Source organism: Pseudopodoces humilis, chromosome 4, assembly GCF_049639895.1.
Source record: "Pseudopodoces humilis isolate 2021_Gansu_Grassland_sample_001 chromosome 4, ASM4963989v1, whole genome shotgun sequence".
Taxonomy (NCBI): domain Eukaryota; kingdom Metazoa; phylum Chordata; class Aves; order Passeriformes; family Paridae; genus Pseudopodoces; species Pseudopodoces humilis.
The window spans coordinates 17,804,013-17,876,101 of NC_142203.1; positions in this window are offsets into that span (position 1 = coordinate 17,804,013).

Sequence of the window (72,089 nt, forward strand, 5' to 3'; positions counted from 1 at the left end):
TTCTATGATTCTGTGACCTTCAACTAGTACTGAATTCATGACAATTAATCTCATTCCCCTCAACTTGTAACACTGTAATTAAAAATACTGATCAGCTTGTGTTATCCTTGCTGATTAAAAAACCTTACTTGAAGAAGGGATTTCTGGAAATTAGTAGTGAACAGACTAAAAGACAAAGTGAAAAGATTAAAAGACAAAGCATTCAGATTTCAAAGATAGGGTAAAACCAGAGAACAGATCATAAGTGAGATGGATGTTACTCTCCAGCAGTCAGGAAGTTTTTGAAATCAATAGATTCTCTCTTGAACAATCAGTTTAATAGGAAATACCATTTTAAGTTATTAAACTTTAATGAAACTATATTAAATGAAATATCATTTTAGTTATGATACTAACTTGTCAACAAAAAAAGCTGAAAATATTACTTATGATGTGGAGTCTGGTCAGATTTTATCCACAAGAACAAAACTTGGTGACACTCTAAACTTCTTCTTGAGAAAGCAAGAGCATTATGGCATCCTGTAATTTTAAAATAGTGATTTGATTCTAACCAACCTCAAGGAGATATAAAGCAAAGATGGAAAAAAACACATGACTTCAGAGCCCATGGCTACTGTATTAGATAGCACAGTAAAAGTAAGGATAAAGGAAGCATCAGTTTAGAAAACATAAAAAGGTAGGAACCAGAAAAAATAAGGGACACCAAAGTATCTATTACATTTTCACCTAATAACTGTGTAAATAAAAATGTTTTAAAATACATAAGAGGATGGTTGAATTTGATAATCTAAATTTCAAAATACTTAAACTTCAAAATTTTTGAGTGTTTAGGGAACAGAATGTAATAGAGGAAGGAGTCTAAAATTATTCTTTTGAGTATTTGTTGGACATAATCCATTCATTCTTCAAGAGCACAAGGCAGACAAAACCCAGATATTTTGAATTTTGATTTTACATCAGATATGCCAGGATGGGCTGCATCAGGAAACACAACATCCACTACGAATCCACACAATGAGAGATAAAGTTCTTAACAACATACTATATGTTTATATTTTAAAAAATTTATACCTTCTGCATAAGTGATTTATAAAAGAAAAATAACTGCACTATCCCTGCATATTCACAATACTACTATCCCTGTACCAACCTACATCTGCAGGCAGATGAACTAAATAAATTAATAGGGTTTTAAAATACTAATTTCATGGCCACAGTCAGTCCTGGTGTGAAGAGCAGTAAGTCATTCATTAAACATAAAGCAATTGTGATAATCAGGGAAAATACAGCCCTTACAAGTTCATGTTCTTTTGGTATTTAGTGGCTACAAAAAGCACAACACAAAATAACAAGAATCAAAGGAAGGAGAAGAACTGGTAGCAAGGAAATTGATTAGCACAATCAGAAAATAAGCACTCTGTCTCTATGGGTTTAGATTATTCCCAAATAGTTCTTAGATTTTAGGTTGTCTGTCATATCTGATAGGTGAATGGATACAAAGCTAAGTGTGGGGGGGGGGGGGGAGGGGGGTGGTTTCCACATATGAATTCAAGTCTTATTTTGGTTTTGCATGGCCACTGACTACAGGGCTGGTGTATAATAATAACTGAATAATAATAATAACTGAAGCCACATGATAAGCAACAAACAAAGAAAACAAGGGAATTTAGTTTGCTGTATTTTACAGTAATGTTGATTTTCCAATGCCCATGCTGACCTTCATAGATTCCCAGAATTCCCACTGCTGTTTTGCCATTCAAATGAAATGTAGTCTGGTTGGTATCCAGAAAACTGTATCTCTTCATGGACACACAGTAGTTAAAACTGACAGATTTTTAAACCTTTTAGAGCAAGTTATGTTGCTCATACTTTCGCTAGCACATAACATTTGTAGTCTACAGTATCCAGTACATTATCAAATGTATGACAAATGAAATTTACACCTTACAATGTGAAAGAAACAGTAAACATGTCACTGAATGGATACAGCCAATCTGTAGTTCAAAGAGCTGATTATGTTTTAAAGTTGAATGAAAATTCCATTTCAAGTTGTTTTTTGGTTTTTCCTGATTGAATGAAGAATTTAACTTTTCATCTCTATTTCTTTTAAACTGACTCTTGGTTGCCTTCATGGACAAAATTACATAACAGATATTAGAGCTGCTGGCACCCAGATCAAATCCCCCCACCAAAACCTCTAACCTCTGAGGAGAAGATTCAATGAAATTTGAAAGGGAAACTATAGAAAGAAGGGCTAGTTTTGCCCATCTTTTTTGATATTGCACAGTCTAGCAAACATATGGGAATGTAAATAGTGATGCATTATCATCAGAGCTATGTTTAGAATGAAAATCACTGATTATAAATGTGGACTATACTCAGGATAACTACAGTAACAATTGGACTTCAGAATAAAGTAAGTGGGAATGGTAGGTATTTTGCAGGCCCTTTATTATTGGGATATTTGTTTGGTTCTTTTCCAAGAGCAATATTAATAGTGCCAGAATTTTTTGAAGAACCAAGCCTGTTCTTCTTTTCAGGCAACATTTATTCCATGAAAAGCAACAAGCTCCAGTATCACTGAAGCCAATGTAATTGTTAACTTCACTATTAACTTCAGTGGCATTTAGATATCATCCAGTATCACTAATAGACTAACACTAGATTTTTCTACTCTAAAAAGTGTTGCACTGGTATGGATGGCATCTATCTTTTTCTATTACTAAGAGTGAACCTTCTTCTACAAAGGAACATTGCAGGTAACTTCCCAGGAGCAAAAAGGCAGGAAAGAAGAAAATTACTTTGATATCATGGGGTTACTACTGGAAGTCCAAACACAGCTGAGTGACTGCCCTGTGCTACTCCATTCCAGAAATGGGTAAAGTGATCATATATTTCACATCTTGTAGACAGATCTGCAAGGGACATCCTACATATTTCACAAAAATCTACATTAATGGCATTATTAAGAAAGAAAGCTAACCTTACCAAAGAAGATAAATTATTCTGCCACATTCTATTTCTGGAATACTATGGTACATTTCATGACATTGTCCTTATTTTCTATGCACAAAACCACAGACAGAGAAACATTTCAAAAAAGAGCTGTAGGAAAGATCTTATTCTACTCATTATGCAGGTGGGATTTCTAGATGAGAAAAACAATATTTATCAGGTCCAGGGATGTGCATCACGAGGTCAGCCACAGCTGCATAATAATGAAAAAGACAGGTAATCAATGCATAGATATAGATATAGATAGATATAGATATATATATAGATGATATAGGTATAGATATAGATATAGATATAATAGATATAATAGGTATAATAGATATAGTAGGTATAATAGATATAGAAATATGTATATAGATACATAGATCTATTTCTTAATAAGAATTTCTGTTAATCCATCATGCAGTGAAAACTGTGGTTTGCACATTGCTGTTACAGGCCTTGTTAAAAATAAGTGTTCATTTGATGAAATATTTCTTCTAAATTATTGTCTTAAATTCTAGGTCATATCTTTTCCTATTAATGTTTACCCGAGCCAGGAAATTTTACCTTCTGGATAGACCAGAATCAATTTTAAAATGAACATGCTGAGTGTTGTTTTTTCCTCATAGTTGTTTACCAGGTTTCTTTATCTCATGCTGTTATGTTACTGTGTTAAGGGTATTTGGTGAAAGACAGTTCCACTGGGTCTTAATCTAGTGGTGACAGAGGACAGCATACAGCTATGAGAAACAGTCAGGAAAAAAGGTAAATGAAAAATTAAGGAGTAGTGTGTGGGTTCAAAGAGGCCATATGGGCATGCCGAGACAATTCCTGTGAAACCATTATCAGCATGCAATCATAAACACAGCTACACAGTGTGCTAAGACAAAATGTCTGCATACTTTTAATTTTTACATGTGGCAAACTCATTTTCTTGCATTTAAGCACTATTTGATTATGTACAGTGTTTGACTGTTTATGAATGACTGTTTGGTAAATTGATAAATATTTCTATGCAGACAGAAAAAATTTTAGGTATAAAAGAAGCTTTAAGGTTTGCAATGCAATGTTCATCTAGGTACTTATTTCTACTGTATCCAACTTCAGAACTTTAAATCAGAAATTGCTTGGAGGTCACAAAATCCGTTTATATTTTGTAATCTAATAAAAATAAGGCTCAAGGGGGAGGGGGGAAATGATTAAAATCAGTATCAAATAGAACAACACAGTGATTAAAATCTCATTTTTGCAGGGTCTTGTCTTTTCTTGTCTTTAGATAACTAGAGTAATAGCTGCCTTTAGCAAAGTGGTAATAACCATTTCGGTGCTAGAATTCCCAACAGCAGGAGCTTAGCCTCAGCAAATGAATATGATCAGAGCACAACCTTATTCAGATCTTTAAAAAAGCATTGTAGGATAGTGAGAACATGGCTACCAGGTTTGTTGGGATTTTTGTGGTTCTTGTTTGTTGGTTTTGTTTTTGTTTGCTTGTTTCTTTGGGCTTTTTTGTTTCTTTGTTTTGTTTTTAATTTTCAGGGTTTTTCCCCTATTTTTTCTATTTTTTCCCCTATGCTATCTTCTCCCTTCCAATTTCCCCTTTCCTTCCCCAAATCTGAAGGTGAATAGATGTGGCACTACTAATGAGGAAATGTTCATTTCTGAGCCAGGACTGTCTCTGGGCAATATCCAGATTTCTGTTGTTCAGACTCTACCCTCTTATTGTGGAAAATAGCAATAATTCCTGATTTTCCCATTGTTTATTTCTTCCTATGCTGGTTAAAAATGTCATCCTTTTGGTTTCTTATATATTATCTGTGCTGGTAAAACCCACCTGGCATTTATAGCTTCAAAGTAATAATTTCTTTTCTATTTATGGATTTTACAAGTCAAAAAATTGACAGTTTTACAATTAAATGCCAATGAAATAGACACTTATATAAAAGACTAAACATATACAATAAGGTTTTCATTCCAGTTTGACTTGTTTGCTGCCCGAGGAAGTTTAAGACATTAACGCACAATTTGTTGAAGTTTATTTTCCTGGGTGATCAAAGGGATAATGTAGAAATTATTGATTGAGTCACAACTATTAAAAAATGCATTAAATATTGAAGCAGAATTGAGAACATGAAAAAAACCAAACAACTACAAGAACTGTACATATGATAACCTATAAAGCACTGATTCTTTGATAATCACGTGAGGATTACTCTCCATCTCCATAGAAAACGAAAAACCACCCCACTTTTTCTTTGTTTTTGTGAGCAGATTACCTGAAGGCCGAGTTCTCAGATAAATTTAAATTGAAGGGATATTGCAACACTTGCAAATTTTGACCCTGCCATCCTCTGTGCTGCTTTGTGTTGAGATAAAGAAAATGAGCAAAGAAAAGATTGCTGTAGATTAGCTGAAATCATATACTTCTATTCCTTTCACAGGGTGGCAGTAGCCTGCCTGCTTTATTCTGCTACTTTGTTTCACTTTGGTCCTCAAGAAAGGCAAAATTTTGCTACCTTGCAGCCTCATCCGTTTATCCCAGTTTAAGTGAAGCCACCATTTCACTGGGCACCTATCCTGCAACAGGCTGAATGTAAAACAGACATAACAAGTCAGTGACATAGAAATAAACAGCAAATATAATAAGGCCTCTCTAATAGGCATAAAATAATTTTACAAGAGAAAGGGATACATATAGACATGAGTACAGATCTGTTGTTCCCTAAGAGTTACCAGCTAGTGAAAATTTAGATGCTGTTTTTTCCCTTCTGTTTAGAACAGGCTTTATCTTAGAGCCTCACAAATTGAGACGGTAAATTCTTGATTCTATTTGCAATACAAGGTTCATTTTATAAAGAGGCTCATCCTTTCAGGGCAGTGAGGCCAAGCTATTCAGTTTGCTGATGGTTTTCTGCTCCAAGTACAGCTAGCTGAGTGTACACAGATGGGATCACCATGCTAGCTGGGGCTGTAGCTGGGAAAGAAAGGCTGGCAGCTGTAACTCCATCCAGTGAAAAAAGAATATCCCCTCTCTCTCTACTCTTTCAAGATGAGGACAAGAGATATTTTACCCTCTCAAACAGATGTGACATTGATTAGCAATCTCTAATTATAAAAACTGTGAAGCAGAACTGTATGCTGCCGCTGCTTGGCATGGAGTGCAAATTGCTGCAGCACTAATGTTGAGACACAGGACTAATCTGTGCATGCACAGTGTTTGGGAAAAAAAATAACTTCATGGCATGTTGTATCGACAGTAGAAACAAGAAATACCAAAAGCATGGGATCTTCATTGTGGTAGGGGCAGATGCAGAGGCAAGTAAAACAGAACTTCAGGAAAGAGAGGAAATATAGGACTGAGTCACAGGCAGGTGACTTCTGGAGAAAGAGCTCCTCAAGTAGACTTCTTTCCTTTTACTTGCTATTTACTATTTCTTGCTTACTTACTTATTTATTATTTCCTGTTATTTACTATTTACACAGGAGGAAAGGGCCACAAAGGCATGTTGGATTTGTTTCATTTTTTTCCAAAGGTAAACCCAGTGTATGCATCTGAAAATATAGTATAGTAAAAAAAAAAATAAAAAAATAAAGCCTTTGGAAGTTTTACATTTAATTCTTCTCTATGCAGCACTTACAATCAAGACAGATTATATATATACATATATACAATATGTATATTATATATGCAATACAAACAATAGATATTTTCACAGTCCTCTTTCAGTAGAAGCTTAAACACAGCACATTTCAGTTTTGTTAATATCTGCTGTTCAGGAAGACATAAACTAAGGTTCTGATTGGGTTGCACCTTCTCTATGATTTTTCTCAAGGAATGAAGTGCTGCTGCTCATTTAAAATTATATGACACATTTTTAAAATCTATACTGACATGCATAGATTAGAATTCATCATCAGAACATTTTAACTCTGTGAACTGATTTATGATGAAAATGAATTATTATTAAAATACATGAAAAACATTAGAAAATTATGCAAATAGAAAATTATCAATTTTTAAAAAGAAGTATTTTACAGAAGTAACAGAAATTGCATCTGTCACATGTACAAATGATTTTTTTTGCATTATTTTATTTGAGAAAAAAATAAGTGATCCATCAAAATGCAGTAATGTTACAGGGCACAGACAGCTTCACAGTTCTGTAGGGTACATCAGTTGTGCTGGTCTGCTTGCCCCATGGAGGGACCCTGCAGCTCCAATGGACTCCACAGCCCTGAAAGGCACTTTCAGCACAGACAGACAGCCTCAAAGTAGGATGCAGCCCCAGGGCCATTGAGCAGAGTGAGTCAGGACATCCCAAAAATGGCTAGTCAAGTGTATTTTTTGTGCCATCAGGGCTCTGGCACATCATGTCTTTGACCTCCTTCTCCTTCCATCAGTGTCTTTCTCCCAACATTTGCTGTTTTGTGCAGAACCAAGGCAGCATCAGCAACGACAGAGATCATCAGGCTGATGCTTTCAGAAAGATGGCCTTTACTCAGGTAGGACGAGGTGTGAAGTTTTATATCAACAGTAGAGTTGATCCACTGGAATCTACAACCGGTGGGCTGGGCATTTGAGTGCCAATATGCACAATTTTAATACATTACTAAGATAAACATTGAACCTAATGCAGGTTTCTGCCAAATACCCAACTAGGCATGAGAAGCATGCCTGTATACTATATGCCTCCAGGAGTCAGCCTGGAGTGGGCTGATGCACTGTCCCCACAGACTGTTTTACTTCCAGTTTGGGTAACATCAACAACAAAATATGGATGAGAAGTGAGTATCATACACAGTACTGCAGTCCTTTTCATCTCTTACAGCTCAAATATACACTCACTTAGCATCCCCTGACCATTTCCCTCCCCTTTCTTTCCTTCATGTCCTTTCCATCCCATCTTTCCCATCCCTGTCACAGTCATAGTTACACACAATAGTTTTATATATGTATGAAAAAAATAGGTATATCACATTAGACATCAAATCATACAACATGTCTAGTGACATCATTGTGAAAATCACTTTTTTTGGTCATTATTTAATTTCAGCTCATTGAGCCAGCTCTGTCAACATGCTGATGCTTACAAAATGCTTTTTGTGAGATACCAGAGAGTAATGCAAAAAGTAAAACCCTTGATTTCCTGGCATCCAAACAGCTGTTTGATGATGAGTCTGGTCACTCTTCTTTTTCAATGATAGTTATTTCTTTTGGCTTTTATTAAGAGGTTTGATTTGTATGAATTTTGGTGCTGAAATAGAGTCATATTTTATATTAAAAAAACCCTCTAGGATTGCATTAGAAGAAAGGCAGGAGTCTTTGGGATAGAATTCTTCTATTCTGAATAAAAGAAAACTTTGTCATGGTTTGGAATGGATCAGAAAGGATCAAAACCATGAGTCATATGAGGAGGCAAAATGTCTGAAATGCCACCTTCAGCATCAGCTCAACAAGAAACTTACTCCACAGGGCAAGCTATTAATCAATACTTGGTTACCAAATACTGATCTGTTAGTGATTCAGCCCTCCATTCAAAGTAATTGCAGTCCTTGGTGTAATAAACAGGCTGCAAGATTAAGAAGCTAAATCCTGAAGGCAGTTCATGAAAAATTAATTTTGTTCATCTTTAATTTGCATGTTCTAGGAAATCTGCTGACATGAGAACTTTTACTGTTTCTACTTTTTCTCTCCCTTTTCCTCCCCATCTCACCTTTTTGGTTTTGTTTTGTTTTGTCTTTTTTTTTGTGTGTGTGTGTTTTTGTTGTTGTTGTTTTGTTTTCATTGTTTGTTTGTTGGGGTTTTTGATGTGTACCTTTCTGTTGGTTTTTTGTTTGTTTGTCTTGTTTTGTTGTTTTTTTTTTGTTTTTGTTTGTTTGTTGGTTTTTTCCTATTTTTTTTGTTAGGAATTTAGTCAGAGCTGCTTGCTCCTAGATAAAAAAACAACCAAACAAACTGGAGAACAAACCTTTTCCTGTCTTATCTCATACCTGTAGTCACAATGTAAACACTAACTGATATGGGAGCAACCACACTTCATCAATGACCTCATGTGTGAGAATAGATATAATTGAGGAGTTCATTGCTGCCAGTTGTACTGCCAGAAAGGATTATTACATCCTAAAAGAAAGGCATCAAATGCAATTAGGTGCTCAGTCCATTTGAAGGCAGGGAATGTTGGTTACCTGTCAGAATATCATCCCCTTGAAAATTTCCCTCAAACTCTCCAAGAGATGGATATTGTCTTTGTTTTGTGCTTGCAAAATGAGTCACAATACAGCAGAACAATAAGTGGCCAAGCTGATTGAGCAGATGTGGAAGCCAGAAACACCTGGTTTGCTAGAAAAGATAATGTGCAATGTTTCTATCAAAATGGCCCAAGTTTTCAAAAATTGTGATATATAAGTTATTTCAAAGGAATACAAAAACCCAACCAAACAAAAATTCAGCTGTAGCATTTCTGTTGGAGAGTACTAATCATGTTTAGCCTTAAATACTCAATATTATTAATACCATGCATGAGTATGATAAAACATAATTATTTTTTGTCGTATGCAACACACAGCTGCAAGTGCACTCTTGAAGGCTGACATGATGTAGACCAGATTCTGGCTGTATTGCTTCCATGTAAGGATGAGGAAATACTTTCACCACCTGTTTTCACAATTAAATACAGCTAAAATTTTAAGCTGGGTGGGAAACAGGAGAAAGGGAGAAAAAAGTTAGCATATAATTAAGAATTAAGAGTTACAACATGATGCTTATTTTTTTTACAGAAATTATGGTTGCTTACTAGGCATGGAAAGAAATGTACATATGAAATAGAACCTGACAGATTAAAACACTACATAGGTTCTTTATTGCAAATACATTTCTGACTCCCAGGAGGATGGTTGTGATGGAAATCAGCCAGCCAAGGAAAGCCTGTATAAATGATGCAGTAGAAGTAAGTCCTAATTTTGTCCCACAAAGAGAAGGTCTTTTTCTCACACTTATCAAAAACTCCACTTGTGGTGGTACAGCCTCAACAAATTGCATGTTCCCCATCAGTTTTCCTTGTTCTCACTCAAGGGGCTTGCATTCTAGTATTTAGGTCTGAAATCTGTTATAGAAAGTGCAGAACACAGATAAAGAAATTTTCTTCATTCTTGTATGAGGTTTGTGGGAACACATTTTCCAGAAATATGAGATGGAATTGCCTACAGCACTATGGTCTGGTTTTTCTAGGCCGCACAGACAGGCAGCAGTCAGATGTTTAAAATGTGATCACAGCAGAGGAGAGATTTCTTCATCAATGGAAAATTTCAACTGTACTCTTTCAGTTGACAATTTCATCACTGTACAATTCCTGCAGTGGTATACCTGAACACTGGAAAGACAAGTCCAGAATCCTTAATGAAATTGTGCTTTTCATTGTCACCCCCAAGCTTATCCTACTTAGAAGTCCCACTGTTTAAGCCCACCTACAGTTCCAGTAACTATTCTGTTGTCCTTAATGACTGTATCTCATGGCTGTCACGGATGAAAAAGGGAGTGGTTTTGGTACAATCATAGTTTAATGAAAATGTCAGTCAAGGCCCATGCCAATACATCTGAAATGTGTTAGATGGAGCACCAGATAAGGCCACATTCTTACAATTGCTGAAGAAGTGACTGATGAATTCAGATGTTACTCAAACCAGATGATTTGTTAATGTTGGTTCTGTCTCTCCTGTAGTTTCTACCTGTTCCCTCAAAATAAGTCTGAAGAATCAGAGATTTAATTTTCAATGGTGTTCAATAGCTTAGGCTACACAGTCTGTTTTTGCTTTTATGTAAAAGGCATGTTAATGAAGAGCTCTCGTCTGTTGGACCTTGAGAAGCCCACTGGAGACAGTATCTTATGCTGTAGGCAGAAGTGGTGGGACCTCAATTCATTTTTCCTGTAAGAGTCCTACATAGTTTACTCACAAAAGCGCAGGTTTCCTTCATCCACACCTCAGCCCACATATATTGAAATGATGGATTTCCACCTAACTGGAAAAATGTCACTGTAATAGCAAGCATACACTCACATGGTGTTTGTATACTTGAAGGCCAGTAGATTCCTCTGCACACATAAATCCATGAACAATGTATTTAAAGCTCTTAAAATTTACCCAGTTGCCTTGATTGCATCTGGATTAAAAAGACACAGAAACATTTATGATAATAATATTATTACTCAGTTTATGCTTGAACCTGACAATGTTGTCAGTAGTGAATAACATACATTTGCTGATAAATCATCACATTAATGGAGTCTATAATGTAGTTGGGGTTATATGTTATAATGTTTTATTATATATTTACAGTGGGACCTAATGCCTTTGCTTATATGGTAGAAAATCATATTTGCTGTTTGTGGTTTTGGCTGAAGCACTCAGCTTCTCTACTTATTGATCTACTGAACTGCAAACCTAAATTATTCTCAAGGTACTCCATAAAGCAGAAATAGCCCTCAGGCACCATTGCATTTATAGGAAAAATTTTTATGTTGTTGTCAGTGAATTGTGTAACTCCTGAATATAAATGGCGGCAGGTGTTTCTAATTATTTATTTATTTATCAATCTATTTTTCTGGGTGTTTTACTCTTGGACTACAATGAGACCTTTCGAACTTTATTTCTGGACTGGAACATTTACCAAGATTTTGTCTATCTATTGTGGTTGCACATACTCAGGTCTATTACACAGGCTCGAATGAAAGACTTGACAGTAAATATTGACATAAAATTTCTGTTCTCAGTCTACAACTTTTTAGAGTTATCTAGAAGTATTTAGCATTCTTAAGGATTTGGTTTTAGGAGCAGATAATTCCCATGTTCGTTGTTGGTGCTGGGAACCTGTGCTGAAGTTAATTTGGTTTTTGGTGCACTTCAAAGATGAATCTTTGATGAAGCAAAAAGAGGAAAGACTTAGTTGATGGTGTTTTTCAAGTCTCCAATTAAACACTGTTGGAGATGTCATCTCTGGGTGTACACATGTGAGAAATAAAAGACTTGACATCATTCTTCCATGCAATTTCACTGCTATGAATCCAAAGAGCAGCCTTGCAACCTTCTCTTAACACAGCAATGCAAATGACATTTCTTAGACTAAGCAGAAACCACATATTAAGACCAAAAGTGTTTGGCTGTATTGTAATTAATTTAGTCTTGACTACTAACAAGAATATATCTCTCCTGTTACAGTGTACTATAAGAATTGCTTAAGGTGAGAACTGTAGGTAGGTATTCCCTGCTGTGGAAAAGCTCCATGTAGAACAGCCCTCTGCTGTTCATCTGTTTGGAGAGCCATGGTGGTGGTTCTCCAAAGGCAAACTCTGAGAGATGGGTTTTGGTGTCTCAAGAGATGTAGCATGGCATGAAGAAAGGGATGCTCTAACAGGCACACTGTGAGACTAATGAAGTTAGATGCATTAATCCTTCAGTATCTTAGGAAAAGCAAGAGACTGTAGCAAAATTCAAAAAGACATGAAAGAAGCCCATTCCATTCTTTAGTGTGTATTAACACATAAAAGACACAGTTTATATTATTACGAGAGCTTGGAAATAGAAAAGTCAAACACGGTACAAGGTTTTACCCTTATCACCAAACCTTTATGTTTTATGGAGTAGAATAATTCAGGTGGAAAAGTGTCACATCTAACCATTTTTTCAGGCAAAGTGGAAGTAGATTTGTACATGCTTATGCGCATTTATAAGAATACTAACTCTGGAAAAGAATCCTATATTAGAGTGTTTCAAAGAGAAAAAAATCCGTCTGCAAACAATATTGTATGTTATCTTAGAATCAAAGAGTTCTAAATATTCTGAGTTGTCAAGAATCATCAAGTCCAGCTTTTAAGTGAATGGCCCATACTGTAATGTCACATCATTTTAGCTTCTGGCTGAAAATAAATTTAGTATTTTAAAACAAACTACTGATTTGAAAAGAAAAGAAAAAGAATCTTACAACATAATTTTAGAATTTTCTCATTTTGACTGATTCTATCTCATGAAAAGTCTCCATAAGGAAACAAAAATTTAAGCAAAGAATAAAAGCTACTTTACTCACAATTAATTGTGAAAAATAATGCTCTTGCAGAGCACTCACAGGGGCAGGGGTCATTTGTGTAAACAATAATGTAGTACAATGTAAATCAAAAATAAATACAAAGGAGCCCATTTCAGACGCTAATTAACATTACATTTCATACTTATTTGAGATCAGTACTGAAAAGACCAATAAATTAAATCCTGATTTTGCAAAGTCATGTTTGTACCCTTGCATATCCGAGAGATTTCAGTGAGCTGACATACATGTAGGGGACAAACCTGGTAACTTGGATTATGTAATATGTACACTTTCACTGAAGTTTTGCAAATGTAGATTTAATGAAAACATTTTTCTGCTTAATATTCCTCTAGAGTTTTTGTAATGAGCGTCATTAAAACTTAGAATGTGCTTATTTGGAAGCAGTTGCAAGAACTTCTCCTCTTGCTTCATGTTTCTTGTAGTTAGCTTGCAATATCATTTTATATGAAACATGTTTTATCTCTGCCTCATATAACTGTGTGATAAAAGCTATCATTTTTTATTTATAAAGACAGAGAATTGTCTTCTCTTAGGGTTCAGCTACCAAACACAGGTTTTTATTGTGTCTCATTTGCAATACCTTCAGAATCTAGCAACACAAACCTTCAGACCTTTCAAAGTGTATTCATTTTCCCAAAAAAGATACTTTCCCACAGTGTCTTAACTGATTTCATCAAAGTGTCTCTGATGAGTTACTTCTCCTGAATGAATGTCATGGTGGAGAGGATGTCAATGGACAGCTCAGTCGCTTCATTGAATCTATTTTGATTACCATATGAAATGTCAACTAATTTCAAGACTTTGGTTTGCAATCACTGATCATCAATGTCAGAAAGCCTTAATTTAGCTTTTATTTCAGCTATTTTACTTAAAACTAAACCAGCCAGATTCCTCTCATTACCAGAATGAGACATCTGCACAAGTCTTTAACTTCAGTTGTTTTCCTTCAAGAGTTCCAGAATCGAGGCAGAGAGATCCAATTAAACCCTCTCACCACTGTAGCCCAAGAGTAACCAGAGTTTGCAGTTCAGGCAATGCTTCTGAATTCAGTGAACTTTGCTCATGTATCTGTAAGACATTACACCTCTCAAAAACAATCTATATCATACTGAAGTCTTCAGGAAATGTTGCACTTAAAAGGCCCAGCTCTTTGATCCATGTATGAAAGGTAAGGAAAAGTGTCCTGTCCACTTTGAGGAGACTACTGCTTGATCTTTACACCAGCATTACCACTTGAATGGTGGTAGTCCTGTAAATGACACACTAAATGGTTTAGTTCTTTGAGTCAGTACATTGCCATTGTGTCTGAGAACCACCATGGTATATTGAGGATCAAGCACACTGTAAGTGCCATTTATGCCTTTCAACAAATAGAAAACCTCTATTCACAAATGCTCTGTAGTTTCAGATGGCTTAGAGGCACTTAGTACACTAGTTCATTTACTCATTCCTTTTCTTTGTTCTGATGCAATCCATATTTGCTAGAACCCAGTTTAAAACCCTTCTGACCAGTTGTATTTTAAAATGAAACAAGTGGGAGAGCAACACTTAATTCCATACATTATGTCAGAAAGTGTGTGCTGCAAATACACAGAATTGTGGAATCATAGAATCATAGAATCATAGAATTGATTGGATTAGAAGGGATCTTGAAGATCATCTACTTCCAACACTTTTGCCATGGGCACTTGACCAGGTTGCTCAAAGCCCCCATCCAGCCTGGCCTTGAACTCTTCCAGGGATGAGGCATCCACAGTGTCTTTGTTGCAGTGCCTCAACACCCTCACAGCAAAGAACTGCCTCCAACAACTATTCTAAACCAAATTTTCAGTATTTCAGTTTGCATCAATTCTCCCTTTTCCTGTCAACACATTTTCTTGCAGTATTTCACTCCCATATAAGTATTCTGAATGATAAAAACAAATTTAAACTTTAAAGATAGCTGAATATTATGGATATTTCCTCTAAGTTCATCTTCATCAATCTTTTATTCAGAGAAAGAAAAAAAGATTTACTACATTTCTGGGGATCATGCACTCACCTAGAATAAATCATAACAGTTCTATTGCTTTCAATTTAGCTATACAGTTTACACTACATGAAGGGCTGTGTACACATTAAAACGCTTCAAACAAAACAGGTCCATAGCAGTGCTGAAAACACTCAAACAAATTAACAAGGAGAAAGAGATATTAATCTGTCAGTAAACAGTTGTGTTCCATTCCACTGAAAATAACCCTGCTCCAAATTTATCTTATATTCCACATAAGAGCAAACACAAAGTTTTTGGGTTTTTTTTTTGTTTTCTTCAGTTTACAGATTCTACCCTTCTCTAAATAAACAAATGTATTGGAGAAACACTTGTGGCTATCATTCTATTAAAAGGAAGGGTGGATGAAAAGAGAATAAATAGAAAAAATCCCTTCCTTTCACCAGAACTGATTTCATTTACAGGAAATCAAATTCAGTTAATTGTCTGCATAACAGCCCTCAACACCTTCATTTCAGACACATATTAGGACCTTAGCTATGATGAAATTTGCTGTTGGACCACCTCCCTGTTGCCCCTTATCAAAAACTGGACCAAAACCTTTTTGTCTCCAACCTCAGAGATAAGGCTTAAATAATGAAAACTCCAGGGCCTCTGAAAGAAATTCTGTTTTGAGGGTCAACAGATTTTCTTCTTGTTTGTGGTCCCAATTACTATAAGTCAGCTAAGGGGTGGAAACTGAATCTTACAGAGAAGAATTACCTGCTGTGAGGGTCGACACTATGCTGGCATTCTTTGCTAAAGTGAGAGTAATCCATGACTACAACATACATTCAATGACAGTTGGTACACTTAATACTCAAACAACCCTGAATAAAAGCAGCTAAAAATCCAAGGGCACCATGATACCTGTGGTTGTGTCACGAGAAAATCAAATATGTGTTTTGGTAAACTGGGTCCAAATGACTAACAGTTGAACTGCGTGGAGACCATCAGCTGTGGTGATCAAATCAGAAAGCAGCTTTTTCACTTTGGTGTCATGAATTTCTGTATTCGTTCTGATCGTCATTCTGATTTCTATATGAAATACAATTAATTTAATTAAAAGTAAATACCTTCCTCCTTATCACTGGTTTATAACATTTCTAGCTTCTAACAATTAGTATCTTGCTTGCCATTGATAATGATAGAGGTTTTGCAAGACAATTTTGGAATCTACCTATACCTTTTGAGCCAAATGTCTTTATTTATGATAACTCTGAGCTTAATCAACTTTAATGAGAATTTCTAAGGATTGACTTTGGCCACTGAATTCTTTCCAGTTTACAATAATATAGACTTTTGGGTCCACAGTGGCTAGGGAACTGGCATTGAGAACAAAATTAAAAGTGTGTTTAGATTTACAAATTCTTAAAGTATTGTAGAAAGCAGCAAGTCAGAGGTACCTCAAATTTAAACTGTCCTTTCTCTCAGTAGAAGAACATATAAATACTTTTTTCTTACTTGCTAGGCTCTAAAACTGTTTGTCTTTGCAGCTGTGAATAATTGCATTCTCAAATGGCATCCTGAAAATAAGTTCATCGCTGTTTACTTTCCTGTTCCATCTTTAGCTCTTTTTCTACCTTACTATCAGGTTTTGTCTATATACCATTTTAGAATTGAAGTGTTGTGTAACTTAGATTTCTGGATGCACCTATTCTATTACATACAGAAATGGATTTTTAAAAAGTGTTTCATGAGATGTCTGGGAAATTTTTATTATTTCCCTCTAGAAGCAGGCATTTTCCATTCCATTAAATCACAGGTGTAACCTTTTTTAATAGCTATTACGCACTGAATTTTAGCAGTCATTTCTCCTGTTCTTGAAAACATAATGCAAATATAAAATGAGAAATCATAAAAAACAGATTAATTTTTAATTTAATTTTAATGTTAGGATCACTAGTGGTAAAGATTGTACTGACTATGACTCCAAATACTTAAGTGTTGTTGAAAGGACATTTTGTCTGTAAAACCACTGGTGTGGGACAAACATGGCTCTCATTTACTAGAGAGCTGTCTTGCTGTTTTGTGGGACTGGACTAGGTGATCTCCAGAGGAACCTTCCAAAGCTAACTATCCTGTGACATACTAGTCAGCATGAAGCCACATACCTTCTAAGAACATAATGGACACACCACTGTGTGATGGCTCCACAGGTGACTCACTGAGTGGAGGAATTGGGAATCACTCTCTAAAGCTGGCATTTTGTCATTCCACTTGTATGCAGACACACATAGAAAACTTGTTAAATTATTTAGTTCTGTTTAAAAAGTTAGACTTGTTTTACAAAGTTAATTGAAAAGTTTTAAGCCATCCAGCAATTTACTATAAGTTTTAAAACATCCAGTAACTCAATGGGCTCTATGTAAGTAGTGGTAGTATCTAAATACTTTGAGAATGAGAAAATGGCAAGTGATTTTACTTAATTGTTCTTTACTATAACTTTCACCCGATGACATTAAACATAAGCTCTTTTTGAAAATAGTCATTAACCTTTTGCATGATGTATAACTAGCTTTATCACTCTGGAAAAAAAATTTCCACTCTGAGTTCTGAAAAGAAGATCCACTGGGAGACACGCAAATGGTAAACCACACCGAAGGACACAAAAAGGCCCATAAAACATCAGTAGGGTTATAAAGGTCTATGGATTTTAATTGCTGTGTGCCATTGGGCCTTTACAAAGCAATCAAGCAGGCAATCTCCGAAGACAACCCTGCCATAATACATTTAACAATAGAGTTCTCGCCCCATCAGCAGACTAGGGTTTATGAAGGTCCCAATTGCAATTAATGACCTTGTACATTGAGAGAAAAAGACAAAATTACTTAAATTAACTACCCTTTTTGAATACATATCTCAAGTATCAGAAAGTGTAATTTCAAGACAAGGAGTGCAAAAGTTTTGATTGATGATTGACAAAAAGATTCTTACAAGGCAGATATTCTTTTCTATGTAGATTTTTAAAGGTACAGAAATCTTTCTGCTGCTATCTAAGAGTGTTCTGAAAAAGTGTAATGCTAGCACATGGAGGATTTTGCTTTGGTTGTCATGTTACCATATTCTAACCATTCTGACAACTTCATGCTTCTCAAGATGCTCAGAAATTCCATATTTCTTATACTGAGGTTGAATTAAAATTGTAAATGTACCATAGTATAAATAAACAGGGTGGATTTTCCATAGTTTCTAATAATGTGGCTAACTGCCTGTCCTGATGACTATAATTTGTTTTTTGTTCTAAGGCAAAAGGTTTTTTGGGTTTTAGTACAATTTTACCTTTTTGAACAAGTTCTTTAGCTGTTTTATCAGCTAGTTGATTCCCTGTAATAACTGAGGAGTTTCCAAACTGACAGGCTTTATAGTGCATGACAGCCACTTCTTTCAGCTTTTGCACACTCTTAATGAGGTGACTAATTTTTTCTTTGTACTTAGTAGGAGACACCTATACCTATAACAATCCCCTTTCCTTCCATATGGAATGTAGTATTCCAAAAGCATGTTTTGATTCAGTCCATATATTTACTCTTTCTGCTCCAGCAATTTCTAGAAGTCAGTGTAAAGTCATTAATTCTGCTTTCTGTGCTGATGGGTTAAAAAGGTAAAGCCTAGGCTTGAGATTTCCATCAGACCATCTTCCATTTGGTACCTGCCGCTCTCATCTCAGCATAGCTCCAGTTTCAGGTCCTGGGTGGGATTGCTCTTGAGAGCTGATCTGCCAGAGCGCGCTTTTTCAGTGTTACCTGGCAGTCATGGTAACATGGTACATGGTACAAAGGTCTCTGGGCTTCTGAAGCCTTTAGAAACATGGCAGGGTTCAAAGAAGTACTTTAAATTCAATATTTTCCTGCTCCAATAGGACAACTCGGTATTTCAGCATTCTTCTTCTTGGTTCCAAAACAACTATTACCTTGTGGGGTACGTATACTTCAATCTTATGTCAGCTTTCATGTTACCTGGATGAAAGCACTGCAGCTGCCACCACTCTCAAGCATCAAAGCCGTGCTTTACTTGTGTTGTCCAATTGTTTGGAAAAGCAACCCACAGGCTGCTTCCATGACCCCAAATACTGAGCCAATTCCCCCAGTGCCAGGTGCATCCTGTAACGCAAACTAGCTCAAATGGTTTGCTTAAATTTGTGAGTCTCAAAGAAGGGGCTGTCATTAAGGCTATTTTTAGGGCTCTAAAGGCCTGACTCTCAGGAATCCACACCATGTATTTTTTTGGTGGAAGATCGTAAAAGGGTTTTTCCAGTACCCCATAACTGGAAATCTATACCCGCACCACCCAGCCACACCGAAGGAGGCGCATAGAGCTTTTAAAGCCCTGGGCTCCAGAGTCTGGCAAATGTCTTTTTGAGTTTTTCCCCAGACTTTATCCCTGTAAGCTCTCAAAATCAAGATATGTTACTGCTTCTTTGGCTAGTTGTGCCTTTTTCTTTGACATCCTAATCTAGCTCGTCACAAAAAATTTAACAGACTTTTACTATACTATCAAGACACTCCCCTTCAGTCTTGGTTGCTAGCAGAATACAATCAACATGGTAGTAAGTTTCTGTCCAGAATTTATTTTTTCTGGCTTTCCAACTCTCTTGCCAACTGATCACCAAATATAATGGGTGATATATTTTTTGAAGGCCTCAGGTAACCCTGTCCATGTTAGTTGCACCTTCCACCCAGTGGTTGAATTCCTGCACCATAAAGCAAACAATTTCTATATGGGTGAAGAGGTATACAGGAAAATACATACTTAAGATGCATCCTTAAGGAGCACTGTTAACCATTTGCTCTCCTCTATAAGGGAAGTTAAAAGAGCATTTTATTGCTCTTAATTCTTGTACTAACCTGTGTTCTCCAGTATTTTGTTTCATTACTGGTGAAATTTTGGTATTATAATGACACATTCTACCAATAAAACACATTACAGGAATTTATCAATTACCTTAGTCAATCCTTGTGTCATGTCTAGCCTTATTGGGTTTTTTTTTTTACTTACTAGTTTAGAGCTGGGCTTCAGTGGCATTTTTAGCAGTATCACCACTTTAGATTTTCCAGGTGTATCCACTGGCTACACCAAAGGACCTACTGAATTCTTCACGCCCTCAGGTATTTCTTCTTATTCTACCTGCTCCTACAATACAAAAGTTATCACTCACACAATTTTAGATTTTTTAATTTTTAATTTTATTTTTCCATTTTCCAAGGTAGTTTTTTCATCCAAGTTACTCAACAAAACTCTTCCTGTAAGGGACCCTGGACATTCCAGGATATACAAAAATTGTATATCCACTGTTATCCTAATTTAAATCCTAATTTTATCTAGTGTCCACTGTTTTCCTAATTTAAATGGTTATGGTTGTAAAAAAGGCCTACTTCCTTTTCTCCTTGTCACATCCACAGTGCTCACAGGTTCTGATAATACTGAATAAGTTGTTCTTGATTCAATTAAAAAAAATCTACATTTTCCTTCCCCAGCAATAATGTAACCAGGGACTCAGATGAGGATGATTCCCCTGGTCTGGTTCAGGAGGATTCCTCATCTTCATTTAAGGTAATGAGGAGCCACATTTATGTTTCCTCTCTGGTTTCACACAGCCTCGGAACATTCCTTTCACCAATACCCCCTTTCTTTAGAGTCTGCATACTGATCTTATAATTTAAGGTGCCAGACTTGGGCCAGTTTTTGTGATTGCTCAAAGAATACATCAGACACCAATCCCTGCAATATTTGACCAAGTGTTTCTAAGTGATTCCTCAGATCCATTGAAATTCTGGAGTAGTGTACTGTCTGAGTTGCCAGAAACTGTTACCAAAATATGGTCAAAAATCCCTTAACAGCAGTACAGCACTAATTAGCAGGAATGTTTATTTCAGCTCTGGATATACGGGGGATATCTCCACCTGTTGTGCATCTCAAGTACAGAAGAGCTCCCATATACATACTACATTTTACATACATATTCCTTTATTTTCCCAGAATAAACATAAATATGATAGTCATTTCCCCAAAACCATTAACATACGTTCCCTTCCCATTGTGTATGCTTTCATCTGTCCCAGGAGTCCCTCTGATGGTCTCTAGTGGTCATAGACCCCAAACTCATAGCTGGCTGCTTGATAACTGGTGTTAGTTTCCAACTATGGAGCTGAATTGGCACCAATCAATCAGTTGGAATCAAGGCAGATTCGTCATTTTGTACCTCTTCTTGGTTAAGGTTTACCACAGTTTAGATTGTGTAGTTCCATAAGCTAATGGTGTTGCAAAATAAGTATTGTATTAAAATCAGCTGAGCAAAAAGTTCATCTGGCAACACTACAGTCTCAGATGTTTTAGTTCTTTAATTTAGTTGTTATTTATTTAGACAACAACTCTGAAAAAGGTTTGCATGTATTTAATGTTATTAAAGGTTCTTTAACTATTCCCAGTGGACAAATAACTCATAATCTGCTGATCACTGAATTCATGTAGTCATTCAATCTCTACATGCACATGTTTCAAATCACAGTGTTCTTGTTCATTTGTAATATATATAACAATATATGTATTGCTCTGTTACAACAGATAAATGAAAACATCATTAACCTTGCATATAAAATGAATTTTTTTGGAACTTTTTTGAAGAGGAAAAAAAAGTGAGAGGTATCATTTGTTTCCCTACTGAGAAAACTCCTTATATCCTCTATGTAAGGGCTTTACTAGAGTAAAGCTGGGATACCCACTGGTCTCCTATGCTTAAGGAACAAAATTATTGACTGTGCTTGTAGGATGGAGCTTCAAGTGTTCTTTCTGGTCTGGAGACATCAAGCATTTTGAAACTACAGACTGACATCTCTTGCTGTTTCACAATATTCTATAGATTACTGATGAGGGCAGTAGAGCAGACAATAAAATGAACACCATAAAACAAGTAATTTTTTTCAGTGTTACATTCTGATGAAAAAGGGATTGTATGAGTTTCTTAGTTGCTTCAGGGAAGAGTACATAATGTTGCTGTGTCCACAGAAGCATATGATCAGGTTTTTCTTGATCATTGTTAACCAGTTGGAGAATGTTACAAGACACCTATCACAGGTTTTGTAAGCAAGAAGCAATTGTTAATCTTTGAAAGCTGTTTAGTTCCAACCTTCCATGCTTCTGGTTTATGTAGATTGTAGTCTGAATGCTTTCTTATTCATGATGCTGTATTTCAGCAGTACAGGGTTGGAGTGTACATTTTAATCATACTGCCTTTGTTTCCCCTTTTATTCTCTTTTTCTGTTCTGTATGAATTTATTAATAATTACTTATTTAGTCTCTAAATTAGGCACATGCTTTTCCATCTTTCTGAAATAGACACTAAGAATGAAATTTCTTTCAAGATAGGAACAGTGATTAAATTACCTCTCTGGTTAAATTAAAAGCAGCACAATAACTACATCTAGAATATAAATAAATAAGGCATGAACTAAAACACTCCTGCTGATGCTTCTGTTACTACAGCACCAAAGTGTGTGGTCATACCTAAAATGAGAATCCTCTGAGACAGGCAAAGCATGAGGACTACTGACAATGGAGAGAGAACTGAACCATTGACCTGTTATTGTTTTGGCTGTTGTATAGGAGACATGCAGTGTATTTGATGATTAAAGCTTCATAGAAGCACAGAAGAGTTACAGAGTCAGACAGATGAAGAGGGATCCTGCAAGTCAGTACAAGATAGACATTGTTTTAACAAATAGCTTATGGACGAAAGAAGCTCTGCAAGAAGAAGCTGAGTCAGAAATAGATTAAATATTTGACATATTTGGCAATAAATATTTACCAAAATTCAAAGATTTTTTTTTCAGTGGTCAATATATTTCAGAAAAATTCAGACATTAAAGAAAGTTCAAACTCCTAATAAACAATCCTAAAGAGTCAAAGAAAATATATTCAGTAAATAGTGTTGGAACATTTGGGTCATGTCTGTGAACATACCTTGTTTGCAGACACAATACCTGTTTTTTTCATCTATCAGGGCAAGTTAATAGCACCAGGAGACAGCTTCTATAAAGGAGATTTAGGAATTTCTCCTCTCTGTTACTTTGGTTTGATGCTTTGTATTACTTGACAGAAGAGTATTGCTATAATATGAATACTATTCTTGAGGTTTGTTTTTGCCATTTTAATCTTGTAATTAAGCTTCATAATCCAAAGTGTTTATCTTTTGGTGTTCCTCTAATTTGAAAAAAAAACAAAAAAAAACCAAACAAAAAAAAAAAAACAAACAAAAAATTCCCAACTGTTTCTAGCTCTCTGTTTTCTCAAATGCATTTGTATTTACAAATACAGCTGTCCACATGGCAAAGTGATACAGTCCAGCAGGGACTGATGTGCCATGGCTCATAAAATTTTCTAAATTTTTCACCTTAACTGACTGGTATTTTAGATTCTGCAAAGTAATTATATATCTGTTCTATTATTCCTAAAGTCACAACTATTTTTCCTTTTGAAAATGCAGCTTATATTAGAGGATAGACTAAGTTATAACCAGTTTTGGTTAAAAAACTAAAGAGTTGTAATTCTAATGATCAGTGTAGACAGAAAAACTCATAACATTCCCCACCCATGGCCCACTGAAATACAATAATGTTACATTTGGCAGAGTCCTCTAAGCTGCAAGTGCAACTATCTGTTTTTTTACATGGTGTAAAAATCAAATTTGATATTGTTACCAGTCTTGGAATTTAAGGAAGAAATGTGCTCTTTTAGGAAAAGTAATTCCTTGTAAATACCTACAGAAAGTAATGAAATACTGAATTTTAAAATGTAGAAAGAGCTAAAGATTCTGTTTCCTTTTTTGTGACTTGGTGAAAGAGAATGGAGGTCCCAACATATCCAGCTAGCTTAGCCTCAAATATCTTGTTCACATAAGTTAGCCACCTTTTAGAATTGCCCTTTTCAATTTGCCTCTGTGCTTGCTACTGTCCCCTAATTGCCTTTTAAATATCTTTGCAATGTTCTTTTCCCTTCCCCTCTTCCCACATTTCTTGCTGTATATAGAAAATTTATCTAAAGCATCTCTTTAACCCCCCAGTCTTTGATAAATGGTATTTTGTCACAATTTTATCTTCATTTGTTTTTTAAAAAGATTGCTTTTAAATGCAGATGCAATGTTTACACTCTTGTAGTGGTTAAGAAACCCCATGGGCTCACATAATTTTGAAGACCATCACATTCCTTTTTTGATGCTGTTGATCCACTGCCTGTAGACACTAAACATAATCTTTCCTACTGCCCAACATTTCATTTTAAGCACAGATGCTTAAAAGCATCTTCCTCCATTCACATAATTAGTTCCATAGGCTCTTGTCAGAGGATTTATGCTCTAATTTCTTCCTGTAACAATTTTTTTTAGTTCCACAGGCTCTTTGTTCTGTAGGCAAAGATGATCTGCCTCAGATCTGTGAAATGTTACTCATCTGAAACCTCAGTTTCCAAGCAAAGGACTATTGATGTATTTGCTAAATTTTAAAATTGCAATAGCAAAGTTTTAACTGAGGTGTAATTAGCTAAGCTGTATTAAAAATATTTCAAGTGATGTTGTCACCCTCTGTGAAATATCTCCCCAGTACAATCTTGTGAATTACAGTAGTTTAATAATACAGAATCTATTCCAGTTCTTTGGTCATAGCAACAACAAGCTATATTTCCTTGATTAAATGAATGATAACAATTTTTTACTGCTTTAAAATATTTTTTTTTTCCTTGTTAAGAATTACCAAGAGAAAATAAATAGAAAGTAGTCTGGATGGAAGACCTGGGTAGTTATGAAGAATAAATAATGAAGATTTTTCACAGGCAAAGGGTGTTGATATTTCACTAAAAATATGTTTTGTATCCCACTATTTTGTGCCTACATATTCAAATTTAGCTTCAATATTAAATACATATGTATGTTTAATTATGCATTCAAAGGCAAGGTAATGCTCCATGGCATTTTTCTGATGAAAAAGTAATAACTTTACTAGAGGCCGTACATAACACCAAATGCTTTTAAAATAGTTCTTGATATGCTATTGATCTGTATCAAGATTTTCAGTCAGTAAAAACATCTAAGTTACCACATACATATCAATATATGCTTCATCTACAATACCAGAATTAACTCTCTGAAACATTAACAGAAAAATTATGACTCCATTTGATCTTCAAACTTCCAGAAGCAATCCAAAAGGAGCAACTAGCAGTCAGCTGGTCACCTTGTGCTGACAGAGTTCTTAAGTCACCTCCCTGTGCATGCACTCTCACAACTTCTCCCAAACACCTTTAGCTGTGCAGACCGAAGAATACAAGCTAGGGAAAATTAATGAGGCATGTGCACTTGATAAAAACCTGGGATAAATTAATAAGCAGGTATTTGTTCAAGTGTTTAGCAAGGTTTCAGCGGCAGAGGAGGGAACCAGGTTCTTTACTGAATAAGCTGTGAGACATGATGAAAGACTTCAGGGGTGCAGATAAAAACTGAAATAGACATTCAGTGGGAAGGTCAGCAGAGAAAGCTATCTGTTAGGAGCTTCAGCCTGGAAACCACTGCCTTCTAATTTATCTGAGCCATCTTTTAAATGTTACATTACAAAACACTCTTCCTCTTTTTTGTAGCTGAAGGGAACATCTCACATAACTGTTTGGGGGTTTCAGTATTTTTCTTTTTTTTTTTTTCCTTTTAATTTCTGTGAAAGCTGTCTGGGAAAATTGTCTGGAAAACTTGTATATATCCATTTTCTATGCATGGGAAATTGATAAAGTACTGTTTTCAAAGTTGCAGTCTCCCATGTACTTTTTTAATCAGAGGAGATGATATAGCTTGAGGTGATCAAAATGGCTTATGATGGAGATTGATTATGGTGAGATTGGAAACACCCAAATATTTTGATACTTGCAATTAAATTGTTCCTTTATCATCAAGTATCATGTTTACTAAACCTTTGGGATAAAGATAAATGAGGTTTCTAGACATGACATGTAGAAACTAGATGCTCGTTCTCTTTATTCACTCCACTTGACATATAGGGGTTTTTTTTATGTCCCAAGTGTAGGACTTCATGCTAAAACTACTAGTAAAAATATGGTCCTGGGAATCTTCTATTTTTCCTTGCATGCTGGGTTTAGTTCCTAGGTATAACCCAATCTCATGACACACAAAGCTTCAGAAGACACTTGACAAGTAGAGCAAAGGAAGGAGAGGCAGAATATTTCTTTCCATTCTTGTTCTTAGTTGTAGGGACCAGCAGTAAGTAGGGCTGACCAGAGCTGGCAGGGAGGATTGACAGCAGAGGTCAAGGTACAGTGGGGCCAGGAATCACAGAGTTGGGATAGGGGAGCCCTTGAAATGCAAAAACAAAGCCAAGAGACAAGGAACAAACTTGTCTACACACTGAATTTCTCAAGGCCAGTCAACCTGCAGGATTATTAAAATGTCGAATGGAAATTCTTCATCTCTTTTATATAATCAGCCCTTTCTGATTTTATTTGGGTTTCTGTAGAAGATGTAATTGATCAAGCCAAATATCTTTGAATTGGAAAGAGCACATTTATGTTCACTTTCCTGTAACTCCACTCCAGATTTGAAATTGTTTCTTTGCTTGACTTCCAACAAAATCAAACCAAACAAAATTGATCCTACTTTCACCAGGAAAGATCCTTCATTTACAAAACAGAATCATTCAAATAAGAAGTGAATGGAAATTTATATAATAAAAAAAGGCCATATGTAAACAAGCTAAAGAATATCTAAGTCATAAAGAACGTTTATATTATTTATAAATGTTTTGGAAAATGTGTCCTTGTAATAAATCTTGAGATATATATATATATCTGTATGCATTAAGATTTGGAGGTATATTTGTGGAAATCTGTTAAAAAATTATTGCTATTGTGATAGCTTTATCTGATCCTCAAAAATTCTTTTTTTTTCCCTATTTTATGAGAAGCATGTAGAGTGGGAAGGATAATATAAAAGAAGGAATAAAAGGAAGTCATTATTCTAATGACACTACATGAGATAAAACTTTTTTTTTTCCTTTTGTAGGAGATGTTGACCACATGCAAAGGGCCACTGTGACCTTTCATTGCTTCACTTACGAATGTTCACTTCATTTAAAGAGATCTCCCTTAAGACTACAGACCACATAAAAAATGTCTTGCACAGCCTGCCTAGAGCCCCTTTCCATGTGTAATCAACACATCAACTCTTTTGCAGGTAGGTTTAATAACCACCAAATAAAGACTAAGTCTTACAAAGAAAATGAAAAAATTCCTTAATGCTGACTGCATAGTTGCCAGAAAAACTCCTCCTTATAAATCCTACAAACTTACAATATTAAATGCTTGCAAACATTGTAAAACACTATTTTCAGAGGAGCAAATAGGAATCTGCCAACCATTTAACTACATTGCACTGTGGAGATTTTTATTTACTGCCTCTATGAAGCATCAGTCTTCTTCACCTGTTATTTTGGCAGTTGCTGAAAGATTTCTTTTATTTGCTAGGATTAAGGGAAAAACATGAAATGTTTGTCCAGGCCTTTTATTAACTATAATCTTAAAATGTATCTTCCATGAAAGACTCTCTGCACACATAATGTGGCAATTTTTGTCTTTTTTTTGTCCTGTTCTATTTTCATGATTTCTGCATGAAGAAAGAACTTTCCAAGGAAGCATTCTACCAGATATATTATTATTTCCCTCCAGAATAAAACAAAACAAAAAAGGTTTTACTGAATTCAAAATTATTGTGATCTATTTGTCTTACCACCATAAATATAACAATATAGATACAGAGAAGAAACATTTCTCCTCCCTGTTGGAAAGAATTGTTGATGGGAAGTCCCTAATAATGTATTAAAGACTTATTTCACAAAGAAAAAAAGAAGAATTAATGTGTAATGCTATGGAAGTATTACACATTTTCTTTTGACTGTTTTCTTCCAAAATATAGTTGAAGAAATCTTCATCCATCACAAGTCCCCAGTATCCAGATCAGCTCTTAAAATGTAGAAAATTCAATTTCATAAGCATTTATATTAGGAATAAAACAAACCTTTAAACTAAACGTGATGCATAATGTTGACATAACAAATGTGGACACTAATTAAAGAGCAGCAGAATCCAGCAGAGAAGTTTGCCCTCCATCTGCTTGACCTGAGGTAATAACAATGTTCATTTAACTAGAGCTGACAGATTTTCTTGTGTTACTCTTGAATCACTAAAGTTGCCACCCTCAGTATGAATAACAATAACCATATGTGTGACATCATACAAAACAGGCAAGGCACAGTTAACTACCCCTTGAGTTTGCTGTCGTCTCCTCACTTGTTTTTCTTCCCTGATACTGAGGTTCATACATGCAGATCAGGTGCAGGCTTGGATTCTGAATCTTTCATACATACACAAGCCTTTAATACACTCGTGTGTCTTCAGATTTGGAGTGGTGCTGTATCAAAACCTAGATGCTATTACAGCATCATTTAAAAGAAATATGCTCAAACTGTGTCATAAATTCTTCATCCAATAATAGTTAACATTTCTGTCCTCATCATCCTTTTAGTTCTAGAAGCAGATAAAAAATAACTCACTAATAAAAACAGCTCTACTGGGTGAAAAAGTTCTGGCAGACTTCAGCTTTAGTAAATCAGAAACCGTGGAAAACTTTAGAATAAAAGAATTTCCTTAGAGCTCCCCCTGGGAATATATGTCTCTGTTTTCTCTTAGCATGTTAGGTTCTTCATATTTTTGCTGTATTTTTTTTTTTTTTTCCTGGTGACTCAACGATCCCGGCAAGTACTTGATGAACTGCCTATCTGCTTGAGGTAGTTTAAATGTATCCTTCACCCATCTCTAGGGTACCTAGATGGTCACACAATAATGTAGCCCTAAAAAATAAATGAAAACCAGTGACCAGATCTCAAAATTCTTGTGGTTGAAGTCAAATCATCACATTTAATGACAAAGCTGTGATTTCAGCAACATGCACACCCTAGTGTTTCACTATTGATTTTTAATCCTAGACAAATCTACAGTAGGCATAAAGACAAAAATGGAACCCAATCATAATGGAACCAAATCACATAAGAATTATCAGGACTCATTTCTGTGGTTAAACTCAGTCTGCAAAGCAAAGTATCAGCTATGTTGCAGCCTATGACGATAGGACAAGACCAAGAGTTCTCCAAAAAATGTCAGATCAGTTAGCAATCAATACTCTAAAGAAACAAGTTAAACTCAACCATCAGGTTTATTCATCAAGCCACCAATCAATCAGAGATAATTTTGTTCTCTGACTTATTATGAACCCAGTGTCATGCAATTCTCACCAGAAACACACACTTGGAGGTATTGTATTTTGTTATACTGCAATGCAAAAACGTTCTTCAATAGAAGAGGAATGTAGGTAATTTAAAATTAAAAATACAACAAAGGGGGAAAAAACATTTCATGGTTACTCGTTTGGAGGGGGCTGTGCGTTTTTTTCAACTTGGAATTGTTTGTTCACAGCAATAAATAACATTCCTTTTAATTATCTATGTTGCTCAAATCCTTTTGATGACCCACATGACAAGAGAGCAGCCTCACAAGTTCAAAATCATAAATCCAAAGATTATAAACATGGAGCAAAACTCATGAGAAAGGCTTGAACTCAAAAACACCCTTTTACAAAAGTAGGTTGGATGTCAGTGCCCCTTCAATAAGGGCAGATGGGTATCACATAAGGTTTCTCAAAATATGCATTTTAAACTTCCACCTTCTCTTCCACTCTAATATTCCAGTTATGTTCAAACTAGGGAAATGCATACACCTCAACCCCAACAGGTAAGAACAGCAAATTATGTAGTTAGGCAATTGGAGTTGTGATTCCTGGACCACTGATGACTCCTAATTGAGCTGCAGTGTTGTATGAAATTATCAGAAAGAGTTTTACTGTTATATTTAAGAAGGAAATAACATCAATTTCATCTAGTTTTGGTGTTCTGTAAGAAAACATATTCCTTTTTATAATAATACAGAAATTTTCCTTTTTGTTTTATTTTTTGAGATTTTCATGTTGCCCTTGAACAGTTGTTTCTGTTGAACATCTCAATTTCCTCTCCCTAATCCTTTTGTTTCAGATTTTTCTTTTGGGACAGGAAAACAAGAACAAAATGTTTAAACAGATTATTTTAGTCCTTTTTTTAAAAAACCATCATTCAGTATTCTTAACTTGTCTTGAGAACTTATCCACATTCCAAGCCCTTTTATTTTTTTTTAAGTAGTCTAAATTATTAAGTCTTCAAAGACCTCCTTGGAAGCAAAAAATGAAATAATATCTGTATGTTTTTCCTATTACATAGGAAATTAAAACATTCTTTTTGTTGCTGGAATTGACTGATGAACAGACCACATTTTTCTTGGTCTGGAACTCTGATGTCAATATGAGTTAAAATATTCTCTCCATCTCCCTGATCACTGCTGCTTCTGCCTATCTCCTTATAAAGATTATGCTTATGCTTAGTAAATGAAGAAAGGAATTAGTGATGCTCCTCTCATTTCCTGTCTTCCCACAGATGGTGATAAATTCAAATTCAGACTCCATTAAACCTGAGTAGAGAAACCCAGCAGGTGGCTACACTAATGGAAAATCCTGGCCTTGGAATAATGGGAATTGCAACCGACAGCTCTTCTATACCACAAAAAAGATGATGTATTCCTATTGACAGTGTTGCATTTGAGTCCAGAAGGCTGATCTGATAGTTCAGGCTGGGCACAAGGGAAGCAGAAAGCCCCATGGGTATTTTTCTTGGCTACACCACTGTAATTTTTGTCATCTGAACCTCCTATTACAATTCATTGTAAAAATTTCATGTAAGTTGGAGAGAGAGGAGAAAAAAAATCCCAAGCTTCTGCATTTTGGCCTACAGGCATACATTTGTTCTTTTTTCTTGGTTTAAAGGACAAATAAAGGTTGACACACAACAGCATTTCCAGCCACTTCTGTATTTTTAGTGCTGACATTCTTAGCCCAAGTGCTTTTAGTATTTCCAGACATTCCCATCTAAAGGAGTTTTTGTTAAAAAGATTGCCCTGAAGGTGTAATGCCTGATGTTCGGCTAAAATCTGTGAAGGAACACTGTATTTATGCTCCTTTTCTCCTCTGGATTTTTCCCCTTTCATTTAGATCCAGGGACTGTGTCAGCCACAGTCTGTGAAACTCACTTGGGAAAATGATTGGACAGACCTATAGACTGAACATAAAATTTAAGCTGCATTTTAGAAGATGTGGAGATTTTTTTTTCTCTGTGTGTTTTAATGCCCTGTCAGCAATTTTTAATGTGCAATGCATTCTGTTTTTTTATCCTAGTATATATATTTTTCCCAAGCTTTTATATACTAAGTTATTAAAATGCAGGAATTGCCAACCAAACCAAATTGCAAAGTGTCTGCACTTTTGCATTATTGATCACAAGATTATTTATGCTACACTTATTTGTTCACAGAACTCAGATTTGTATCAATTTAAGAAATGCATAGTAACCATTGCTAAAGGTCATACAACTAATGTCTCTAGTCTAAATTATTCTAAAAAATTTTTCTGAGTACTATTTAAGGGTTAACTCAAAATACTGTAAATATTTTATCTCTCTTGAAAATTAATCATTTCTGCAATAAATTACTTGGAGTTTTCTGTTTGTTGTTTATGAAATACATAATTTGCACAAAATATATTATCAACATATCGGATTCAAAAATGCTATAGCTCATTTCAAGAAGGGTTTCCATACTAGTATTTCTAAAACAATTTTTTCCTGCTTTTAGCAGTTTTTAAAATTTTCACTGGTTTTCAATATAAAATGCAAGCAGAGTCCTTTTTTTTCCTGCTTTCTTTTGTTTTATTTTGTCTTGCAATCTTTTTGCCTTATCTAGTTTCCCCTTGACAATAAAAAAATCTCTTTGTATAATACTGACTTTTTCTGCCTAAATATTTCACTTATTTTTTTCTGAATTCAGTCCCAAATAGTTGTCCAAGAAGAAGGACAATACTAAAACCAAGGTATTTCTTCATTGCTTAGAAACCCTTTAAATGGGACTATTTTCTTATCTAAAATTTCCACATCTTTATGTCTAAATATAATGCTCAAAGTTTATGATTCTCATTATGGATATTTCCTCCAATTTTATTACTGTTCATTTCACTTTTTTGTGACTAAAAAACCAAATTGTCATGTTAGTGACTTTTAAGCAAAAATTTCCTTCAGATCTTGGTTTCCTGGTTCCTATTGTATCAATATTTCTTCCTTGACACTTACTTACATATAATTCACACTTACGTCAGTGTTTAACATTGAAAAGATTTCAGCGAAATAAATAACAAATGAAATTAATATGCATAATATATCAATATATCTTAAGGTTGCCTGCATGAGACAATCACCAACAATTCCAGCTCAGCATTCACCATTTCTATCCCACATAAAGCCCAAATGCTTAGGTTAGACTGAAGTCCTATGAAAATTAAACTTTCTGAAATAAGGGAAGAACAGAAGGATTTGAATCAGGAAATTACTAAGCTGTTCTAGAATTTGTCCTCAGAACTATTGCCAGTAGAACTGGAGGGTTTTCACAGCAAGTTCTTTTCATGTTAAACCTTGTGAAGGTCCCAGTCTTCACAGAGTTGCTGTCAATCTGCTCTTGAATCCACACTCAGTGAACTTGTAAACATGCCATAATAGTTATTGGCCATTTTAGCATAATTCCAATACCAAAGTACCCTTTTGACTTGGAAACAGAACTTTATTTCAAGGCTGGATAATTCTAACATCACCCAACACTCATGGTTTTGCTGAAAATAAAGAAAATACACAAAGGGATATCCTCTTAAAGAGGAATTCTCTGAAAGAGAGGCTCCCCTCCTTTCCTCAGAATTCTTGTTTAACATCTTAAATAGGAACACGTATGCCTAATGGAACTTGGAATGGGGACACAGATGCAATCTCTTTCTGCACCTACCAGCAGAAGCATGTTTAAAAGTTCATTAATCAAGGTACTCACTGAATTGCTGGGATAAGGAATTGCTCTGGGCTTGCAGATAAACAGCTCCTAAATCTCTCAGGATGAATATAAGTCTGGAACTAGAGCAGAGGACAGAACTATTTCATTTTTGTAATCCTGAATGGAGAGAACATTTTTGTAACCCTAAGTGAAGGAGGACATTCTGCTTAACTGTGAATATATACATCTTATATTTTTTCTTGTCTTACCTATACAAGGTTAAAAATATTCAAGAAAAGTATTGAAGATAAATCAAATGGCAATGTTTGTGTTCTGTTATGAATATCTTATTGAAGTGGCAATCTTTTGTATTCCCATATTAGTGATATATCCTATTATGATGACAGGCTATGTCTTGGCTTACACAAAGTATGGTCTGATAAATAGATTTAATGCATAAATATCTGTTGGCAACACACAACAGCAAAACTGGGACAGATGTTTGGCTCTCTTTGGAGCCCATCAGAACAGTTCAACTGCTTTAGTTGTCAGATTGGTTCAGCCCTCACTCCAGATACAGAGCAGCTCAGTATTTTGATACTAACTAGTGCTAAGTGAAAAAATGTGTAGCAGCTAATACACTCAAGAAAATTTAGCCTTCTGCTCAGAGAATACTTCTGAGTAGATCATACTTTAGCTCATTTCATTGAACAAATGTGTTCAATTCACTTTGGAAATAAGCTGTTATGTGGATTAATTAAATGTGCAGAATTAAAAATGCTTAGTTTTTTGAGGGGGAGGGTCAAAACAGAGGAAGTGGGTGGTGATGTCATAGTTGCCAAAATGCAAGCATTTTGTTTGTGTAGGGGATAGCTCTGCTGTACATGCTGGCATGTAACCATTTCAAGTTTGTTATATGTGATGCTTTGGAGGAAAGAGCTTACATGGTGTGAGGTGAGAGGGAAGAAATACAACTTTGCTGTTTTTCTCCAATGTATCAAGGAAAAAACAGGAGTACTGGCACACAGCTTCCACTTTCTGAGTCTCTTGGGAATCCTTATGGTGCTCTTTCTTATATGCCTCCTTCTGCCTTTTGTAAAATTGTGGGTTTAGATGAGGTTATGCAAAAATTCTCAGTTGTCACTGAATTTTTAAAATTTTTACTTCCTAGAAATTGGAAAGATCTTGGGTCATCAGGTCCAATCTCCTGCAAGTGAAAAATTGCTCCCTACAGTTAGATTTCTTAAATTATTAATTGCTGGTAATTTATCTGATTAATTAGAACCTTTTATTTAAAATAAATTATTCAGATATTGTCATTATCTGACCAGCTTTGAAGGTGGCTATATAATATTCTGAAAATAGTGTGTAGACTACTCTAAAGTAATACCTAAATGTCCCAGGAAGAAAAATATTTACTGTACTTGGTTTTATAAAAACAGGTACAGGAAACATAGTCCTTGCGATGATATCTTTATAGACCAGTTAAAGACAAGGGATTAAACCACACAGTAGGAGAGAAGAAAAGACAGTGATAACAATGTAATTTGTGAAACTTCAGATTATAGATGCATGTGTGCTCTTACTTATTTTGATTTATGGGTATTTTAAACATGAGTTTCCTTTCCTATCACATTTATGTAAACATTCCTGTCTCTCTTGCCTAAACCCTTCTGACTTCTTAAAGGTATGCTGTTATATGCTTTCAGATGGAGAATTTGATAATCAAATCTTACACAGTCTTGAAAAAAATTCAGTCCTTTTCCCTGAGACTTCCTTGAACCAGGTGTTTCTACTTGGTCAAATAGTGTGTTTGTAGGAAGCAAGTCATCTACTCTTGACCAGGAGATAACGAAGTCATGACTCAAAATCCTTTGAAATCCATTACTTCCCTTGTTTTGTACCAAATCCTAGGCTTTCATTCTGCAAAAATTCTAAGGGAACATATTTTTAAGCCAAATTTAACTTTGACAAAGAACATTTCCTCCTTAGAGGATGTTGTGTGGAGCTTTTTTAACCCTTGGCTACAAAAGTTATTTTGACTTTAAGTTACGGTTTAAAACAAATGGTGGGGTGTGTGCTTTTGGATGAACTCTCAAGACTTTCTGAAGCTCCTCTGCACCACTTTTACCATAAATCATTAGCTTCCCACTCCTGATGTCAGAGTACAGTAACAGCTCTCTAGTGCTTACCTCCACCTAACCTTAAAATAGATCATGCCTTCTGGCAAGGGACAGGAGCAAGAGTTTTACTAAAAGACTGTATTTAAGCACAATGGGTGAAGACCTGCTACAGTGTCACTGCTGAAGGGGAGGTGAGAATGTCACGAACATATTGAAGATCAGGGACAGCAAGTTTGATATAAATAGACTTTGTGTTTTTGTTGAAGGGGAGGGATATGCAGTTTTCATAGAAAACTCCCCTTCCCTTTCCTTACCCTTATCTTTATTATTGACTTCCACTTCAAAGTACAAATGCAGAAGAGTCAAAACAGCTGGGCTGTTCAGCTGGAAGAGAAAATAGAAAAATATGAAACACGTATTCACATTTGACAGTAGTATTAAAGGAAACCGTAGGGGTAAAAGAAGACCTTTTCTCTAGCAATAATAATATTTTGCTCTTGTTAAGCAACAAAGAGTGCCATCAAAAAAATCCCCCAAGCACTTGGTGTACACTACCATAGTTTTCTTCAGAGGTGAACAGAGAAATTGGACTGTTTTATCATATCTCTTAAAGACCTTTTTAATATTGTGAACCACTAACAAGAAAAATAAAGGTAGAATACCTAAACATGAAATGAGAATGCACAAAATTTTATATGTTCTTCATTTAGAAAGCACATTGGCAAGAAAAAAAGTAGTAGCGTATGCATTCCTACATCACAGAAACTACCCTGAGACCCTGTTCAGCAATAGCAGAAGCAGCCCCTGATGATGCCTGCTATGTAAAAGGGCAATTTGCTGGTTGGCAAGATGAGGAAAAATGTGTGAATATTAAATCTAGATGTGATTATTGTCTCTGAACTGAACACCATTATTTTGGGTGAGTATCAGTAGTTTTATATTTTTTTTAAGTAATATTTCCAGAATTCTGTTGTGTTTTATATTAGTTTAAATAAACTGTCTACTACTATTTGTTTTACTTAATGTATTTATCTTTTTTTTTTCAATTTTACAAACAAGTGTTTCCTTGCTCTGTCATCCTCAGTAACTGTAGATTTTACTTTTACCCTCCTCTTTGAAGGTTGTAAGGTTTATATATCAGCTCTCCATGACAGATGCCCAGAAATTAAATTGAAATGCTTATTTCTTACTTAATTTGTTTTATTCTAGAAGTATAACAGAATTTTAGCTTCCAAGTAACTTATTAATGTGAAGGAATGCTCTGAGAGGGAGAGAAGGTCTAAAAAAACCACCTTGAGATGGCTCCAGAAAAGGCCTTCCAGGCTGGCATTGATGTTCTAAATGGAGAAAATGCATCAAGCAAAGCAGTCTGATAATGGTGCCCTCCACATCCCTATGTTTATAAAGAGGTGAAGCATTTTTGGATTAAAATAAGCTTTATAAATGTCAGGACGCCTCTGCCTAACTCTGCTAAGCCTGTCTAAAAATAGATTGTAGAAGATAAAGAAATATGTAGATTGTCATATATTTTTGTCCTCTGTTTCTTGATGGGTTTAATGTCAATAAATAATGGCTGAAGCCCTTGTAGAAAAAACTTCTTCACTCTGATGAATCTCCAGCATCACACAACAAGAATAGATGAAACAAACAGTATAATGTTATATGTTATCAGGTTTACTCAGATACAGTATATGTGTTTTTGAACTAGGAAGAACAGATTCAGCCACTTTCTTTCCCAGAATGATTTTATCAGGGCCTACATTGTTACAGTGTTAGAATAGTCATAAAAAACAGCACTTTCTTAAAGCAGATCATCAGCTCTGCCACACTATGTGATTGCAGCACTTACAATCTCTAGGAAAGTTAGCACTGCGCTGTCATTAATTTTTCTTTAATAATCTTTTCAAATACACCTGTAGTATTTTACTTGTGAAAAACAGATGAGGATTTTCTCAAATGTCAGGGGAATTGTGCACTGGAAGTCAAAATGAGCTGGGCACGTAAGCAGCAGTAGTTGCTTTAGGAAAGTGTAGCCTAAATGTCTTTGCTTATGTCAAATGCTATATTTATCCCCATTGAGAACTAGGTTGATGGGAAGCTGTCTGTTTAAATGAAACAGCTTTTTTTTTTTTTTTTTTTTAAATTAGACAAGCCTAAACATGTCCTAATTTCATGTATACATTTTGGTACCTTTTCACGAGAATTCTATGGAATTAAATTTTTGCTTCTTAAAATATGTGGTTTTGGCTTAAGCTACGCAAACTGTTAGAATGGTGAGTTGAGAAATAAGACTTTAGAAATGAAACAAGTTCATGTTTCAAAGTCTCCAACTGTAATAACAACAATATTCTTCTGGCTCATTAACAAAAGGAAAAGGAAATCCTTCAACAGGGGAAGGACAAAGACCTTGAAATAGTCCAATAACATTCAGTTCTATATACTTTCTTTTTCATCATTTTTACTATGTCTTGGAAGTATTTTCTCCAACAAAAGCTTTTCTGATTATTTTCTTCAAAGATACTTCCTTTGAAGAACGGGGGATTACAGGATGCCGAAGGATCCTTTGTGCATGCTCTGCAGAAGTTTCTTTCCCATCAGGTCTGCCTGCTCAGGTAGTGGGCTGCAGAGAGGCTTTCCCCCCACAGGAGACAAGGACTGCTGAGGGGTCATGTGTCCTCTCCTCTCGCCCTAAGCAGGAGTCAAAGTACAAGGATCACAGCTGTGGAAAACCACTTTCAGAGCCTGAAGCCCAGGGACACCTTCCACTCAGTCAGTGGTGGTGTGGTTTCCTTCACTTTAGCAGCACACTCTACTTAGGCATCAGAAGCTGCAAAAATTATCGCTGAACACCCACCCATCCACCCACCAGAGGAAAAACCCAAAAAAAAAAAGACTAAGAGGGGCATCTAGAAAGGAAAGGAGGACAGGGAGAGGGTGCTATGATGAACAGCCAGTTTGACCACAAGAACTTGGCCCGTACATGAATTATGCATTCACGGATTATAGATCACATAAGCAAATAAGAGACTTTGCAAAAATTGCTCACTGGTCATTAGATCTTCCTTGCACTGTTCATGTTTTTTCCTGTGGTGCTAATGCTTTCAGTGCTAGGAACTTATATATAGTTCTTATGAAATGATAGTGTTGGAACCCCATTGAATATGATTGGTTCAGAACATCTCTGGGCAGCTTGCAAATACCCTTTCAATTCACATTAGTATATTTCCAGTCTGAATTTTCTTTTAATTTTAAAAAAGAACTTTTAAAAAGAACAAAAAGAAAGTTCGATGTTTCCTAAAGCAACATTCAAAGCAATTAAATGAAACCTTTTTACCAGCATGATATTTTTCATTTTCACTATCACCTCCTTAGCCTTAAGTAAAAACCAAAAGAGACCTTTGAAAAATGATGATTTTTTATATTTAATAAGTGTTCTTTTCATGTTTCTGCTGTTGTATGCTTTTGAGCTATCTAGCAACTATGGATATATAGCTGGCAGAAGGGCAAACTTGTCTCATATCCTGTGAAGAGGTGACTACCTGAAGTGTGGGTATGAAAGAAAGTATAAGAATTCTCTGAAAGGTTTTACTACAGAGAATACAGGGCTGAGACCTTCATCTAACCCTGGATGCACATTATTCTTAATAATGCATATCCGCACATTTTTTGCAGACTGTAAGTAGTGAGCTTACTAAAATTGAAAATATTTTACAGGAATAGAAAAAAAATCATGTTTCCTGTATCATACACAGTTCTTTAATTTGTGACATATCACTTTTATCCCTTTTTCCTTTAACACCAGATTTGGTTTAATTAAATTTATGTCAAATGAACACATGAAATGAAAGGAAAATCAGAAAGCCTGCAGTTGCCCATTAGTGAGTCAGTGACTGCACAGTGAAAGGCTTTTGAAGCCTGGCTTACTGCCAGAACAAGCTTGCAATGATGCTCAGAGACACCCATGATGCTTTGAAGGAAAGAACTTAGCTGACCTGAACCTGTTCTGTGGAGTCAGTCCAAATCCTCATGGGCTGGATATAAAATCTATAGTAAGTCTGTCTTCAACCATTTACCTGTTAAGTGAAAAGAGGGTGTGAAACTACAATATGTGCACATAATTAATTAGAATAAATCATTCTTTGTTTAGTACATGCTTTAAAATAATCACATTCAAGTAATTTTTTAACCCAATAGCAATTTTTTTTCTCCTTTTTTCTAAAGTGGATCTACAAGCCTTTAAAATATGACATATCACTGCCTTACTTTCCATGCAGTGGAAATAATGTGTGTTGATCATGAGTGTGTCTGTCAGAACTTGGCCCTCTGGGATCCTGAATCTCTGCCAGATTTGAACCATGGATCATGTGAAGTGAAGCAGCACACAACTAATGTACTTCATGGGTCTGGGCTGGAGACAGTCAGCACTTTTCAGATGGGACACTGATGGCACGGCGTGGCTGCCATCGGAGAATAGTTGGCTGACACAGGCTGAAGGGAATGCCAAGAAAGTGCAGACTCCTAGGTCTGTGTCTTAACAATAAAGTCTGTCTTTAGGAAGAGGGTATTGTGAAGAATGGTAGGTTACAACTCCAATTATTCTGTATGAATTCGAGGTATAGTCTCCACAAGGAAAATGGTTTGCACGGTCAGCTCAACCCAGAACCAAATGTACAAAGAGAAGCAAGCTCAGTTCAGAATAAAAGCCTCCGTACCAACAGTCGGGTTGAATACATTCTGAGAATTCCATATTTTATATTCCTTTTCCAAGCTCTTTCTCTTATAAACAAGGCCATATAAACAGGCTTTGTTTATATGTTTATATAGTTTAGACTGCTAATTTGAATGTAATTATCTTCATGCTAGGCAACTTTCAGATATCTATCACACATGATTTATACAATAGAATATAATGTTAAATGGTAATTTGATAGAGTTATTTGCCAGCAAGTAGTGAGACAAAGAATTCTCACAATAATTATTTTTTTACTGATCCTCTGCATCCAGTTTAGCAGCTGCTAACTCTTGATCCATATCTCACAGTTTTAAGACCATAAATTAACTGCTGGAGTTTCAACACCTCAAAATATTTGGTCAACTTATTTCAATCTGCATTTTAGATTATTTTAGCAGAATAATGCTATATGTATTTTTTTTTCTATTATTTTAAAGTTAGGTTGTTTATTTTGTAATTCTCTAGACTGAAGGTTATGAAAGCATCCTACATTATTAGGAAATGTAAATACCTATGTATATTATTGTATTTATAAATGTAAATTTAGTAGTCACAAGAAAGTACAGCAAATCACATTTCACCAATTTCAAGACCCTTCAGAATTGTGATATTTCTTTGCACTTACTTTATTTCTTAGCACCTTGTGACTTGCAGTAAGGTCAGAGCCCATTATTTTAGTCAGTCTGACTCAGTGAGAAATACACCTTAAAATGACATAGAGCTGCTGGTCTCCAAACCTGCATTCTGACAAGTTTATGAATTAGTGTTGGATCTGGAATAAAACAAAATCAAATAAACATATACATTTAAACTGAAAATTTGAATACCTTTTGGAAACTGGAAAGATGAAAAAATAATTATTTACATTCCGGAAATAAAGTAGGTTGCACCAATATGAGATTTTTTGGTTTTGGAGGACCCAATATGTCATTGTTATGTGGTAGCCGAAATGTAAATCATGGGGGATTTTAGTTTTCCTTTTGGCTAAGTCCTTGCAGTGCCATATCTGTTACCTGACAGTAAGACATGCTTTGTATGTCCCTCCCTGCTTTACTCTTTTGAACCGTAAGTATAAATAATACTAGGCATACCTTTACTATATTTCCTTAATCTTTGACCATCCATACAGTTTTGGTTTTGGGGGATTATAAAGTTTAAAGAATCTTCAGTCCTTACTTGTGACTGTAATGTTTTTAATGTTTCTTGCTATGCACATTCTATTTCACTAAATAGAATTTTGTGTATAAAGAGAAGGTGTTTTCAATATTATTCTCCGTAAAGTAAAATGACTGGGGAAAAAACCCAGCCTAGGAATCTAAGGGTGTTAACAACTGCAAATGAGAGTTTGTTATTTACATGATAGAATAGCTGTAACGCAAGGCTTCATGAAATACATGTAAGAACTTTCTAGCACTTGTATTCCACTTGATCCCAAAATCTTTGTCACTTGTCAGCCTTCTAACTAATAAGATTTAAGAAATAGTTACAATGAATTCAAATTCCTCAGATTTCAAGAACAGGATGAGTTCAAAGGAAAAAACCCAAAATATTGAAGGTGTTAGAAGTTTGATGTCACCAGAAAAAAATGGGGTTTATTGTTCTTTATATTAATGAGAACCTTCACTCTTTACAAGTACAGCTGCTGCTTGTACTTAGAAAAGCCCTGTCATAGTAATCCTTAAAAAAAGCATTTTTAAAAATGGAATGTTTCACCAGAGAGAAGATCTGGTGTGAATCAACTGTGGTTTATATCATAAGTGCTTGACATCAAGAGTGTGATAAAAATACTTTTGTCATGCGAAGTGTCAGTTTACATTTTACATATGCAGCTTCTAATTTTGCTGCACAGATTTACATAACCACTTCAAAAGTAGTTTATTTCCTGTGGGAGTGGTCCAAACCTCAGAAAACAATACGTAACATAAGTTGCAGCAGAAGATAGAAGAAGGCAGTAATAATATCACATTGTGCCACTGGCAAGAGGTGCTTTTTATACCACTGACTAGCCTACCCATCAGGTAAAAAGTGTGGCCAGAGTAATTGAGATTGGGGTTAATTCAAACAAATGTTGAAAGTTTCTTCAAGGATTTTAGATTAGAATTATTTCTTCATTACCAGATGTAAAATACTAGCCTTTTTTCATCTTTTAGCCATGTTTCCCTTCTTGTCTAGGGTAAATGATAATTTTTGTCAGTAAAATAAGACTGTTTATTAGTTTTATTTCAAATCTTAACAAATTAGGACAGCACTTGAGAAGAAAAAATAAAATTATCTACACTATTAGGAAAAAAAGGACCGTTTTCAGAATCACTAGATTCAGATCTAGTTTTCAGATCCTTTGGAGATATTTTCAGTAATATTGTATTTTTCTATTAGAAACTACTGATTTATTTTTATTCAGGTTTCTCTCTCACTTGTACTTTGTAGTTTTTAAATGGAAATTTTCCATAAAAAAGATCTAATGTCTTTCTGTATTTGATTATGTTTAACAATATTACCTCCATAGTATGGATGATATGCACAAGCTTGCTTACTAATTGCCTTCAGAACCATCCTCCTTCCTTTTAGAAAAATAAAAAAAAAATAAATAATTAGGTAAATAAACACGGGGAATATAATATAGGAATATAATTTGATTACAAATACTGTGAGAAAAGCCATACTTGTAGAACACAGGATATAAACCTCTGTATCAAGAACAGCCTAACTAGAGTGTATCACCACCTGTCAGATGAAGGAAAAAGACCCTCCCCTACTTAAAATCCATCTCTAACATAAATGTCTTGGATTTTCAGAGCTGACTGACATCTTGATTTGACGAATTATCCAGATCTCACACCTTTTTTGTTATATAGCTAGAGCTTTATTTTTTCCCTCGTGAATTACTTCTTTGTTAATTTATATTATAGCAAAATAAATTGAGCAAACTGACAAATGCATACAGAACATTCTGGGTTAATTTTACTCTTTCTTTCTTTTTTTTTTTTCCCCATAAGGTTTTCACAGCATAACTTGTGACATTGGGAGAGCTACTTTTTAACAGCCTGGTTATATTGGAATGTTTTGATGAAAACCTGGACTAGAAAGCTACCTGATTCTATCCAATGCATCCTTGCAAAGCAGGAAATCTTACTGAAATTAAGATGAATTGGTGTCTCAAACCCTTTTAGATCTATGCATTAATTTTCAGACCTCCAACATGTTTTAAAGGAAGAAATTTAATCTTTGAAAATCAACACACATGGCTGTTAAAAATGCATTCATTGTTTAATATCCTGAATTAGAGAAGGGACCATTGCTACAGAAGACTGAGTGCATATTTTTTGATTAGCAGAGAGAAATTTCTCATACAATCTTTCAGTAAAAACTAGTAGTGAATCAAAGCTCTTTATAGTATTTGTTTTATGGGGATTTCTGTTTTGTTTTCATGGATGTCATTTGTGGTATGAAAATTCATGAACTAGGATGAGAAAAACCACAAATTTTGCTGAAATTAAGCCCTCTCCTGCATAATGTCATTTCTATGGCTTCCTACAAGAATTAAACAATGACATCACCCAACAGTGGCATTCAAAATGCTTTCAGATACATTTTATGGATCAAGGAGCATCTCTGTTGGTGAATCTTGTCTTCACAAATTCCCTACTTCCATTAAACATTCTTTGTGACGGAACTAAAGACTGAAATGAACATTATATTCTTCAACAAATAATATTTTAAAGCTTCTAGTCAATTTATGGCTTACAGAAGAAGCCCTGTAACTATGTTTATACACTTCACAGTGTTCCTGAAACAGCTGCTGCCTCAGTTTATAGTAACATGATGAAAGAAGCATCTTTTAGTACGTGTTGTTCTTTAGCACAGAGTTTTTGCAACAGAAGTACCTTAGGAAAATGAAATTTAGGGGGAGAGCTCATTAATTTTCTTTGTTAAGCACCTAAAAGGCTGCTTAGTTTAGAAAATGCTGTTATCTGGGTTAGAAGAAGTAGTAAGTGATGTGTCTCCAGAGAGAGAGAAAGAGAGAAAAAGAGAGAGAGAGAAAGAGAAAGACAGAGCGTTACATGCTGGTTAAGAACAATTTATGTCTCTGCTTTTACATATACTATTTAATATCAATGAGATGAGGAAGATAAATCTGCCAGTGTAATCGCTTGAGAATTTGCGAGTCAGTTGTCATGTTTCAACTTACTAAACGCATAAGGAAAATGTAGTGGGAAGAATACATTCCTTGTACTGAAAAATTGAACTTTATGGCTGCTTATGCATAGTTAAATGCCTGCAATTGCTGCTTTCTGTGGAGAACTCTAGACAACATTAAAAAAAAAAAAAAGGAAGAAAAAAATAACCCGAGGTAACCGAAGTGATGGCAAAATTTTGTCTTTCTGTGCTGTTTTTGTCATCTGCTTCTATCTGGCATTCTATATGAACACATATTTTTGCATACATTTTATGTGTGAGCCTTGGCATTTTAGCCCTCTCCTGCAGAGGCCCCTTAGTACCATATGCTTCTGTTTTTCTTCATTGCGTGATGTGATCTCTTCTGACTGTTACATGCACGTGAAAGGACAGTGGGCTTTTGGGGGAGAAGAAACCATGCTTTAGGAGAGCACACGTCAGTTGCTTTTCAGTCATTTGGAGCTGATTGGATCTGACAAGTGTTGTAGCTACTCGTCGTAATGGATGTCTCTGCTTTAGCAGAGGAGAGGTGAAAAGGATGTAATTCCCAGTGGAAGAAGGCAACATGAACTATTATTTAATTACAGGCTAATATAAAAATCCCTAGTAATCCCTTGTTGGTTTCCAGACTTGTATCTTCCTTTCTCTACAAGGTAACAGTCAGGGCTTTTAACACAGCGCTGACAGCTATGCCAGTTAGGAAAACAGCTCCTAAAACGCGGAAGATGCTAATTCCATTCTCTTTTGAAGCAAAAAAAAATCTGCATAATATGCAATAATTTCTCAAAATCTAGAAATCACTCACATTTTCGTGCTGTTTAAAAGATTGTTTTTTTCTTAATGTACAGCTTGAAATAACATTTCCATGTTAGACAGCAACTTTGTATCAGATTTGAAGGTTGCTTGCTTTTTTCATCAGGAAGGCTTGATTACTTCTCTGACTGAATCCCTGCAATTTATTTTGATTCAGTTAAAAACACCTGGCTCAGTTTCCTGTGACTCTGAGATTCACAGGTTTTTTTCTCATCTAGAGAAAAAGAAAACTTTTATTTGTTATGTCTGCTTTGGAAAAAGAAAGCTTGTGATCATTTGCTTCATCTTCATTACGTGATCCACGTGTGTCTGGGTAGTAAAAGACAGCAGCACCCAAAGTGATCTTCAGGCTTAAACACCACAAATATAATTAAGATTTTACACTCATAATTAAACTGGAACTGAAACTGAGATTTCATAACTTAGAGAAAATTTTAAGAACTCACATAAACAAGTAAATAATAAAATCCCCAAGACCTCAACAATCAACATCCCTCCAATCCTAGCCAATTACCACCCAAGGTAAATGCAGTGTAGTCTAAGTGTGGATCCTCACTTACTGAAACAGTTTTCAGTCACAGATATACATTTCTATGCAATGCTGGGTTTAGACGTTTTTATTGCTACGTTTTATTTTACCTTTAACAAGCGTAAAGACACAAAGAGGTGTTCTACTAAAGCTAGCATTAATATATGAGTATTAAAATTATATCAAAACAACATGGCCCTAAGATTTATCCTACACACAAAATTTTACAAGTCCTACCACAAGATAAAAAAGCCAGAACTAAAGAAATAAATCTCTTATGGAACAAATAAGAAAAATTAAAAAATGTAGTCTTATTGTATAAATGGTCTTTTATTTCACAAGCTGCTGCACAGGAAAAATTTTATGTTGGAATTTATTAAATATCTCAATATAAATGGGTAGATTCTCACCCTGACTACAATCTGTGAAAAAAAACCACAATGCCATACCACAGTTAATTATTAAGTTTTCACAATTTTCAGACACATTACTTCACAAAACATGAAGCATTCATCACATGCTTATGCACTCACTCGCTTATTTAAATAGAAGTTGAATTTCATTGAAATAAAAAGGTTGGTTTTTTTAAAATAACTTTATTAACTGACTTTAAGCTGACAGGGAAAAGTCCACCACTGAGTATGTGCCATGTAAATGACCTCTAAAATGCAATGTAGATCAAGCATCATGCATCTCTTCCTGGAGTTAAACTGCATCAGATCTTCTAGTTGTGCACTTCATCATGCAATTTTTTTACCACCAACATGTAATACAGCCTGAGATAAATGGATATTTTATGTTTTAAAATCCAATTTACAGAAACAGATATATGAACTAATCGCATGAATACTTTGCCATGTAATGCCTTTTTACTTCCCTTCATTCACATAATGATCCATATTTCTCCTTTAGTTTGAAGTTTTTAGAAGTACAAAACTTCTCTCCATCTTTGTCCAGTTATTTTTGAACTTCAGGCATTTTTGGATAGGCATAATGTCTTGTTGTATGTACTCCAAGGAGTGATATAAAGAAACTGTGTGTGTGCACATCCATACATGTACTGCCTATTGATACCAAATATTTAGTGCCTTCTGCACCTGAAAATATTCCTTGAGAAGAATCAAACCTGACATCAATTTTATCAATAGACACAACTTTCCCCACTAAATTAAAGCTGATTGAATATGTGAATGCCATTCTGAGTGCTCATTTCCAGCAAAGATGGCAAAAGAGGGGCAGTTTGTATTAGAAAACCTGACCAGGAGGAAGCATTCCCTACATATTTGAAATCTAGATTGAAGTTCCCTTGAGAACTGAAGCAATGGTCACAGGAAACAGAAGAGCTCAGACTTTGATGCTTGTCTTGTGTCAAGAGAAAAATACTAGGATGATATGCCAACAGCAAAAGGGTAAGGAAACCAGGGGAACCAAAAGAGGCAAGGGTGAACTTTGCAAAGAAGAAAAAAAAAAAAAAAAGCAGTTGAAAACAAATTATTTGGAAAGAACAAGGTGTAATTCATATATACTTCAAGGTTCTTGATTTCATCTCTGTATTTCTGCTTTTAGGCAACATCTATGTTTTGACAGAGTGTGAACAAAAGAGCAAGGAAAGGCTCATCTCCTTTCCAATGGAACAAATGTTATTTTGAACATTAATGACAGCAATTTATTCCTCCTCAATCAGTATGAACAATAGCAATGGCTAACTGATTTTTAAGGCACTGAACATGCCTGGGAAATTTGGCCAAAACTGGGGAAAAAAGAGGAGAAAATGACATAAAGAAAATTGAAAGTTCTTTGTCATGCATAACGTAGGGAAACAGCACACCTCGTTGTCTGGAAGGCAGAACCACAGTGCCAGGCCTGAAGCCACATCTCAGGGGACTCGGTGGCTCCCAGCTGGCATTTGGGGAAAACGGAAGAAGTGCAAGTATATCAGCATCCAATTTGTCTTGAAGGGATGTCCCTGAAGGTCAGTTCTGGAGGGCGGGATGTGAAAAGTATTCCCTGCAGGTACACCCCTCAATTGATATTGCTTATGTTTTCTTGGCTGCCAACTCTCTGGCAGATAATTTAAATATGCCTATGGCTGCTTTAGCCCTGAGCTACAGGCACGGCAGATGAGAGTAGTTTGGCCAGGCTCCTGTGGGTGCACTGCCTGTGTCAAAGGAATTGCACCCTGCCTTTCCATGATAGTACATCCTCAGTGCCCTCTGCAGCACACACCATACGGTGCTGCTTACATGGGAGGAAACATAAGGACGGACAGTATTTTGCACTTCTTCCTACCATTTTGGACAGATGGCAAGTGTTTATGCCTTTCCACGTGGCTGCACACTGGACAAGATGATCAAGACAGATGATTTATAATGGAGCTCACTGGAGATCAGATTCAGTCTACAGTGGCTTAATTTCACTGGAATGCCCATAAATTGGGGCTGTTTTTCGTGGCTGGCTAGCAGCATCCCTTTGAAACAGCTTCGAGTCTGCCACCATGCAGCATACACACACTACAGACACACCTCTTATTGTGAGGGACTTTGAACATTTCAGAGCTGCTTACCTAGATATAGAGTTAGAATTGTGTGTGGGTTACTGCTGATTTTCCTTTGCTCTCAGATGTCCCAAGATATTAAACATATAATGTATTAGAAGGGCTTGACTGTGCCAAGGAACAGGAGTGTAGGAGCACTGAGGACAGTGATGGGAGGGGAAAGGATCTGGTCAGCTCTGGAGAGAAAGCATGACATAAAGCAACTTTTTTCCAGAAAAGCTGGACAGCCTGGTATAATCTCTGCAAACCACTGTAGAAAGTATTCAATTGAAAGCTGAAGGCTCGAGCACAAATCCAGAAAAAAACCTTTGAGATTTACCAACTGCTTTTCTAAATCATGGAGCAGGGGGTCCTTTTTTCATTTGTGGGTCCACTCACAATCCAAACAAATCTGAAACCATTACAATGCATGGCAGTTGGTCAACAGTGTGGAAAAACCTCATTTACTGACTGGCCAGACAGTTTTAAAACCTTCAGATTTTTCTAAGTCTAGGTTATTAACTGTCTGACTGTAATCACATCTTCACCATAGGGAGCTTCAAAAGCTTTTCATTTGCATTGAATCGGTTGCCTTCCTCCCTTTCTTTTTCCCTCTGGAAATAAGCTTAAATAATTCAACAAAATGCACACATGGCTAGTGATTATTGAACCATTCTGAAACACTCAAGGCAAATAGACCATTCAGTAGCAGGAATTAAAACTTTCCTTGCAGTCACTGGGAGAAAGAAGTATACATATATATGGATAACCCTTGTCTCTTGGAAATGAACGTGTGTGTGTGTGCCACAGGATGTGCAGAGGGAGACTTACAAATAGTTCCTTCTCCCAATGACCTTGTGACCTTCCAAAAAAAAGTTTTTGAAATGGTGTTCAGAGACTATGTCAGAGATGAGCCATGACAGTTTATGGTGAGTAGAGTCAGTAATTTAGAAGAACAAAAATTTAGAACAATTTAGAACAAAAAATTCTTTCTTGTAACACTACACCTTTTCACTCTGACAGGGAATGACATTTTTTTTCATGCTACGAGTTTGTGTGAAGACATTCTAGGATGCTGGTAATTAATTCTTTAAGCTATGTACAGACACGCTTGCATCCTTGTACCAGTTTCACATATGGGAAAACAGACACACACACACAAAAAGGTAAAACCAATTGATGTGTTTAATTAATTATTTATTTTTAATTTAGCTTAATTTCATTTTTTTTTCATTTTTTTAATGGATAACATTATTTAATTTATCAAACTGAACATTTTAGGGCAAGTAAAAACGTGGAAGCAACAAGAAAGTCTCAGCTCAAAACCAAAAAATACAGCTTTTCATTAAATGAAAATTCATGATTGTATCTAATATTTCTAGACTGAGTGTGTTACTCAGCCTTTGGCCTTCCCCCATTTTCAGTACAGGTTCTGTCCTTACTGCTTTGTAATGGGAAACCTATGTAAGTGGCATCTATCTCTCAGTGGCTGCTATAAATGATGAGAACAAATAAACCTAAGAATGTCTCAAAAAATTAGTTTCTGTGATAATATCAACCTTTACAGTAGTTAATAGGAAAATGAGGAGAATGTCCTAAGGCACTTGATAACACTAAGTTTACATTTGTGGCTAGTTACAGTTTTTTACTTAGCAAAAGATAAACCAAACCACAAAATTATGACACAAATTTATCCCTGTGTTCTAAGGACAAATGGTACATTTGTTCCCTAGTTGCATGCCATTCTGACATCTGTTATATGAGCACATATAAGGTGAAAATGGATAAGAAATAATAGCCAAATACACATCGCTTGAGATCAAATCTGATTAGTAGGCCTCCATATCATGTTAACTAGAACAGAGATGTTAGATGCTTAAATACTGAAATCCAGGCAATACTCCTTGCACAATTCAGCTTCTCCATTATGTAGAGAGACATAATAATATATATACACCACTAGTTATGCTGGTATCAAATATTTCACTTAAGGTTTTTTCCTATACTAAAGACTCAGAGACCTCAGTAACAGGCAGTGGGATCCCCAGCTGAATTAACAACTCTTTTCTTCTCATTATTTAGGAAAATAGAAAAGACATTAATGTCTGAAGGCCATGACCCAAGAATACTGCCTTCCAATCATTACTTTTACAAATATATGTGTATATATATCACTGATTGATATCAGAGTCTGGAAAGAAATGTAAGACTGGGAACCAATATTGATTTTTGCAGGTGAGTGTCTATTTTGTGTATTGAATTTTTCATAAAATTTAGCTGTGGCTATGAATATTAGCATATTATAATTGAAATCATAGGAAACAATTTCTGTCATGTCCCTTTTAACTTTAAAAAGTGTTGTACTCCTGGGCATGTTAAATTAATTGCTTGTCTATTTCTGTTGAACAATGCTGCTTGCTGACAACTAGAAATAAATCCTGTAATAATAATATTCAAGCACCACTTATATTTGATTGATGTGTGGCATACATCCAAGATGCTCTCGCCTGAGTGTCTTCATGGGTGAGATTCTTTCATAAGAGTGGTTGCTCTGCAAAGCAGTTCAACACAATGTGATTTTAAAGTGCACTTTACCAGCCTATTGAGGATCGGCCTAAAATAATTATCAATAGCCTGGACCTCACTGTGGCTCCAGTAGAGCAAGGGAAAGGAAATTCAGCCAAGAAAAAGAGATATGACAGAATAACATGGTAAATAAAAATCACACTGATTTTAGTGTCAAGATTGTATTTCATCACTGCCAGTTTGCTGACTGGCCTTTCAGAGCTACCACTGTCATATGAAATGATGGTGGAATATAATTCACACTTATGCACTTATTTTGTTCAAATCATGAGGAACACTGTTACTCTACAGACATTTTTGGATTTGAATTTTTCAGATTCATAGTCTAAAGAAAGAATCATCCCAATATGTAGAATTATCCCTGCTGAATAGGTGAACGGAATAGAATCGCAGATTTATGCCCAAATTGTTGGCAAGTCTGTATTAGCAGAACACAGTTCGGACACAGCCACAAGAATTTACTGTCACACTGAAAATCAAAATATGGACTCAACGAGTGACATCTCTTGCAGTTTAAGCTTCAGCATTTACTGTGCTGATACTCTGCTTGTCCTATGAGAACTAGGTTACCTAAGTGAATTCAGGAGAGATGATTTTCCCTTTGTAATTTTCTTCTGAGAATTTTTTTCCTCCATATTTTTGTGCAGTGCTATTTTTCCTCTTGTTATGACCTGCCTCTGAGGCAGGGTAGCTCAGGATCCTGTTAATATGTCTGTGGGGTGAATTAGAGTGAAAAAAAACTGAGTGACTGGTGTATGTGCATGAGGCAGACTTATTTTAAAACATTTTAAGTGCCGAGGAAAGCAGACATGAGGCCATTTTTGTTCCTTTCTGTAAATATATATAATGTCACATAGAAAATACGTGAGGAAAAGAAAGAAAAAGAGAGATAAAAGTAAATAATGGAGAGGGAAGGTATCACAACCTGTGGATCCAGCAACTTGATTGCTGCTGTTTTAACGTCTGCAGTCAGAGTCATGCTTGGTGTGGGGGCTCAAGACAAAGAGTTTGTCAGGGTATGTACATTCAAGTTAGCATGGGAATGCCTGAATCCCTCCCTAGTGGGGCAATTCATATCTGATGCAACATTATGGGACATGCAAAATCTACTGTCAGAAAGTTTCCAGGAGTTGGGAGAGGTGCTCTAGGGTCCTTGGTGGTCCATAATCTCCTTTAGGCATATGCCCATTGTTTGACCCTGCTTCCTGTGACTGAGCAGACGTGCCTTACCATGAAAATGGGAGAGTCAGCATTAAAAAAACATTGCTGCACATGTGTAGGGTCTGCTTCTTTCCACCCCTTTCCCTTATTTGGTCTGAAAACAGTTTGTATAAGACAAAACTTTGTCAACTGTCCTGGATGCAATCAATCACAGAGCAACCTAGACAATTTTCAGGTTGCCACACCTCCCAGGCATCACATTAGTGTCTCGTTTCACTCCTACTCTGCCCCCCAAACCTTTTCTTTTGTGCAGTCAACTAGAGCTTAAGTGGAATGAGATTCAATCAGTACTATAGCACAAGGACAAAATTCACAGCCCTAAAACTATCTGATGTTTACACTGAGTTTAGGACAAGTAAACTTCAAGATAAAGCTGACCTAAAGCCCAGGAATAGACTGGATCCGAGGACACTAGTGCGTGATATCCATTGAGCTAGTGCATGCTCAACATGAGAGCACAGCTGTTTCCAAGTTCTACAGGCTGTTGAGTTCTATCTCCTTCAGTTTTGATGAGGTTGTCTGGATGTAGAAGCAGAATTTAGTTCCCATTTTTTATCTCATGAAGCTGTCTGCCAAAAGAATTGGCTGAAACTGGATGTTACTAATGACAAATGCCCCAGAACTTCACACTAAGCTCTATAAAAGCCCAAAGTTTTGAAGTTCATAAAAAATAAATTGATTTCTTTTCATCTCATCACTTCCTATTTTTGTATTCCTTTGCTAGAAATAGAAGAACATTCTTTTAAATTAAAAAAATAAAAAAGGAAAGCATCTGAAGTAGTTTTACAGAATAAAGAAGTTCACCTGAACTTATGTGTGAATCCAAATTGCAACATGCTAATATTCAACTCAGATTAGTCAGGAGTACGTGCCCTGTTGTGAGTTACTGGTTAATTTTATATTGCCTGTCAAGATTATGAAGTGGAATTATACCTCAGGCACTGATAGCTGAAATTTTCCATTGCTAATAAGCAATGGAAGTTTTAAATCCAGTTTTGTCATGGTGTTCATATTATGCAGGTCCCCAAATTTTTCTGTCATCATTTTGACACAGTACCTGTAACTCTGCTGACATGGAAGAATAAAATGTGTCTCTGCTCTAATACGGATGCAATGTGATTTCAGGAAGCAATATCAAGCCATTCACAAATATATTTTTCTGAATTGTACTCTTGCTGTTTATAGGGCTGCAGCCTCTCTTGATTAGACATCATTCAAAATTCAAGCATCCTATGTAAGATGTAAGTGTTTGACCCCTCGAAACAAACAATGATATCAGAATCCTAACTGTTTTCCTCACCTCTCCAAATTCAAGGCAAACCTTCTGAAACCTGTAAAGTATGAAGTAGCTCTGTCAGAGAAAAAAAAAATTACTCATTTTCCAGATGCAAGAATTGGGAGGCAGCTTCTGGAATGTTTAGGCTTTCTATATAATTCTGTGCTTAGTCAGACTCAGTTTGAGGGCTTGCTTTACACCATTTTAGCAAAGAAGGTTTTAATCAGATGATATGTTAGGCCCAGTTGATTAATTACTCTGTTATTGAGGCAGGATTGTACAGGGGTTTAATGCTAAGAATCATCTTCCCTAGGCCTACCTCCTGCCATCATCTGTCAGATTATGCTTCATTACTTGTTCATTCATTTTCCAGATTGCTCAGACAAATAAGGAGCCCAGTTGCTAAAAAAGTGCTTTTCATTTTTGCCAATTATGGAATAAAGAATTAACAAAAGATGATAATTTCGAGTCCTCTATTGTATGGCATTGAAAGAGACAGCTCTTGCAATTTCCACTCAGAAACAATTCCATAGAGAGCATAAATTAATACACTGAGATTTCGTTGGTCTTTAGTGGTCTTAGAAAAGTGTGTATGAAGAAAAGTGAGGATAGTGTTTTGTTTACTTTTTAATTTGCTTAACCCTGTTTCATGGGTAAACATTGTTGGGTGAAGAGTTGCAGTATCTCATCCAGAAAAGCAGAAGTTTTGTTGACACACATTTAAATAATGGTAAGAGAATCATGTCAAAATTGTTAATAAAATTCTGCTTCCATTTGCCATAACATGAAAAATAAAACAGAACAAGGATAGTTTATTAAAAGTCCTTATTTTAAATATTTGCAAATGTGCTTTGCTGTGTTTGTATTTTCTTCTTTCTGTCTATTTTCCTCAGACATCTGCTGAAGGACGGTTATTATTGCAAGATTTCCTGAAAGATGAAGGAGATGATGAAAATTATGAAGTTTGAACAATCGTGAAAAAAATCTTTGATTTTCTTTTCTGTTTCTAGCACAGAACACCATGATATTGTAAGTTAAATAATCTCCTTTACTATAGAATGTACATATAGAAATAGATGTGTTCTCCTTCAGTGAGCTGTCTTCTTGACTGCCTGTTTTCCAGCAGTGTACTTCTTGGTATGAAGAATAATCCTAATGGTAAAGAAAAACAGGCTATTCATTCAGGTTAAAGAAAAATTCAGTTGGAAAGGATTGTCACAGACAACATTATTCTCCTTTTACTGCCTGTCTGCTTCTTGATTCTGAACATAAAAACTAGAAAATGTTCTCTTTCTAGAGATGAGATTTCAAAATTGCAAGCCTAGAACACCTGAAAGGGTTAAGCGTCTGGAAGTCCTGTTTACCTCAAATGTTTTGTTCTGATATCACCTGAGACTGAATGTTAGATATTGCCAGAGTAACCAAAATGCTAGTTATCAAAATCATATCAGATCACAATGCAAGCCAATTGACAAAAGGATAAAATAATCACAGTTATCTGGATTGTTCTAGTTTTTTAAAAATTTTTCTCTTTTAGTTTCACAACATTATTTTTTCTATGAAGAGGGGGATTTCAGAAAGAAAGAAACATTGACACTTCCCAATACTCCTTAAAAGAAAATCCCTTCAATAATTAAAAATTCTGGGTTTAGACTCTTTCTTTGCCCAACTTTTTGCCACAGAAGGTGATAAAATTCATTAATTTGCTTTGTATTATCTTTTTATAAGTACTTATTTTTTACAATTTTCCTCAAACTTTCTAAATTAAGAAAAATACGGCAGGAGGAAACACGGCATTAGATTTACTTTTAACAATTTTTGATGGAAATTATTTTGAAATCTTGCTGTTCCGAAGTTTTTTGGTTGGTTGGGATTTTCTGGACCAGTTCTTCACACTTTGAGATGATAGCAAGTATTAGAGTGCAGATTTTCTTCCCTTGTACCTCCTGGCCTTTGCTGTCTGAATTGTGACATTAACATCACAGAGACAATATTTTGAGGTGTTTAAGTAGACAAAACCATGCAAAATGTAGATATCAAGGAAAGAGAGTAGAGAGCCAAAGGCACTGGGAAGGAGTGATGTGAGATCATATTTCTACATAAGAACTACCTGAGAAAGAGGAGAGATGTGCTGGTGAGACTCCCATGGGGCAACATTTCACAAAGAAGTGTATGGTCAGATTTATCAAAAGCAATTTAATCGTTATAGATGAAGACAGGCTAGATGTCCTGAGGGAGAAAAAGACCATGGCAAAAGGAAATATAGCAAAATGCCTGAGTGTGGGCATTATGAGAAATCCAGAAAGGGAGTTAATGGGAGAGTGGTCCTTCCTGGCTGCAACAGATGAATTGGTGCAGTAACTAGGGTGAGAAAGCAAAGATACAAAAAGGAAGAGAATGGAAGGAAAGAATGAGGTTATTACAGAGCAAATGAAAAAGAAAGTAAGGAGCAATAAGGGGAGAAATCTCTGATCACTTAGGGCTTGATGTGCTGTTCTTCTGAAGGCATTCATGTACAAGAAAGAGACATTGTCTGAAGATAAAGAACTGCGGGTGATGGAGTTGGTATCTTCAGGAAAAATCAGAATAGAAAGATGAATCATGGATATAAATTCTGTAATGAGTTAATGTGCCTGAGACAGACAGGATGAATCAGGATAGTCATCAGGGACTTGTTATTTTAACATGTTCCATAGCAGCAGAGCCCCACAAGAAAAAATAGCACCACCTTAATTTTTATGGCCTTTGGATAAACAGAAAAGAGTTCTAATGTCTGCTTCATTCATGCCAATGCATTCATCAAATATTGTGCACATTAATGCTGAAAGCTTGGCAAGGAACACACTCTGTGCCTTCACCATGAGAATGAGACAAAATACTTCAGGTTAGATATGACTGGCACTAGGAAAGTTTAGAAATTATTTTTTCATCATTTTCTGTGCAGACTCCACAAAAGATGGTGATGCTCCTAAGAGCAGCTTGCATTTATAAGGCCACTAGTTGTGACTGAACAAGATATTCTTTTGTCTCAGATGCTCTTCAGAACAGCAGAAAGCAGACTTCCAGGCTCCTTTCCACTCCATCCTACAGGCACTCAGGCTTCATCTTTGCCATGCTTTCTTCTAACAAAGGGAATCTAGGTCATTCTGAAATGAAGTGGTGTTAAAAGAAATAGATGAACAAACAAAGCCAATGCTAATTCCTCTTTTACTTCTTTAATAGTTTAAAAAATTGAAAAAGTTTTATTACAGGATCAGGTACTTCTCTACCTTCCAAGTTACTTGTGGCCAAGATAGTTTTCCATAAATATGCATCTCATTCATTGTTCAGCATAGAAAATAGTATTTTTCTGTGAAAAGGATTTTTTATCCTTTAACAACGGCGAAAACCCCAAAGAACTCTTCAACATGTCGTGAATATAATAATTTGTTTAATAAGATATTGGTGTCCATTTGGTATATTATGGGTTATTATTATAACCCATGGTATGGGTTATAAATTATTTTATATATTCATATGGCACAATGGCTACAAAATCAGTGATCCAGAATATGGGAATTTTTGACAATGTTCTGGGTGCCTGATTTTTCATTCAGCATTTAATTTAGTCTTGCTCCTGTTTAGTTGTTAGGTTCTTATGCCTCTTCATTATAATCTCCATATCTTCTTAGTGTATGTTTCACTGCTCCATTCACTGACTGTATCTTAGCATCGAACCAGAACTGGGTAAATACATACTATCTGGAAAGCCTTGCCACAAATATGTTACACAGCAAGGTTTCCATCCTGATTGCTTTTAACTTGAAGACATGGTAGTAGCAACTAAACAGTGAACACAGCATAAGGTCCCTTTAAATAAAGAAATAAATATGCAATTGACTCTTTCCGATTCACCACACAACCAGTGAATACAGATCATTTTAAACTGTGAATTTCAAAGTATTTACTTACTGTTTTAGCAAGTACTATTTCACAAAACTGAAATTGATAGCATAACAAATATCTTTCTTCCCAAGTCAGTTTTTAATTTTTATATACGACTGCATGAACTAGAGCAAAGCAACCAAACAAAAAATTATCAAAGAATTGGTAAAGGTGTTATTCAAAATAACAGCCATAGCAGCAATGGAAATCTGCATATGGACAAAATTGGGTTAGAAAGACAGAGGAAGTTGTCATAAATTAAAATAAGAGGGTCTACAAAAACACAGAGGAATGTCTTCACATTCTTTGTTTAGAGGGATTGTGTTTGCTTTTTTTCTGAGGAGGACTGATAGAATTTTAGAGAAGAATAGAAGAGAAAAAGCTGGCAACAAAGTTAAACTGGTCATAGGAAGGACTGTACAAGGGTGAGAAAAAAAGGAAGAGAGGAATTAGTGAAAAATATTTTTATATTCACTTGAAGCTACACAGAGTATTTGAAAATGTCAGTCACTAATTATATATATGAACAACACATTTGGAAATAGATTCCCATATTAATTGATATTCTTTCCTCTGCTCAGGAACACTTTTTGTTCCACATGAATTTGTATTTCAGTGAGGATATAGAATATTTAAAACTTATTAACTGTCTTTGCAAAGCTATTTAAATGTAAGCATTATTAAGCCATTCTTTAACTCAAGGATGACATAGGAGACAAATCAGATGAGCACTTTATGGCTTCAATACTGTCAAACTATTTTGTGAGACTAATGTTACTGCATTGACTCTACACAGTTATTTTTAATGATACAAGTGTAGTTTTAATAGGCAATTTTATTAGCAGAAGAGAATCTTTCTCACTGTAACAAAAACAAATGTCTTCCTTTTGCCAATCATAGTACTTTTTTTCCTTAAAACTACATGAAGGTCTGTGTTTTGCTACTCATCTCCCATTGAAAAATTTAAGCTACTCTGCCTATTCAGAGTTAGATCATTAGAAATTCAGTAACGACAGATGAAATAAAAAAACCATAGTGCAGTAATGATGTTATCAAATCACAAAGTTTTTCTTTCAGAAATCTCTTCAAGCTTAGTGAAGAAACTTGGAAAGTAATCCTAATCACCGGGGACTTTTTTCAAAGACATTTCCTCACTCAGATAATGGTAAAAACCTCAAATTGCTAACCAGGGCATAGACAAGGACTAGAGTCTTTCATAGGTGCTTCATTTTAAGGTCCTACATATGTAGCTGATTCTGAAAATATCTCAGTTGAAAAAGGAAGAAATTGTATATGTGAAATAGACACACTTAAAATATTTTGTGGCCCTTATTTCTGAAACCTTGAATACAGATTGTGAGTGCTAATAATGCAATTAAAATTGTGTGTTTATATGCAAGTGCACAATGCACAAACAATTGGATAAGATTGTATATGACCCCCTAGCTACTCAGCTGATTTTTAAGAATACTCCTAAACAATAGTATGCATTAGAACTTTCAAAAAATTTTTTTAAGTTTTCCTCCTTTTCCAGTAACTCTCCTTGTCCTCTCTCTGTTACTTGTCTTTTCCTTTCCCTGACACAGAAATCCTGATTCCTCCATGAATCTGATCTCCACCTTTTCCTGAAAGACCAGAAATTTCACTGTTTCTTTTTCCTAGCAATTTTCTTCAGCCATAGGTTCTAGGTGGTTCCTCCTCCTCCATGTCCTGCGGAATTCTGAGTCTCCTGTCGAAGTAACTGTGTTGTGATTGTCTGCCTTTGCCGATTAGGTCTGCAGTAGCAGTTACTCCTGAACCTTAGAAAGAAATGACAAAATTTTCATTGCTGAAAGACTAGAGGACATATAGAAAGGAGAGGAAGGAAAATAATGTCCTTATATTGCAGGAGGATAGAAGGTCATAATTAATGGGGCTGGGAAGAGAATATTCATTTAATAGGAGGCATTGGACATCAAAATATCTGCAGCAAGACATTCCAGAATGTTGCTTTGGAAATTATATGTTAATAAAGTCTTCCTAAAAGCATTAAACCTGATCTCATAGAGGCTGACTAGAAAAAGAACCTATGCCAATCTTAAAATGAGAACCTCTTATTTGTCCCAGAATTATTCAGTGGGACTCAACACAGATTTTTTCTTATGCATAGAGAAACTGGGAAATGGATGATCATACAAGATTAAGGCCCTCACAAATGCTCCATGAACTGGGTAATATTTTTATTATTACCAGTAGCTGTTGGACAAAGTGGCCTTAAGCAGATGAGTATTTTCTCTTTTAAGATCCTTTGATTATTGATGACTGCAAAAGGTGATTGGAAAATAACAGTGCCCAAAAGTCTTTGAAAGTCTGATTGTGAAGATATCAGTTTACACTGCAACCTCACTCAGTTTGTACTGTAGGTAATAGTGCTTCACAAAATCCAGTGTTTTGGTTAACTACAGCTTTTTCCGTCTCTAAGTCAAAATGATTAAAACAAAGGTGTGATGTAGACTTATTCAGATCTTGCCTGTAAATTCAGAAATCTGGAGACACTTAACTTTTTAATTCATATCATAACACACTTTCCATAGAGGGAATAAAAAGGAATTAATGAAAGAAATTACTGGAAAATATTTATTTTCCAATCTGTCTGTATGACATCTTTCAGGGTCTTTGGCCTCTTATACAAACATTTAAAACCAAAGAATATAAATAATTCAAAGGCTACCTTTGAGAGGATGGATTAGAGTCCAAGAAATTCAAATTTCCTCAATTGTGTAATCTACATTACTTAATAGAGCAGGGAGCCAATTAAGAGCAGTCCCTTATTCAGTTTAATTAGGCTAACTACAGGTGAGGGAGTCATATAGGAAAGGGAGGTGCATTCAGTAGAGAGACTCTTTGATGTCATATCTCTTCCACTCTGACAGAACTAAAGAGATCTAGTTCTTGACTTTTACCCTCTTAATGCTAGAAAGTAAACAAGTCACACATTTTATATTATTAAGACTTTGAAATTGAAAGCCCAAGGCATTCTGTCTGATGCTAAGGAGAGAAGGGGAGGGAAAGAAGGGAGGCAGCTGCTGTATTCCTTCTTTCAAATCAATGACACTTCTATGACATGTATGATTCTTAATTTCAGCTTTTTTATACGCTTACATGATCAACAAGCTCACACAGCTCTTTGGTAAGTTGACCAGAAAAAAATACTTATTTTGTGCTCTGAGCTGCATTCTAGTGCCAAATTAGAAAGTATAGCTAAAGTTGCACTTTCCAAATCTGAAAAAGATGCAGGGTTGAGACAAGAGATAGTTCCCTTTCAAAGGTATCCATCAAGGTATGAGTTATGTTCTGGTATCATAACTCCAGTGATCATTCTTCCTGTTGCAGATCTTTGAGTCTGTGTCCTTCCACTTTACTGATATGTTGATAGGCACAGACACCCAGAATATGGGGGTACATGCTATACAGATAGCAAGTTAAAAAAAAAAAAAAAAAAAAAAAAAAGAAGACAATGAAGATGCAACTATCCATAAATATTCATTAATACAAACAGAAAGAAAAAAAAAAAAAAAGGAAGGGAAGACAATTAATACCATATCAAAATTGATAAATCAACAGTCACCCTTGAACTGTTTGAAAAAGTCTGTTCTCCCCGGCTTATTGTCATCATACTTGACAGTCTCAAAATCTGCTTATACTGAGGAAGGAAATCACTGCTCATAGGAGGGACAAAGACCCTTTCATTTCAGTTTAATTTCAGTGCAGAAGCACTGAAGAAATATTTTTCTTTCATGCAGTATCTAATCTTTTATCTTTCTGTGGCTTTCATAGTTTTCACGACCAGAACATCTCATGACATCCTAAAATGTCTTCTCAAACAGCAGAGGTCATATAAATTCTCAGGCTCAGTATCCTTCACTGTTTACACAGCATAGACAGTGTACACTTTTGATTGTACAACTCAAGATACAGGATGGCACACACAGCACCTGGGAGAAGAGATCAGGTTCAAAACACTGCTATAATTTCTTCCTTCTGTTGCGATAAATATTTCCTACAAAGCAATACACAAGGTGCAATGTTCTCCTAGAATAACCTCCCTTTTCTTTTTCTTCCTGTCAGCTGCATCTCTGAGCCTCAGCATTCTACACACAGTAACTTTAAATTTTAAAGTGTCAGTTTGTCCTTGCATTTAGGGAACAGGAAATTTCCTGTTAATCCTAAGGAAGGCACACATATCCCTGTTCCTAAATGTTCACATTTACATATCTTTTTGCTTTTCTACTCCAGTTATTGACTCAGAGCTTCTTTAATGGGAGGTTATCAATGAAGTGCTCAGATCATTAGCTAGCATTAAGTTATGCCTTTGAGCTAGTCCTCATTTTATACAACATGATGATTACAACTAAAGATCAATGTGAGGTAACTAAAATCATACAAGGTAGTCCAAGGCTACTAACCCTGCACAAATTTAAGAAAAGAAACCATTTACAAGACTGTCCTATTTTACCTCTTAATAGCAATGCACTTGTCAACACCAATGACAGCTTCATGCATAATTTCAGGTTTTTTCTTTAACTGATGAAACTATCCATTCCTATGTGCAATATTATAGAAATGACAATAAGTCTGGGTCAGGTATTCTTGGAAAATTAAATGCTTAGAACCTGCTTTACTGCAGAAGCTGCAAAAGAACATCTGTCTCCCTACCTATTCTGAGAGGGAGCAGAACACTTCATTTCAAAGCTCACACCAAGACTTATGTTAAAGTATTTTCCTCAGTTATTAAGAATCACTACATGCCAGCATGCATCATTTTATGCTGCAAGGCAATGCAAAGCACAACAGAGAGTTTTTAAAAAAATATGTAATGATTAAGTTTCAGTTCAACTTTATAAATAAAAGAATATATACCAGCTTTTAAAAAAAAATTAAAATAGCACTTTTATGACTGATTTTCTTGAATCTCTGTCTAAGCAGGCCTGGGACTCTAAATAGGAATAAAGATTTCTAATCCTCAAGAAAGACCTCCAGATGCACATCAACAGCATTCAGCATTCAGAGGGCAGCTGGTAAACTGGATTATATTCTTTTTGAAAAGCACTATGACAAAGTTGTTTATTCGGCAAAACAAACTGTTCTCTGTGTCCGTTAACAAGGCTGGCTTTGTGCAGCACAGACTTCTGCAGTACTGACTCCTGTTTGGAACCATTTCACACTAATTAGAAATAAGAGAAAAGGCTGTGTTCATAAACAGCCCAGCTCCAGACCTCTTTCAAACCACTCTTTCTGAAAATTAACTCACTTGTAACCCTCTATGAATAACAGAGCTGCACAAACAGGACTGGGAAAAATATATTGTTAATAATTGTCAGCTTGCTGTGCAAAATGCCAATGCAAATTGTATAGAACATTACCCAAATCATAGGAAATTACAAACTATTAAATGCTGTGCAGTTCCATCTTCTAAGGCTACAGATAGGGTGGTTTTTGAAGTGTGTAGGAACAATACGAATATGCGATGAAGAAAAGAGTAATTGTCATGAAAGAAATTAAATAATTGAATAATGTACTAAATGTGGGTGTAGATCTGTATCTTATTTGTATATGATTATTATGGAATACTATTCAATCCATAAAATAGGAATAAGAATATCAGAAACATTTTGATATTGTGGGGGGAAAAAAAACCATTCTTCATCATTTACAATGCAAAAACGTATGTTGAAAAATTAAAAAGTAAACCTGGAATTGTCATGTAGCAAATATTTCTAAGGACCAGTTATGCACTAGGGAGGCTTATTTCTAATTTCTACATGCATCTTGCACTTTAGGTGGCATTTGCTCATAGAAGTAATCCCCCCTAAATCCATGGGGCTACTTGTGGAAGGGACAGATGTCATAAATCATGTCATAAATATGCTTCAGAATACATTTGAAAAGGCAGAAATTCTGAACCTATTTAGAAAAAATAAAATTATAACAAGCTACCACTACAAAACTATCTTGAAAATTATTTGGTATGAATCCAGAGGTTTTCATCACAATTCAGCCTTATTTCTAAAATCTGAAAAAGAATCCAACAAAAATCTAAATAGGGAAAAGAGATGTCTTCAGGTCACAGGAGAGAGTTTATCCTGTGATTTAGGTGCTGTACACTAATTATTCTTAAATCAAACCTGCATTTGAGATATAGCAAGAGCTGTGCTTTTTTATATCTGCATAATAAATGTAAAATAAGAAACAGAAGTAGAAATAAAAATAAAATTGGTTGAGGCTTTTGTTAAGAAAGATAGTACTGTCTAGAATTAACGTGCAGCACACCCTAATGTTTTTATTTCTCATGGTCATTTTCCTTGCTTCATTCTGTTCTTAAGGAAATAAAGGTTTACAAATTTTTTCTTATGATTATGACAGTAATGATGCATTGCTTGGGATTTGTGATCCAAGTTTCAGGATTGTTGTAAAATGAATGGAGAACTAACTCTATTTCCTAGTGAGCCTTGCATCTCTCCATTGCTTTTCTTGAATACAAAAGTAGACCTTTTTGACAACAAGTCAAAATGGACTGGGTTTCCTTTCAAGGATCAGAAAGAAGTGGGATAATGTTTAGATCCCACGTAGTGTGATTGAAAAGATAGTTCAAACTATTTTGAGCTTGCTTCCGATGGACAGACTGAATTGAGGAGATTATATGCTGCTACTACAAAGCTTGTAAGAAATGAGTTCTAAACATGATGAATTTACATGGCTCAAGGAGTCAACATTGATTTGAGGAATGAAATAGTTTTCAGGTAAGAATAGTCTTGTTCCACAAATATGTGTCTTATTTAACTCTCAAATACTAAAGGGAAAGTTTTTCCTGCAAATTTCTTCAATGTCTCTAGTGAAAAGAATTAAAGATGATCACCCCATGCTCTTTCCACTCAATTTTCCACCTAACAAAACTAATTAAATTTCAAACATGAAAACCAAATCAAATTTCATACAGGCCATGTAGTTCAAATATATTTTTATGCTTTGATGAATTGATACATCAAATTCCAAGAGGCTTTCAGTAACTTCCTAGAAATAATTATTTTTTTTAATAGATATCTGGGAGATAACTTACAGCTTATTGTTAGTAACATCACTATTGTAGAAGAATTCCTTCTGCATATATTTTAATTGCATGTTACTAAGTTTTCTGTCTAATTTAGTTTTGCTTTTAACAAAACATGGGTACATAACAGTTATATATTTGATCCTTCATATAAATTGTAATTCTAATCTGCTAGCTGTAGTATACCTACTTAAAGCATGGAAGATTTTTATCTCAATTCTACTTATTTTCATCTTCAGATTTCATAATTATAGATTCATTTCCTTGTAGACCTGGGAAAAACCATATAAGAATATACAAAATGGAGAAAAATACTGTTTAAAAATTTCACATTACAACTTCCTAGAGAATTTTTTGAAGCAAGGCAAACTTCGCAAAGCAAAAAGACCCCCCCCAAAACCTGATAATACACAGCTAGAAAGAGAATATTTTTATTAATAACTAGATCACTTGTTTTACATATTTTTGTTTGTCTAAAGGTGAGCAGAGGAAGCATTTTAGCAAGACAGACTTTACAGAATTCACAAAATGCTACATTTTGCCAACAGTGCTTACCTATGCTACCTGTGACCAGTTGACTCCCAAGAAAGTTTTACCTTTTCCAGAAATGTTTACCTGAAAGCAGTGTCATGTATAATGGTATCATCAGCCAGTCAACAATCTATGGTCATTCTTCTGATATTTTTGAAAACACTGTCCTCTACTGGTTGTGATTTTGGAAGAGACTACACAAGAATTGTATCTTCAATGACAGGTCTCCATGGACAGGTCAATAGAGCATGAAAACCTTTTGAGAAGATGAAAAACACTTATTATTTTTTTATATAGATATATGCACTGGCTCTCCAACCAATACACACTTCCTTCTCAGATGGAAATAACCACTAGTAGTAACAAAGAAAACCCAAGTTAAACCATTATTGTTGCTTCAACAATAATGTTGAAGCATTTACTTTTTTTTACTTTTTCACTTTCAGTGTTTACTTTTTTTTACTTCTCCTCCTTTCAGTGTTTTGCTTTCATATGACTTTCAATCTCCCCTTCTTATTTCTCCCTAGAAACAGATCCAAAAACCCTTGAAACTCCAAGCTTCCAGTAATAAGGCTTTTTCCACATTTTAGTGTGAGGATAATCCTAGCAAGTGCATAACCAAGTAGTAAAAAAATACAGTTAGCTTTCAAGGGTGACAGGGTAGAGATCACAAATCGCAAGCTGCTTTTTTAACATCTCCACTGAACCTTCTGGAATAACAGAGAAAGAACAGAGCAGCAAAGGGACAGAGAATTAAGGCTTTTAGATCAAATTTTGAGGAAATGACCACTGCCTTTCATCCAGAAATGACCCATGTAAGGGCAGAGTGTAGAACATTTCCGTAGCTCCATGTCCCTGTTCTGATGAGGAGAACACAGCTTGGAGTCTCTATGGACTGACAGATTTGCTAATAATAAATTGTATGTACCTCACCTGCAGGTGCTTTTTCTTTTATTGTCAATTATCTACTGCTATTATCTCTCTCTTGCCACCCAGACTTGGTCTTAAATTGAAGAATAAATCATCAGGAGACCTGCTAGTTCTGAAGCCTAACTTCAAGCCTCTCCGAAGAATCTTTTGTGCAAATACTAAATTAATAACTCAAGCATTTTCATGTCCTTGTTCATTCAATGGATGGTTTCATTATAGTTTTCTAATGGTCCATCTAAACTGTAGTTCTCCATTTTCATGTCATACACATGGGTAGAATTGGAACAAGTTTTCATCATGTGTCTGACTCTTCCTATTGATTATATTAAAGTAACTGGGCAGTCCTATTAGAGGAAAAGTTTGTATAAATACAGACAAGTTACATTCCTCCTGGCCATTAAATACATTCACTGATCTAATTTTTTTCGACCTTTTACAGGACATCAGTTCATTATACCACCAAAAATCCAGTTTCTGGCATGAAAATTGTTTTAAGATCACTATTTCCCATTTCTTTGTTAACTGAATACATCTTTCTCAGAATAAAAGTAGCAGAAGAAAGTGTGGGCTGCATAGAAGTCCTTTGTTAGAGCTTTTGAACTCCCTAGTTGTGGACTACAAAGAGTGCAGCGCGCTGCCTCTCACCACCACAGAACAGAAGCTCTGAGCGCTGTCCTTTTTTTTCTTCCTTTCCTTTTTTTTTCTTTTTTTTTTTTTTTTTTTTTTTTTTGTGTGTGTGTGTCTTGATATACAGGATACATTACTGAGTGCCTGTAAAATACCTTGATGGAAATCAGAGGTGAAAATGACAGTTCAAATGTCTGGTCTGGGTTTCAAAGATCTATGGTAATCTATTTTTACTTATAACAGATACTGAGAAGAGAAAAAAAGACCCAGCAAAGCAGTGTTCAGACTTATATTACAATCTTTGTCTGCACCTGCCCTTTCCTGGAGCTGTCAAGCCCAGAGCATTCTCTGAAAATAAAAGTAGTTCCAGAGAGGTTACCAATATATGTTATTTCTTATTAGTTATCTTCTTAGGATATTGCTAAGACACAAAGACTATACGATTCTTTTCAGCTACAAACAATGAGTCAGGATCCATGCTGGCTTGAAGCATGTGTCATTCCTGGATTTCAATGCAATGGCCTGGAATTGAGTTTTTAATCTTTTTTTAAAAACACTTCCTGTTTTATGTAGGAAGTTTTATAAGTTAACCAGGCAGAAAGCAAAAATATATTGGTTAGTCAATTAATATTTGAATAGTTTTGGCAATTGGCATTTAGTATTACACCTCCTGAAATAAAATACATATCTTTAAGCATGAAAAATTTTTGTGCTATTATTTTCTGTGAAACATTAACATTATCTAGCTTCTTTTTTTTATTTCCATGCACTGCCAAACTTTGTGGAGATTTATAATTTGTTGAACTCTGAAGAGCAAAAAGTATCAAGTGCTCAAAAATGTCAGTTCTGGAAACTATACCTGCTGTATAAATGCTTATCATTCACACAGCTCATTATATGTTAAAAAAATAGTCATGGTAATCAGTGGCAAATGTTACCCAATCATTCTCAATGGACTTCCTGTCTACTGAGACTCCAAATCTCCTTTGGAAATACTAGAAGACAATCACTGACAATTACCACAATCATGCTCCTTTAGAAGTGTATGGATGCTCTCCATGATCTGCATTTTGAGACAGGCACAAGTTGCAATGCCAACTTTCTCAAGTTGAAGGAGTCTGGGTGCTTAATTTGTAACTCAGATAGTTCTGAAACTTCCAGACATATAACACCACAAGGGCTTGGTACCCAGATTTTCCTGTCTCTGAAGGAACAGATCTAAAAGTGTAGGACTTATTATTATATTTCTTTTATAAATGAGACCCACCTTTGGTCCTTCATAACAAGTGAGGATCATCATGAGGAAGGAGGATGACCATCAATAATGGATACATCAGGTGCTGTATAAACATAGGCATGAACTCAGGAATTTGTAATTGTGACTGTAGAAGATCAACAATAACAAGTCTTTAGTACAGAGATGCCTGAAAATTAATGTCAGACAAATAAGGCTTTATCTATTCAGACAGTTTAATGTTAATAAGGTTGGGTTAGAATTTACAGTCCACTAACTCCTCCATACAAAGAACACCTTTAAGCAAGGCAGTTTTAAGGTAAAACAAGTTGCCTCATGCTGTTTCCTCACAGGGAGTTAATGCAGAGTAACCAATGTACTGTAAATTTGCACCCCAGTTTACCATGGAATAACTTCCCTCAGTAGATAACTCTAAATACAACGTGTATAGGGAAATCAACAGCTAAGGCTCAGTAATTAGTATTAAAAACGATTCAGGTTTTGAAGTTTTCCATTCCCTTTTTTCAACCCATCTCTATTCACAGCTTTTCTCAAGGATGGGTTCTGGTGTAAATTTGCCATCTGGTTATTCCTCTCTAGGTCTAAGTGATCACATGTAAAAAATTGTCATCTCTGAGAAAGGAAATACAATGCAGCTTTCCAATTGATTGCATAAGTGTTTATTTCCTGTTCATAAAATATTTTGTCAGCATATGAAGAGGTGGAAAGCCTTTCATCTCATTTAACTTATGAAGATATTACAAATAAAAATATTACGAATAACCAAACACAGTCAGTTCAGATTTGTTTGTAAAAAAACTCACAAAATGAAAAATGCTTCAGCAAAGTCATCAAATCACTGCAGGATGAAAGGAGACATTATAAAATAATCTTATTCTTGGTATGTATAATTCATTAGCAGACATAAACCAAGAGTAAACTTGGCAAGGAGAGGACCCGAAATCTGCCTATAAAAAAATCATATAGCGGCAAAACTGAATTATTATTACATATTTTGTTTTAATGGTCACGTTTGAACAATTGCTCTATTTTGTACCTATTCAGGGATACATAAGCAGACCCACTAGAAAAGAGGCCATTAAAATGCCGAAAATTCCAATCACCTGAACATTGGCATTTTTTTTTTCTTTGCCAGGACTAAAATGTAAGAAAATCAAAGGAACATTTGAAATTCTAGATTTCAAGAAGGAAAACTGAAAAAATAGCAGGTCTGAGAAAAGACAGTACTTTAGAGTTTCCATAGCAAAAAAAACCAAGTATGGAAGTGCACTAGTTTCTGAAGACAAGATGTTTCAGTGGATAGAAAAAATTTGTATTAAAATAAAAATTATTAAAAAAAACCCCAAAGCCCATAATGAAAACTCCCTTTAAAAATAAGTACAGAAATCAATATATTTCCTTATATGACACATCTATATCATGAGGAGAAAGGTGAGGGCCAGGGTCAAGGAAATAAACTTGATTACCCAAAGGAATTTTTATAAAACGAGGGTGATAAATAGGTTTTTAATACTGGACAAACTGAACTGATAGACTCAAATTTCTTACAGGAGAAAACAGCTCTCCTGTCTGCTGAGAAGATGACATACTGAAGAGGGAGACAGGTATTTCCTGGAGTCAGTGGAGCTTCCTAAACTTTTGTAGACCATCATCACCATTGTGAAAATTTCAGCACACATTTTTTACAGAAACCTCTTGGGCCAGAAAAGGAGTGGGAGAAGCGCAGATAAACTGTTCTCTCCTGCCACCTTGAGCTGATGATCTACCTACTCCAGGAGGACAAAGCAGAGGGAGAGGTCACAGAAAGTTTTCTTTGGGAGTGAAATAGTCATCTGATGCCAATGGTGAACAATGATCACTGTACAGAGTGCAGGAGTAAGAGGCCACATTGTGATTTAGAGCTTCAGACAAAAGCCTTTATTCTGGGATAACACAGTAGATGCAACAACACCAGGCTGCAGCTGTAGTAGAACTCTGCTCTAGATACTCGTCTTGATGAAAAATTTTCATATTTACATTTGGCAGAAGCCACTCATCGGCTGCTTGGGATATTTTGTTTGTCTGTGGGAGTTTTGCTTGGGTTTTTTGGTTGTTTGTTTGGTTTTCTGTTGTTTTTGTTCTGGTTGTGGCCTTTTTTTGTTGTTTTTTTTTTCTTTTGTTTTGTTTTGATGCATTTAATGCAATTTGGATACCACTGATACTTACAACATTGAACTGCCTGGTTTGTGAGGGTAACACAGCAGGAAATTCTAAATAGAGACTTTTTGAGAGATAATTTTAACAAACCTTGACCAAACTGGCACATCTACAAAGAAAGGAAAATAGGAAACAAGCAAAGGATTATTTTTTTTTTTTTAAAAAACAAACCTGTCAGTTCTGTTGCAGCAAATTTTAAAATATTTAAAGTGCTTTAAGTAATCATCCATATGTGTACCAAATATGGTCAGAAAGTTATTCTGATGGAACATTCAACCATCAATTATTAGTGTGAGGGTCATGCAAAGATTGGAGAAACACCTTGTTGGGACAGATGGCTATGTTTATGAGATACAGGATCATGGAACCAACAAGGCTGGAAAAGAGACATTTAAATCATCCATCAACTCAGCACAACCATTTAAACTCTGAAACCACTAAATACTGTTCATAGAATGCTGTGGTCCATAGGCTTTTTGGTCCGTAGCCTTGTTTATTCCATAGCATCCAGTTCAAAATTACTTTTCAAAATGTTTTGGAACAGATGTTCCCATCTACATCAAAGAACAGAATGGCAACTTGAAAAAGATATTTTAAGGCAGAGATAATTTTTGTGTCCCATTCTTGTGTGAACACAAAAAGCTATGTATTTTTAAGGGCTTGACTTGGACTCATGAAATTGAATAAAATTATTATGATCAACAAAAGAAAATAAAAGTAGGCTGTCAACAGAAGCAAAGCAAAAGTATTCTGTCCCAAAACACTCATGAGAAAGGAAAGATAAGTGGATATGCAAAGCCAATTGCTTGTCTCCACAGCATAATCACCTCCAGGTAAATGAAAGCTAATATATAATCCCAAGTGGGGCAAGTTTTATAGTGCTCCTTTTTCATTTGCTGTTACTTCACTAATAATTCATTTGCCCCATGGGACCATTAAAGTCAATGGAATTAACTCAGACTTGAAATCCTACATCCAGTTCCATCTCTTCTTTTTCACAGCTTATAACCACTTGAGATGATGGAAGTCCTTCTGATGAGTAAATGCTATTGTTAACCTACTTATTGTTATTAAATGCTGTCTTCATTACTCTTGCATGGATTTAAAATCAGCCTAATAGATACACCATGTTTATTATACCCACAGCACTGAGTGTTAAGAATTAATAGGGATTTTGTGATGAATAATTATCTTGTGAGTTATCATATAAATAATAAAACAGGGACTGCAAACATCAATGTTAAAAGGAAATTCATTATCAAGGCTCTCAGAGAAACATTTTCCTGTCAACTCTAAAACAATGCCATAAAGTTTTAAACTTATTTAATATTCTTTTTGCCTTATTCTTCATCACCTCCATTAAGTTAAATGCTACCTCAATTATAGGGGCTTCAAATTTTGCATCTAAGCCCCTAACATCATGCTTAAAGAACCCATATCTGAATCTCCAGTCTTGAAGTCACATTTTATTCTTAATCTAGAAAAGATGAAAATATTTAAATCTGTGCTTTCTTGAACAATGCAGCATGCAGATAATTGAAATATCTTTAATCACAATGCCAAGAAAATGCTGCACTATATTCTAATTATAGTAGATGAGAACGAAGTTCTTTGCCAAATAAGCTGGATACAAGAAAGTGCTTTTACAACCACTGCCCACTATTAAAATAATGTGGGTTTTTTTTTATTTTGAAGTTTTATGTCACCTTTCCAAAGACAATACATCAAACAAGAAAAGGAAGTCAGAGATGATAACTAAAAACTCTTGACTAACATTTGATGGCTCTGGCTGACATCAATAGTAAACTATTGAAAACCATTATCTCCTGTGTCAAGAAGAAAATTTAGGAAAAGCAAAAACACTCTCTTAAAATGTTGTGCCCACGTAATTTATCTTCAGAAAATTCATAGATCTGTTGCAGCTTTAAGAGAAAGAAACATTTCTATTATATGATATCTTTTGTCTTTATGTGGCTTTGATATTCTGATCCTGATATTCTATTCTGACCACTGTTACCAGGAAAATAGTTTAAATTATTCTCTTGACCTTTAAATGGCAACTTGGTATTTATTTTTGCTTTTTTAAAAATATGATCAATAGGTTGAAAGAAGAAGGTATTGAAGGCCTATTTTTATAGATGCAATACTGCTCTCTTGTACAATTACAATTTTAAACTGAATTCTGATCTCATTCAAGAGAAAAGTGAATTCCCAATTAACTTTGTTTGGAATCACAAGTGTCCTGTTATACATCTTGGCATCTGAGAAAAATTTCTTTCATCTTAGTCCTATTGTTTCCCTGTATTTCATGCTTAGATGATCTAAGCCTCTGGAGATTCCTTTCTTTTACAAAATAAATTTAAGTTCCACTAAACAGTCTCAGGAACATATTATTCAAATATATTCACCAGACTGAGAGAACAGAGCACATACAGGAAAGGAA